General features: G+C 46.5%; 1 protein-coding gene and 1 long non-coding RNA gene across 3 annotated transcripts; one reads left to right on the forward strand and one right to left on the reverse strand.

The window, feature by feature from the left end:
- The first annotated feature begins 36,070 nt into the window (after positions 1-36,070).
- On the forward strand, positions 36,071-36,694 carry LOC123066471 (uncharacterized). The gene is made up of 2 exons (XR_006431348.1): positions 36,071-36,285; positions 36,412-36,694. It is a non-coding gene; the product is annotated as an uncharacterized lncRNA (long non-coding RNA).
- Positions 36,695-39,146: 2,452 nt separating this feature from the next.
- On the reverse strand, positions 39,147-49,740 carry LOC123072319 (E3 ubiquitin-protein ligase BRE1-like 2). 2 transcript variants are annotated; one of them, XM_044495874.1, is made up of 19 exons: positions 49,607-49,740; positions 48,535-48,696; positions 48,372-48,459; positions 48,035-48,265; positions 47,762-47,929; positions 46,045-46,238; positions 45,862-45,945; positions 45,636-45,755; positions 45,370-45,556; positions 45,110-45,270; positions 43,969-44,040; positions 43,060-43,136; positions 42,068-42,262; positions 41,138-41,210; positions 40,960-41,046; positions 40,362-40,499; positions 39,961-40,163; positions 39,703-39,865; positions 39,147-39,497 (listed from the first exon to the last, which is right to left on the reverse strand). In XM_044495874.1, exons 2-19 carry the CDS (start codon positions 48,694-48,696, stop codon positions 39,366-39,368), a joined length of 2,535 nt encoding a protein of 844 aa, XP_044351809.1. In that variant the 5' UTR covers positions 49,607-49,740; the 3' UTR covers positions 39,147-39,365. The 2 variants fall into 2 exon arrangements, with proteins under 2 accessions (XP_044351809.1, XP_044351810.1); XM_044495875.1 differs by lacking the exons at positions 47,762-47,929; positions 48,035-48,265; positions 48,372-48,459; positions 48,535-48,696; positions 49,607-49,740 and adding an exon at positions 46,779-47,009.
- Positions 49,741-72,089: the final 22,349 nt, after the last annotated feature.

The raw sequence follows: 72,089 nt of genomic DNA on the forward strand, positions 1-72,089 counted from the left end.
TATCTCAATCATTTGACTACTTTGGACCCTATTTTTAGTCAAACTAAAATAAGTCCCTTGGATCCAAGAACCCTCTTGGTGTGGCCGGCTCTTCTGTGGCCTCCTCCCGCTCACAATTGACATAAACGAACCATCTATACAATCAAGCATGCAAAACATGATAATTTTTACTTTGTCCATACAAATGAGATATCCCACTTAAACATACAAGTCGTCAATCAAGCTTCACAAAATAAAAAAACACTTCATGAAACAAAGAATGAGCTAACTCATCATGGAAGTTGTTCACGATAGGGAGGGAGCCTGGAGCCCCTCACGCACCGATGGAGGAGCTCGCCATTGTCGCTCTGGAGGAAGGCTCTGTAGAGCCCAAGCCCCGGGAACCCCTCCGACGCCGGCCCTTGCAAGTTGAGGTCACACCGGCATGGGTAGCAGGGCCGCTTGCCGCCGACTGGGAACTTAATCTTTGGGCCTCTATAAATAATGCAAGCCTGTAACTAAAATACCTAGAAAGGTGAACTGAATCTTTGGGCCTCTAGAAATAATGCAAGCCTGAAACTGAAATACCTAGAAAGGTGACCTGAATCTTTGGGCCTCTAGAAATAATGCAAGCCTGAAACTTAAATACCTAGAAAGGTGAACTAAATCTTTGGGCCTCTAGAAATAATGCAAGCCCGAAACTGAAATACCTAGAAAGGTGAACTGAATCTTTGGGCCTCTAGAAATAATGCAAGCCTGAAAATGAAATACCTAGAAGGTGAACTGAATCTTTGGGCCTCTAGAAATAATGCAAGCCTGAAACTCAAATACCTAGAAAGGTGAACTGAATCTTTGGGCCTCTAGAAACAATGCAAGCCTGAAATTGAAATACCAAGAAAGGTGACCTGAATCTTTGGGCCTCTACAAATAATACAAGCCTGAAATTGAAATACCTAGAAAGGTGACCTGAATCTTTGGGCCTCTAGAAAGATTTATTACCTCCTCAAGCAGCATCAAACAATTCCATGCGTGCACCACAAATCTATAGCAAGTTTGATCAGGATCTACTTTTCCAAATCAGAATTAGCGCTAGAGCAAGCAAGATCAATGATATGGCCGTGAGACAGAGAAGGAACGAACAAACTCACCCCTCTCGCGACCTCCCTGGTAGATGCGCCGCCGCCGCACACGACAGAGGGAGAAAAACGACTGGTGAAGGGGGATCGGGGCGACCTTCGAAGGTCGGAGGGAGAGGGCGGCCGGAGTAGGGCGGCGGAGGCCGGAAGGAGAGGGTGGCCGGAGGAGAGAGAGGGCGAGCGGTGCTTGGGCAGGCGGCCCTATGGGGAACAGAGAGGAGTCGTGCGAGAAGGGGGGAGCAATCTGGTGCGGGCAGGAGAGATTTTTTTAGGGGAGCGATCTGGTGCAGGCAGGTGAGATTTTTTAGTTCTCTTTTAGTGGGCCCAGGATAACTAACCCAATTAGAACCTCTCCACCGGGCTAGTTTTTTTAGCTGGGTTAGAGCAAACTAGCTCAAACTAACCCCTCTTGTTTCGATAATTTGAGGCTATTTCAACCCAAACTAGCTCTAACTCAGGGATCCAAACAAAGAGGAGTGTTACTGTACATGCTACAGTGTGCACCGTAGCACATTATTTTTTATGGCCATATCACCACATTATTGTTTTCTACTGCTGGTTCACTGGGTTACCGTGGTTCGCACGGCTGGTTCACTGGGTTGCCGTGGTTCGCACTCCTCCGACCTGAGTAGTACTCCCTCCATTCCTAAATATAAGTCTTCGTAGATATTTCACTGTGGACCACATACGGATGTATTTAGATGCATTTTATGTGTAGATTCACTCATTTTTCTCCGTATGTGGTCCATAGTGAAATCTCTCCAAAGACTTATATTTAGGAACGGAGGGAGTAGTATAGTACTAGTATATAACGCATCATTCTTTGCTCCTTCTTACTACTCCAACATGTGGGAGAGCCAGCATCCGGGTCAGCGTGTCATGCACCAGATTTAGAGTGCGGAACGGCAAGGGGGGCATCACCCCGGTCGGAGCGCCAGTAATTCATGACTATAGTGAGTGGTCATATCACAAGTCTTTCCAGCAGTAACGCGCCCGTCAAATCACATAGCCCCACTCGCTCACCCTCCTCGCCTCTCTGTCAAACCGCCTACCCGAAAACTGCCGTGCGTACTGCCGGAAAAGCCCCGCCCTCAACTTTTAACTATGCGAAAATAGTTCGAGCTTGTTCGTTTTATATAAATACAGTACTTATTGTATGTTTATTCACCCGTGGGGTTGTTCAATGAATGGAGGGCGGGAGCACAAGTGAGCAATACTAGTAGTAAGTAGGAGTCGTAGAGTAGTCACCTTAAATAGAGAGTTTCTTTTCTTTAATGCCACGTACACAAATTGAAACGCTTGTTGTGGAGAGAAAAAGATAATCACTCCACTATATATGGATGCAGGGCCTGAGCGCTTGCTTACTAGGGTTGCTCTCTTCATTCTCTCATCCTCTCCAGATATAAACAAGACAGCGGTAGCAACATTTTCTCTCTGCTCACCGCTGGTCACAGATCCGGCTGGATCCCTTCGGCCAGTGTGTGTAGAGGACTAAAAGGTGCATCGTTCACGCAGTCATCGACGCCGAGGGAGGAAACCCACAGCTGCCGGAGGGGGCCCGATCCTCTGCCCGTCCGTTCTCTCCGACACAGCGCGGCTCGGGAGGTCCTCCGACCCTTCTTCCTCCCTGCCATATTGTCCGCCGATCCGACCTGCCGCCGCCGACATCCCGGCGACCCTCAGGTATAAGTTCTTCGAAAGCGGCCTTGCTCTACTGCCCCAGCTCCCCACGTGTCTGAATGTGCATCTTTTTCTACTCACATCGGCTCTTCCAAAACCACCTAAATAGTTAGTATTATTAGAGGTGAAGCTACTTCATGCATTCGAATCTAGGGCTTTGTTCAAACAACGAAGAAAGGGGGGAAAGTTGTAGCATGAATCTAGGACTTGATTCAAAGAGGAAATAATATGGTAAAAGTAGTAGAGACCGGATACCCAACCGGTCTCTTGGTTGAAAGGGAAATAATGGGAAAACGCAGTACAAACTGGATGAACAGATCTATTATTGGTTGAAAAAAGGATAGAAAGTGGCGGCTGGTGGACAAGTCAACAGAGTATGTCCAGGATTAGATTTGCTGCCATCACATAGTAAAAGGTCTCCAGGATTAGATTTGCTGCCCTCACATAGTAAAAGGTCTCAGGATTAGATTTGCTGCCCTCACATAGTAAAAAGTCTCAGGATTAGATTTGCTGCCCTCACATAGTAAAAGGTATCAGGATTAGATTTGCTGCCCTCACATAGTAAAAGGCCTCCAGGATTAGATTTGCTGCCCTCACATAGTAAAAGGTCTCCAGGATTAGGTTTGCTGCCCTCACATAGCGTGAACAAGCTCGACATCACCACTTTATGCCTCCTTGTAGCTTCATTGTGCTGATGCGTCCACTGTCGCATGTCCTTATACCAACCTTTTGCTGTTTTTTTACGGGTAAACCAACCTTTTATTGTAAGGGCGCATGTAAAATGAAGTGATCACACTGTTACCTTAGGGACATGTCTAACTAGTGTTATTGTTAATCTAATGCCTCCAGTGATAAGATGCAATTAAACTGTGTTACAAATGGCACTCCTGTTGTTTTCCCCAGTATGATAAGTAAGTTGCTCCTTTACGCTGCTGAGTGTCCTGGTGTCCCCACGGTCCCATGCCCTTAAACCAACTCTTTAGCTGATGTTGATTTACTGTGTCTGGTAAACAAGCAATGCCACCATTAAAGTAATCCCATATCTGAGGAATCTCATTGTTGATCGTAATGCTTCTGGTAACATGAAGCATTGCTAACGTTTTAAAATTTCTACTGTCCTTGCATGATTGCCATGAACATAATTAAGATGCTTCTTTTCATTTTGTATATGTTTCGTATATTCTTATTCACCAGCAACTGTTTACTTCCTATCATTTTGTGCAGATAGGGATATCCATTTCACCTTGTTGCTATTGTGACCTTTTGGTGAACTGCACAAAACACTTTTTTTGGAATGAGTGTCTTGTGCAGTTCAACTAAAATGTCACGTGGGCAACATCTCTCAATTTTGGTGGAACTGCACAAAATGGTTAAACTAAAGTGAAACCATGCTCTCCTGTCTCCTTGTTTGTGCTATGCAAACATGTTGTGCAAACAGGAATACTCTACTACAGATGTTGTGACGGTCAAGAGCAACATCTCTCAATTTTGGTGGAACTGCACAAAATGGTTCAACTAAAGCAAAATCATGCTCTCCTGTCTCCTTGTTTGTGCTATGCAAACATGTTGTGCAAACAGGAATACTCTACTACAGATGTTGTGACGGTTAAGAGCATTCGCCAAGTTCTTCGATTGTATGACATGGCTAGCCAAGATGGATTTAATCCCGATATTCACTTTATCAAAAGGCTCTAATGGGTTGGTTCTGAATCTTGCAAGCTGGGAATCAGTGAGATGTGTAAGCATCTTTGTTGTACTTATTATTTGAATCTTATTTGTTGGTTCTGAATCTTGCAAGCTGGGAATCAATGAGACGTCTAGGCATCTTTGTTGTACTTATTATTTGGATCTTATTTGTTGGTTCTGAATCTTGCAAGCAGGGAATCAATGAGATGTGTAGGCATATTTGTTGTACTTATTATTTGGATCTTATTTGTTGGTTCTGAGTCTTGCAAGCTGGGAAACACGGCATGATGATGCAGAGGACAACAACCATAACAAACAGTTCAAACTTGGTAGTATTATCTTTGTGTAAGTGCGACAAATGTGATGATCGTGTGCGTCCTGAGAATAATAATTCTAATTGTTGTGCATGTTGATCCAGTGGCACTGATAGAACGAGCCAATGCATTGCTTGTTTTAAGTATAAATTTCTATTAAAGCTAATTAAATTTAAGTAAAGTGACCACTAACTCTGTTATTACAGTACCAATACAACCCGCTCGTGAACCGACGTGTGGCCGGAGTAGGTTTCTTAATGGAGGCGTTTGAATGCGCCGAGGGTGCATCTTCTGCCGGGCGTGCAGCGGACGAGGGAGGGGTAGTAACTGTTGTCGCCTGTACACACTCAGCTTACTGTTGAATCCAGTTCCCCAAGAGCTGAAAAAACGAACTGCTGCCGCCATCACACACTGTTCACTCGAGAAAGACTCCAATGGCGATCCAAGGGGGTGAGCCTACTGGATATGGACTTCAGCAAGGAGTTCCCCTTGAGTTCGCCGTTCAGTCCTATGGCTGCACCAAGTTGAATGTGATGTACACCAACGATCCGAACTCGGTGAAGCTCTGCCTCGCCTCAGTCCTATGGCTGCACCAGGTTCTGCAGATTCCCCCGTTTCATCGGCAGCGCTGACTGCACCTTCGCTACGGTGGACAGAAGGAAGAACGCGATGATTCGGCCATCTGGTGCAACAAGCTTGTCGACATCCAGAAGCAATACAAGATCATCAGCAACGGGCAGGAGAAGGACTCCGTGGTTGACCTCGCTGAGACCACCATCGACCCCTAATACGCCAACATGAAAGAAGACGACCTGAACACGTGGGAGGTACCTCTGAATCTAGCCTACATAACCTACGCGGCCAAGGACGCATACGCATGCTACAACATGTACAGGCAGATCTTGGACATGAGGGCGTGTCTGCTTCCCGTAACCGACGAGTACACGGATAGTCGCAACATCATGATCAAGCATGCCAGGAAGGTCTAGATGTTGTACTTTATCTGTTTATAAGCACCTTTATCATCTGAGTATTTCATGCATTAGCCTATGTGTCGTAATTATCTGTTTTGTCCGAAATATTTCTTTTAAGAACCCATTAACCTGATTGCTTTTTTTAGTGGCTATTTGCTAATGTATGTAAACTAGTTCACTTGTCCGTAAAAAAAACTAGTTCACTCGGTTGCCGTGCTTTGAATCTCCTTCCTCCCAACATATTCCTCTCCTCAGGTGGACCCAGCAGGTCTCTGAATTTTCTCCCACTTTCTTTTTCGATGTAAACTGAGTTTTCTCCCAGTACTTTCCCCTAGAACCAACTCAACTGTCCCACGTCTAGCCTAAAAAATAATAATACCCCACGTACTATTAACTCATCAAATTAAAATGATATTTTATTTCGTAAGTTGAAAGTTCTTACAAACTGATAATAATAATTGTTTATATATAACTTGCCAAGTTAACTCCTAGTGATTGCGTACATAAGCTTGCAAAGATTTTACTGGCGTGCAATCATGTGTTTATGTTTTTATAACATTTCTCCATCTAGCCCAACATGATATTTTCACCCAGCCCAGCAAGTCCGCAGATTTCGAGAAAAATGCAAATGGGATTTAAACGGGCTGCATAGATGCTACATCATTGTTTCACCCAGCCCACCAAATGGACTGGCTGACATGTGGGCCAGTAGGTCTGTCAGGACCCCGACTCGATGTCACATCGATCTAGCTGGTAACACCTCATATCACTTTGCGGCCTCACGCACGGTATCCCCACGGGTGTCGTCTTACCTTTTCCCGGGACCGTTTGCGCCTTTTGGCTCACGTATATGATAGTGTCGCTAGCATCCATATGATAAAGAGCCCGGGCTGACATGACTAGTCGTAAACCCAAAGTGGCACAGACTTACAGGGACAGGCATCCATGACCCAGCTTCGAACGTGTCGGTCATCAGCAAGTGGGTCCGGGCTGTAGCACTGGGCTAGCAGGACTCCGGTAAACCGGGCTGTAGCGGGCTAACAGGACTCCGGTACTCAAAGCGTGACATTTCCCCGAAGGGACAGACACAGGAACGAAGAAGGACACATGCCGGCCAGCCTAAGTGTTCCAGAGCAGTAGCAAGCTACCATGGCTCAGCGGTAACACTAGGAGACATTTCCCGGTAAGAGAGGCTACTAAAGATAAACAACTAGATAGTCAGATCCCACACATACCAAGCATTTCAATCATACACACAATATGCTCGATATGTGCAAATACAACGAAGCATCACAACATGACTCTATGACACAAGTACTTTATTTAAGGCTCAGGGAGCCATACATAACATACACAAAGGTACGGGTCTCGCGACCCAACATACAAGTCATACAGTCATACAACCAACAGCGGAAGTAACTTGTCTGAGTACAGACAACTAGTAAAATAAAAGAGGCTTGGAAAGCCTAGCTATACTACGTGGTCCTCCACAAGTTCAGGGTCACCACCTGGGTCTTTAGCCTACTCGTTGATGTCAACGTCTACATAGAACCCATCAGAAGGGGTTGCAGCGTCTTCTGTAAAAATGTAGATTATAGCAACATGAGTACAAAGGTACTCAGCAAGACTTACATCAGATCCTACATACATGCATAGTATCAAGAAGGGTTGGTGGAGTTATTGCAGCAAGCCAGCTTTGACTCTTGGCTAGACTATCCTACGATACTCCAACTTGAAATGGTTTTGCGCACACGAGTCCACTACTCACCACTTCAATACACTACCGAGGATCCACCTCCGTCTTCCTACGGAAGAGCCATCCTCGGCACTCACACTTATCTTGAGGCTTTTAGTAGTTTCCATTTACTTGTCTATGAACTGTATAGGCAACCAAGTAGTCCTTTACCGCGGACGCGGCTATTCGAATAGATCATGTTAACCCTGCAGGGGTGTACTTCTTCATACACGCTCTCACCACTTACCGTCGCTTACACGACATGTACTCGGCAACCTTCAAGCGGAAGCCCAACGTGGGTGTCGGCCACGACCTACCTAATCACCTAAGCCTCCAGTCCAGGTTTATCGCCTATTCAGGTTCCATCCGCAGGGAGTCCGGCCGAAGTTTCCCATACGGCCCCGAACGATGTGAACAGGGTTCCCGAGATACCTAACGGGTACTCGGTACACCGTGCCACGTACCTACCGCATCACAGCCCACCCCTACGGTCAGCGCTGTCCACGGCCTCCAGTAGGCTACAAACACCAGAAACTACTTGCAACTCCTGGACGGAGAACTAGGGTGATTAAGAAGCCGAGAGGGTCCATTGGTTTCGGGCCCAATGCATGGTAGTAGCTGTATCTTAAATCACATATACAGATCTCAGTGCTTAAGGTCGGCTTCAATGAAACAACCCACCATGTACTCCTACATGGCCTCTCATCGATACCTTTACCAAATCGTGTTCACCACACCACTCTCATTACCGACATAATCATTTCACTCTAGCCCATCACCCAGATGAACCAGACCTGACACGACTCTAAGCATAGCAGGCATAGCAAGGTAGGAACAACACATACATAGGGCTCAATCAACTCCTACACATGCTAGTGGGTTTCATCTAGTTACTGTGGCAATGACAGGTCATGCAGAGGAAATGGGTTCAACTACCGTAGCACACAGCAGTTTGAATCGCGTTGTCTTAATGCAGTAAAAGAGAGCAGGAGCGAGAACATGGGATTGTATCGATATGATCAAATGGTTGGTTGCTTGCCTGATGGTTCGATGCACGGATACGGTTCTTCGTTAGGGTAATCACGGTACTCCTCGGGGACAGGTCCTGTCGCAAAGGACATCGATACACAAGCATCACCAAACAATGTGCAACAATATGATGCATGCATGAAACATGGCAATATGAGTGTGTTGGGCTAATGCAACTAAAACCAGAGGGGTTTGAACAAATTTGAATCAAAGATTCAAATTCCAAATTCAAATATGGCCTTTTAAAGTGCCTTTTCTTGTTCTGCTTAAAACATCAATTTAACTTGTTTGATCATGCATGAAAATAGTACAGATGGATAGATTGGATTTTTCTGATCATTTTTCATATATAATTTGTCCAATTTGGAGTTACAGAATAAAAGTTATGAATTTTTGAAGTTTAAATAATATTCTGGAATTTCCTGATTTAATTTAAATCCAGAAATTCAATTACTGCGTCAGCATGACGTCAGCATGACGTCAGTGGTCAACTGTGGCTGGCTGAGGTCAAACCTGACGTGTGGGGGCCGCACGTCAGTGACAGGGGGGGTTAAACAGGATTAAATTAATCCTAATTAGGGGTTAGTGGCGCTGGGGCCCACTGTCAGTGTCAGGGGGGTTAACTAACAGTAGTTAGCGCTAACCTAACCACCTGGCCGACAGGGCCCACGCGTCAGTGACCCTGGGGGGTCAAACCCCAGGTCGGGCCAAGTCAAACCCCACCGGCGACATGACGCCGGCGAGGTCCGAGACGGCGGCGAAAGTGCTTTTTGCCATTCCGGCAACCAAATGGACGGCGGAAGGCATCTACGTGTTGCTGAGGTTGAGCCACGTCTATTGGTGGTGGTGGTTGGGCTCGGGGTGGCCGGAGTTGACGGCGGCGAGCTCGGCTGCGGCGGCCGGAGTTCGGGTGCGGTCGGGATCAGCGTTGCAGGGGGTTTGGGGAAGCGTTGGTGCGTGCTGCGTGCTCCTGGTGAGGCGGGGAGCACGATGGTGTGCTCGGTCGGGTGCTACGGCGACCGTGGCCACGACGGCGACATCGCCGGCGGCGTGGAGGTCTCGGCCGAGGTGGGGCTAGGGCCTAGAGGTCGAAAGAGACCAGGGGAGAAGGGGGAAATGATCCGGGGGCTCACCGCGGAGCTGCAGGGATGGATAGCGGGCTCGGGGACGCGCTGGTGACGGTGAATTCGACGGCGACGACGGTTGGAGCCCGAAGAGGGGAACGGCGACGTGGCGGCGATGCAGGGCTTCCGGGGAGCTGTGAAGCGGTGGGGAGGAAGAGGGAGTCGAGGCGGAGCTCCTGAGCTAATCGGGGGAGCGAGGGGTGGCCGGAGATGGTGGCTATGGCGAACGGCGGCGACGGTGGTGTTCGGCCGAGCGAGAGAGAGAGCGAGGGGGAGAGTGAGAGAGAGCAGGGGGGAGGCGTGGCGTCGTCCGGGGACACCGAGCGAGGAGGGGAGGGCAGGCAAGCAGGCGAGCAGGTGGCGTGGCGCGGTGGCCGTGCGCGCGCGCCGGCCACACGCCTGGCCGACTGGCGCCAGGAGGACGACGGCGGTGGTGGGCTGGGCTGGCTAGCTGGGCCGGCCAGCTGGCTGGGCCACACAGGTAAGTTTTCCCCCTTTTTTCTATTTCTGTTTTTTTATTTAATATATCTGCAACTTTGTTGAATTAAATAAAATACCTAGGCAACTCCAAAAATCACCAAACTACTCCTGGTCCATAGTTGGATTATTTCCAACATGAAACATTTCAGTTTGGAGATATTTGAGCATTTAAATATTTTATATTATTTTAAATGCCCAAATTCAAATATTTATGATTTAAATCAAAAACCTTAGGATGGCCTAGGAAAATGTGCACCACTTTTGGCAGAGGTTCTGAACCAAGGCAAAAATGATGGGCATTTTAGAAGGGCATTTCAGGTTCATTGAAAAATTATTTTAGTAACCCTAGTTGGTTTCAGAGGGGACTGGGGGTTCTGTCATCCCCATTTCAAGTTTCTGATGAAAGAGTAAACATGATGCAACACTCTAATGCATGACTAGCTAGGGTGTGACAACTCACCCCCACTCAAAAGAATCTCGTCCCGAGATTTGGGTTCCTCCGCGAAGAAGGCGGGATATTCAAGTCGAAGACGATCCTCCCTTTCCCAAGTTGCTTCATCCTCAGAATGGTGCGACCATTGAACCTTGAGAAACTTGATATTATGACGTCGCGTGGTACGTTCGGCTTGATCGAGGATACGAATGGGGTACTCTCGATATGTAAGATTATCTTGGAGATCAAGCGTTTCGTGGTCCACTTCACGGATAGGATCCGAGAAGCAACGCCTGAGTTGAGAAACGTGGAAGACATCGTGAACTCTGGAGAGGTGCGGAGGTAGTTCCAACTGGTAGGCAACTTCTCCTCGTTTGGCAAGAATGCGAAAAGGTCCAATGTAACGAGGAGCCAATTTGCCTTTGATACCGAAACGATGGGTTCCCTTCAGAGGGGTGACCCGAAGATAAGCCTTCTCGTCAACCTCGAAAGTCATAGCCTTATGTTTTCGGTCATATTGACTCTTTTGACGGGATTGGGCTGTTTTCAACTTTTCACGAACGATACGAACTTGTTCTTCTGCTTCCTGAATCATATCCGGGCCAAAGAATTGTCTTTCCCCGGTCTCTGACCAGTTAAGGGGTGTTCGACATCGTCGTCCATAGAGAACTTCAAAAGGGGCTTTACCCAAGCTAGATTGATAGCTGTTGTTGTAAGCGAATTCGGCAAATGGAAGGCACTTCTCCCAGTCCATTCCGAAAGAGATAACAGAGGCTCGAAGCATGTCTTCTAGAATTTGGTTGACGCGTTCCACTTGACCACTTGACTGAGGGTGGAAAGCGGTGCTAAAGGAGAGACGGGTTCCCATAGCATTTTGGAAACTTTCCCAAAATCGAGAGGTGAAAAGACTTCCTCGATCCGAATTGATTTCCAAAGGAACACCATGGAGGGACACTATTCGGGAGATGTATAAGTCTGCCAGCTGGCTAGCGGTTATACTCTCACGAACAGGTAAGAAATGAGCTACTTTGGAAAGACGATCGACCACGACGAAAATAGCATTATTCCCTCTTTTGGTCCTGGGAAAGCCGGTAATGAAATCCATACCAATTTTATCCCATTTCCATTCAGGAATAGCTAAGGGTTGAAGGGTGCCAGCAGGCCGTTGATGCTCTGCTTTTACACGACGACAGACGTCGCAATTTGCAATATACTGAGCAATTTCTCTTTTCATCCTAGTCCACCAGAACCTCTGGCGTAGGTCCTGATACATTTTAGTGCTACCGGGATGAATGGTGAGAGGAGATTCATGAGCTTCCTTAAGGATCAAACGCCTCAGGTTTCGCACTTTGGGAACCACTAGTCGATTCCCGAAGTATACGACCCCTTGATCATTAATGGAGAAGCAATTCGCAATTCCTTTCTGAATGTTCCTCTTGATGCGGGAGATTCCCGGATCTACCTTCTGTGCTTTGATAATTTGATCCGTAAGGGTAGGTTTTGCCACCAAGGTGGAGAGAAAACCTTGAGGAACAATGTGAAGGTTAAGCTTTCGAAATTCCTCATGGAGAAGCGGTTGACTTTGTTGTAACATCAGGTTGTTACAATAAGATTTACGACTTAGCGCATCAGCCATGACGTTGGCTTTCCCTGGGGTATAGGTTATCCTAAGTCGAAGTCAGTGATCAATTCAACCCAACGTCTCTGCCTGAGATTCAAATCCGGTTGGGTGAAAATATACTTCAGACTTTGGTGATCAGTGAATATTTCGCAACGATTACCGAGGAGGTAATGTCGCCAGGTCTTAAGTGCATAGACTACGGCTGCAAGCTCTAGATCATGAGTAGGATAATTCTCCTCATGTGGGTGCAATTGCCGTGAAGCGTAAGCAATTACGTGTCGATCTTGCATGAGAATGCAACCTAGTCCTTGTCGCGAGGCGTCGCAGTAGATAACAAAGTCCTTGGAGAAGTCTGGCGGTACCAGCACGGGAGCAGAAGTCAGGCGTCTTTTCAGTTCCTGAAAGCTGTGCTCACATTGTGGAGTCCATTCGAACTTCTTATCTTTCTTGAGGAGTTCGGTTAGAGGTTTAGCAACCTTGGAGAAATTCTCGACAAAGCGACGGCAATAGCTCGCTAAGCCTAGAAAACTCCGAACTTGCTTGACCGATTCGGGTGGAGTCCAATCAAGGACGGCTTGAACTCGCTCAGGGTTAACAGCAATACCTTTACCAGATATTACATGACCCAGATAGGTCACTTCTGACAACCAGAATTCACATTTAGAAAATTTGGCATAAAGGCGATGCTCTCGAAGTTTCTTCAACACTAGCCTTAGATGTTCGGCATGTTCTTCCTCGTTCTTGGAGTAGATGAGTATATCATCGAGATAAACTACGACGAATTTATCCAAATACTCCATGAAGATTGAGTTCATTAACTGAGAAAAAGTGGCTGGAGCGTTGGTTAAACCGAAGGACAAGACGGTGTACTCGTATTGGCCATAACGAGTAACAAAGGCCGTTTTAGGAATGTCCCCGTTTCTGATTTTGATTTGATGGTATCCCAACCTCAAATCCATCTTGGAGAAGACTGAGGATCCAGCGAGCTGATCATACAGATCGTTGATCCTGGGAAGTGGATATTTGTTTTTGATTGTGACCAAATTGACAGGTCGGTAATCTACAACCATCCGGTCCGTACCATCTTTCTTCTTGACGAATAGGACGGGGCAAGCCCACGGAGATGAACTAGGGTGGATGAAACCCTTTTTCAAGGATTCATCGAGTTGTTTCTTAAGCTCGGCTAGTTCTAGGGGTGCCATCTTATAAGGTCTTCTAGCAATCGGAACGGTTCCTGGAATGAGGTCTATTACGAACTCAACATCCCTGTCAGGTGGAACACCTGGTAATTCCTCTGGAAAGACATCCGGAAAGTCACGGACTACCGGAACGTCCTCAAGGTCTGGCAAAGGGCTGGCGTTAAGAGAATATGGTTGTCGCTTGGCTATTCGAGTCAAAACATTGACTATCTTCCCCGAAGGATGGGTGAGTTGAACAGTCCTAGAGAAGCAATCAATTTTGGCTTGATGAGCTGACATCCAGTCCATACCCAAAATGATATTAATATCTGAAGATTTAAGGGCTATCAAAGATGCGAGGAAAACAAGTCTGTCGACTTGGATTTCATTTCCATGGCTTACTCTAGAAGTTTGCCATTTGGATCCCGGAGTTTGAATTACCATAGAGGATGGCAAGTCACAGAATGCAACGTTATGCAAACGAGCATAATTTTTAGATATAAAAGAATGAGAGGCTCCTGTATCGAAAAGAACAGATGCCGGGTGGCAATTAACAAGAAGCGTACCGAGAACGACGTTGGGATCTTCTTGAGCTTCTTCGGCAGAGATACAGTTGACATGGCCACGTGAAGCGGTGACCGGTTTAGCATGAAACACTTTTCCTGTCGGCTTGCCACGGCCAACAGCTTTAGCAGATTGATTGGGGTTGGTCTGGGGACACTCACGCATATAATGACCAGATTCCCCACACTTGAAACATGTCATGAACTGGTACGTGGAGGAACATTATTGGTTGGACCCCCATAGGGCTTGGCTGGAGCAGACTGTTGTACAGGGCGAGGCGCCTGAAAAGTTGGCCTCGGTGTGAACCTGGGTGGCAGGGCGGTGTTGGGTACCCACACGCGGCGCTTCTGAGGACCAGCACCGGATGAGGAACCCGTGTCACGTCCATGCTTGCGTGTTGCGTCATAGTCAGTCTGACCAGTTTCAGCACTGATGGCTTTGTTGACAAGTTTCGAAAAGATGTGCACTCATGCAGACGGAGGTCGCGGCGAAGCTCAGGACTAAGGCCCTTACGGAACCTTGCTTGCTTCTTGGCGTCAGTAGACACTTCCTCAGTTGCATATCGGGCGAGCTTACCAAACTCCCTGCTATAGGCATCCACAGAAAGTCGGCCTTGGGTGAAATTGCAAAATTCTTCACGCTTACGGTCCATGAGACCCTCCGGAATGTGATGTTCACGGAAAGCCTCGCTGAATTCAGCCCAAGTTGTGACATGGCCCGCTGGGCGCATAGCTCCATAATTCTCCCACCATAGACTGGCGGGGCCTTCAAGATGATATGCAGCAAAGGTGACCTTGTCAGCCTCCGCTACCAGCGCGGAACGCAGTTTGTGAGAGATACTGCGAAGCCAGTCATCAGCGTCGAGAGGCTCGACGGAGTGGTGGAACGTGGGTGGATGCAATTTGATAAAATCACTGAGTGACACCACGTTAGCCCTCTGATGGTGTGCTGTATTCTGTTCAATACGCTCCAACAAACGGTTTGTCTCCCGCTTGTTTCTCTCAGCTTCCATCATCACCTCGGCTAGTGAAGGAGGATGAGGCAGATGTTCATTTCTGGCTTCACTGCCTTCGGCCTGCTCTTGGGAAGCAGGGTTGGCGCGCGTGTTGACCATCCTAGGTGATCAAGACAATGATTTAGTCAGGATGGTAAAATTCTGTCATGGGATACATAATGTAAGGAATAACTCGGAATGCAAGATGATCATCCGTATGACATGGTAGATACAGAAACTGCTTCTTTTATTCCATCGTCATACACACCATACAGGGTTTAGTACAAGACCAAACAAAGTACTATTACGGTGAAACGAGGATTACATCTCATCGGAGGCATTCCAAGCTCCTATACATTATTTTTCTACATCTCCGGAAGGAGTACAAACTAGGTCATATCCCACGAGTCACGCAGGACGATAGACGACACAGCTAGTGCGAACTAGTGATACTACTACTAGCTCAGACTGATCCGTAGTAGTCCTTGTAGAAGTCACCTCCATAGCCCGGAAGTTCAACATGTTCATCCGGAAATAGACGATCTCGCGGAGCTTGTGGACCATAGGGGCTAGGATGAGGCCTTGGACCAACAAACGGTGGCCTGCGGGGACCGCGAGGTGGGGTGATGCCTCCTACATCACGCCAAACCATCACGTCTGGCAGAGCAGATCTCACAGGATAGAGATCGCGCATATCTGAATATCCAGCTTGCACCGCCGGTGCGAACCGAGTCAAAGTGGCCCAGTGGTCAGCACGGGTATTGAAGAGCTCTAACCTTAAGGCCCGATTTTCACGGTCCTTATCCTCGAGCATCTCAGCAGTGGTGCGAGTCCGTGAATCCTCCTGAGTGGAATCAGCATAGATAGCCTGGAGATACCCTTGTGCTCCCGGAAGTGATCCTGGCATATACCGGAAGTCAGAGTCCCGAAATAAACCAGATCTGACTCGCATAATGGTCATCATAGAGTAGGCGGCATCCTGCACAGCCATCTCGATAGTAACCCCGAGTCCATAGGAACAGTGAAGAGGCTCGGTGGATCCAGGATAAGATGGAAATATCCTGACAGTGCAGAGATACTGGCTTTGATTAAATCTCGGAATTGCTCTTCGACCGTGTACTCAGGATACCAGCGGTATCCAGCCTCAGTCATTACCCTGACCAACTTAGCAGTATGGCCGGGTACATCTAGGCATCGAGTCAGGCGAACCACTTGATTGAGGTCGCGAGTGGCCATCTGAAAGCACAATCATAATGCAAAGGCATTAGAATTTCTAGCAAAATTTCGGCAGCATAACAGCTGTAAATGCTCAAAAAGGATATTGAGACATTTGACAAAGGATTTCGTACACACTCAACATCATCACATCAAAGTTCTGGAACCATTCTAACAACATAATGTGGTAGTAGAACTGAACTAGGCTTGTAACCATCAAACTTATAAGGTACTACTGATTAGTAACTCGTGATCCTGATAGAGAGAACAGATCCTAATTCCTTAACCCCCGGTGGAAGAATGGACTGACTCAGATCAGAAAGTCATAAGGTATAAGGAGTAAAAAGAGCCTTACGTTCCAACCCACAAACAATTCCCCTACATATAACTAAAGAATTTCTAGACTCAACATCGACCAGTTTGGCTTGGAGAACCTACAGGCAGTCCGGCTCTGATGCCAACGCTGTCAGGACCCCGACTCGATGTCACATCGATCTAGCTGGTAACACCTCATATCACTTTGCGGCCTCACGCACGGTATCCCCACGGGTGTCGTCTTACCTTTTCCCGGGACCGTTTGCGCCTTTTGGCTCACGTATATGATAGTGTCGCTAGCATCCATATGATAAAGAGCCCGGGCTGACATGACTAGTCGTAAACCCAAAGTGGCACAGACTTACAGGGACAGGCATCCATGACCCAGCTTCGAACGTGTCGGTCATCAGCAAGTGGGTCCGGGCTGTAGCACTGGGCTAGCAGGACTCCGGTAAACCGGGCTGTAGCGGGCTAACAGGACTCCGGTACTCAAAGCGTGACATTTCCCCGAAGGGACAGACACAGGAACGAAGAAGGACACATGCCGGCCAGCCTAAGTGTTCCAGAGCAGTAGCAAGCTACCATGGCTCAGCGGTAACACTAGGAGACATTTCCCGGTAAGAGAGGCTACTAAAGATAAACAACTAGATAGTCAGATCCCACACATACCAAGCATTTCAATCATACACACAATATGCTCGATATGTGCAAATACAACGAAGCATCACAACATGACTCTATGACACAAGTACTTTATTTAAGGCTCAGGGAGCCATACATATCATACACAAAGGTACGGGTCTCGCGACCCAACATACAAGTCATACAGTCATACAACCCAACAGCGGAAGTAACTTGTCTGAGTACAGACAACTAGTAAAATAAAAGAGGCTTGGAAAGCCTAGCTATACTACGTGGTCCTCCACAAGTTCAGGGTCACCACCTGGGTCTTTAGCCTACTCGTTGATGTCAACGTCTACATAGAACCCATCAGAAGGGGTTGCAGCGTCTTCTGTAAAAATGTAGATTATAGCAACATGAGTACAAAGGTACTCAGCAAGACTTACATCAGATCCTACATACATGCATAGTATCAAGAAGGGTTGGTGGAGTTATTGCAGCAAGCCAGCTTTGACTCTTGGCTAGACTATCCTACGATACTCCAACTTGAAATGGTTTTGCGCACACGAGTCCACTACTCACCACTTCAATACACTACCGAGGATCCACCTCCGTCTTCCTACGGAAGAGCCATCCTCGGCACTCACACTTATCTTGAGGCTTTTAGTAGTTTCCATTTACTTGTCTATGAACTGTATAGGCAACCAAGTAGTCCTTTACCGCGGACGCGGCTATTCGAATAGATCATGTTAACCCTGCAGGGGTGTACTTCTTCATACACGCTCTCACCACTTACCGTCGCTTACACGACATGTACTCGGCAACCTTCAAGCGGAAGCCCAACGTGGGTGTCGGCCACGACCTACCTAATCACCTAAGCCTCCAGTCCAGGTTTATCGCCTATTCAGGTTCCATCCGCAGGGAGTCCGGCCGAAGGTTTCCCATACGGCCCCGAACGATGTGAACAGGGTTCCCGAGATACCTAACGGGTACTCGGTACACCGTGCCACGTACCTACCGCATCACAGCCCACCCCTACGGTCAGCGCTGTCCACGGCCTCCAGTAGGCTACAAACACCAGAAACTACTTGCAACTCCTGGACGGAGAACTAGGGTGATTAAGAAGCCGAGAGGGTCCATTGGTTTCGGGCCCAATGCATGGTAGTAGCTGTATCTTAAATCACATATACAGATCTCAGTGCTTAAGGTCGGCTTCAATGAAACAACCCACCATGTACTCCTACATGGCCTCTCATCGATACCTTTACCAAATCGTGTTCACCACACCACTCTCATTTCCGACATAATCATTTCACTCTAGCCCATCACCCAGATGAACCAGACCTGACACGACTCTAAGCATAGCAGGCATAGCAAGGTAGGAACAACACATACATAGGGCTCAATCAACTCCTACACATGCTAGTGGGTTTCATCTAGTTACTGTGGCAATGACAGGTCATGCAGAGGAAATGGGTTCAACTACCGTAGCACACAGCAGTTTGAATCGCGTTGTCTTAATGCAGTAAAAGAGAGCAGGAGCGAGAACATGGGATTGTATCGATATGATCAAATGGTTGGTTGCTTGCCTGATGGTTCGATGCACGGATACGGTTCTTCGTTAGGGTAATCACGGTACTCCTCGGGGACAGGTCCTGTCGCAAAGGACATCGATACACAAGCATCACCAAACAATGTGCAACAATATGATGCATGCATGAAACATGGCAATATGAGTGTGTTGGGCTAATGCAACTAAAACCAGAGGGGTTTGAACAAATTTGAATCAAAGATTCAAATTCCAAATTCAAATATGGCCTTTTAAAGTGCCTTTTCTTGTTCTGCTTAAAACATCAATTTAACTTGTTTGATCATGCATGAAAATAGTACAGATGGATAGATTGGATTTTTCTGATCATTTTTCATATATAATTTGTCCAATTTGGAGTTACAGAATAAAAGTTATGAATTTTTGAAGTTTAAATAATATTCTGGAATTTCCTGATTTAATTTAAATCCAGAAATTCAATTACTGCGTCAGCATGACGTCAGCATGACGTCAGTGGTCAACTGTGGCTGGCTGAGGTCAAACCTGACGTGTGGGGGCCACACGTCAGTGACAGGGGGCGTTAAACAGGATTAAATTAATCCTAATTAGGGGTTAGTGGCGCTGGGGCCCACTGTCAGTGTCAGGGGGGTTAACTAACAGTAGTTAGCGCTAACCTAACCACCTGGCCGACAGGGCCCACGCGTCAGTGACCCTGGGGGGTCAAACCCCAGGTCGGCCAAGTCAAACCCCACCGGCGACATGATGCCGGCGAGGTCCGAGACGGCGGCGAAAGTGCTTTTTGCCATTCCGGCAACCAAATGGACGGCGGAAGGCATCTACGTGTTGCTGAGGTTGAGCCGCGTCTATTGGTGGTGGTGGTTGGGCTCGGGGTGGCCGGAGTTGACGGCGGCGAGCTCGGCTGCGGCGGCCGGAGTTCGGGTGCGGTCGGGATCAGCGTTGCAGGGGGTTTGGGGAAGCGTTGGTGCGTGCTGCGTGCTCCTGGTGAGGCGGGGAGCACGATGTGCTCGGTCGGGTGCTACGGCGACCGTGGCCACGACGGCGACATCGCCGGCGGCGTGGAGGTCTCGGCCGAGGTGGGGCTAGGGCCTAGAGGTCGAAAGAGACCAGGGGAGAAGGGGGAAATGATCCGGGGGCTCACCGCGGAGCTGCAGGGATGGATAGCGGGCTCGGGGACGCGCTGGTGACGGTGAATTCGACGGCGACGACGGTCGGAGCCCGAAGAGGGGAACGGCGACGTGGCGGCGATGCAGGGCTTCCGGGGAGCTGTGAAGCGGTGGGGAGGAAGAGGGAGTCGAGGCGGAGCTCCTGAGCTAATCGGGGGAGCGAGGGGTGGCCGGAGATGGTGGCTATGGCGAACGGCGGCGACGGTGGTGTTCGGCCGAGCGAGAGAGAGAGCGAGGGGAGAGTGAGAGAGAGCAGGGGGGAGGCGTGGCGTCGTCCGGGGACACCGAGCGAGGAGGGGAGGGCAGGCAAGCAGGCGAGAAGGTGGCGTGGCGCGGTGGCCGTGCGCGCGCGCCGGCCACACGCCTGGCCGACTGGCGCCAGGAGGACGACGGCGGTGGTGGGCTGGGCTGGCTAGCTGGGCCGGCCAGCTGGCTGGGCCACACAGGTAAGTTTTCCCCCTTTTTTTCTATTTCTGTTTTTTTATTTAATATATCTGCAACTTTGTTGAATTAAATAAAATACCTAGGCAACTCCAAAAATCACCAAACTACTCCTGGTCCATAGTTGGATTATTTCCAACATGAAACATTTCAGTTTGGAGATATTTGAGAATTTAAATATTTTATATTATTTTAAATGCCCAAATTCAAATATTTATGATTTAAATCAAAAACCTTAGGATGGCCTAGGAAAATGTGCACCACTTTTGGCAGAGGTTCTGAACCAAGGCAAAAATGATGGGCATTTTAGAAGGGCATTTCAGGTTCATTGAAAAATTATTTTAGTAACCCTAGTTGGTTTCAGAGGGGACTGGGGGTTCTGTCATCCCCATTTCAAGTTTCTGATGAAAGAGTAAACATGATGCAACACTCTAATGCATGACTAGCTAGGGTGTGACAAGGTCGAAGCATAAGAAGGCGTTGCATTTACATCCAACGGCCAGCATTCTTCTCCAATCTCTCATCTTCTTCCCCCAGCGCTGCCGGAACCGCCTGCTCCAGCCTTCGGCGTCCAGCGGCGGTGTTTTGCGCTCCTCAGCGAAACGCTACCCCGCCGACAGCTAGGCCATCCCTCCACTCCGCACCTTCTGTTATTCTCTGCCGAGTGTAGGCCCACCCCACACCCGAACCAGTCAAGTTTCCCACTCCTCTCCGTCTGCGACTCCACTGCCGCGTCTTCCCCATCTCCAGGTCATTCCAGTCTGGGGCCTTGCCGTCATCCACCGCCTCGGTGCGCTCGGCGCGGCATGGTCAACATACGAGAGTCATCGAAAGAGGACTGTACGTGGAGAGCCTGACAGCTGGGACCCATGAGGTCCATGGTCGCACGCAAGGAAAGTTCCTCCTTATTACGCACTGTACGTGCACTGTACGTGGGAAGGGCTTCTGTATTTCGCGAAAAAACGTCCCCCCACTGACAGGTCGGTCCCACCAGCTATATCTTCACACGCAAGGAAGTGCCTCCTTATTACGCACCAAAAAATGAATACCCCCTGCTAGCTGGGACCCACCGTAGTGGGTGGCTGACTTGTGGGCCTACTAAGTTGACGAGGACGGAGGGCTTTGTCAACTTAGTCAATATGAATGATTCTAGCTCCAGTGACCGTACGATGTCCATCCAACGGCCATAGTGCTTCTTCAACCTCTGGTCTTCTTGCTCCAGCCGCCCAAAGCAGCGCCGGTCGTGCCACGTGCTCCTACCTCTCGTGGCCGGCTGTGATGCCGCGGAGGCCTCACCGCCCCCTACTACTCCCACCGCTGGCTCAGGGTATCCCTCTACTCACCCACACCCCCTGTTATTCTGCGGCGACATCAGCCTCACGCTGCAGCCGAACCAGTGAACCCTCGTACTCCTCTCCGTGTGGGCATCCACTACCGCGTCTTCCGCGGCTCCTCGTCGTCCCCTTCCTAGGCGTCGCCTCGTCCACCGCCTTGGTGCTCTCGGCGCGGCATGGTCAAGGTGGTCAACGACCGACTTCCATCGGAAGAGTACTGTACGTGGAGAGGCTAACGGCTGGGTCCAAGGCCACAGCCCAGTATTTTTGTGAATTGCCAAGTAAGTCGCTTTGTCAGGCCTGTTGGGCTGCAAATATTTCAAGACAAGGAGAGCTTCATTCGGCTGGCCGAGAAAATGGCCTATCAGTAATGAGAAATGGGCTGTACATTTTTAAAACACATCAAACCGGCAATTAGTTTCAAATATCTTTTTTCATTTCGAGATTTTAAATTAGATTAATTTTTATGCGTGGAGAATTTGTTGGATTTTATATTGATATACATTTATTTTTAAAATCAGTTTGAATGTGAGTCGAAATTTCGGGATTAAAAACAGTTCGGACCGCACCGAAATATAGAAAATTTCGTATAATTTTTTAACCGTGGCCACAATATGGTTTGTAATGCTAACAAAAAGAATATGGGCTGCAAACAAAACCTTAAGAATTAGCAAATGGGCTGTAAATTATTAGAAATAATGGCAGATGGGTTGTATGTTGTTTTCCACAGATTTGAGGCTTTCCTAAAAAAAGGTTGACGCACAAGCAGTGACTGTTGGATGGCCATCCAACGGCCGTCGTGCTTCTTCAATCTCTGCTCTTCCTGCTCCAGCTGCTCAAACAAGCGCCGGCAGGACTGCCTGCTCCCTCCTCCCCGCGGCCGACTGTGCTGCCGCACAGGCCTCACTGCCCCACCGTACTCCCATCGCTGGCCTAGCCATCCCTCTACTCACCCACACCTGCTGTTATTCTCCGGCGCCGGCAGACGAACCAGTAAACCCTCGTTCAGTCATACTCCCCTCCGCGTGGGAAACAACTGCGGAGTCTTCCCTGCCTCCATGTCGTTCGCTTCCTAGGCCTCGCCGTCGTCCACCGCCCTGGTGCTCTCGGAGCGGGCTGTTCAACATGGTCAACGACCGACATGCATCTGAAGTGGACTGTACGTGGAGAGGCCGACAACTGGGTCCACGGCCGCACGCAAGGAAATGCCTCCTTATTATGCGCAAAATAATGATTCCTCCACCTGACATCGGGGACCCACCGAAAGGGCCTCAGTATTTCGCGAAAAAAACGTTACCTCCGCTGACAGCTTGGACCCACCAGCTATATCTTCGCACGCAAGGAAGTGCCTCCTTATTACGCACAAAAAAAATGAATACTCCCCCTGTTAGCTGGGACCCAGTATAGTGGTAGGCTGACTTGTGGGCCTACTAAGTTGACGGGGACGGAGGGCTTTGTCAACTTAGTCAATATGCACGATTCTAGCTCCAGTGACCATATGATGTCCATCCAACGGCCGTAGTGCTTCTTCAACCTCTGGTCTTCTTGCTCCAGCTGCCCAAACGAGCGCCGGTCGTGCCTTGTGCTCCTGCCTCCCGTGGCCGGCTGCGATGCGGTGGAGGCCTCACCGCCCCCTACTACTCCCACTGCTGGCCAGGCCATCCCTCTACTCACCCACACCCCCTATTATTCTGCGGCGACGGCAACCTCACACCGCAGCGAACCAGTGAACCCTCGTACTCCTCTACGCGTGGGCATCCACTGTCGCGTCTTCCCTGGCTACGCATCGTCCCCTTCCTAGACCTCGTCGTCATCCACCACCCTGGTGCTCTCGGCGCGGCGTGGTCAACGTGGTCAAGGAACAGCTTCCATCGGACGTGGACTGTACGTGGAGAGGCTGATAGCTGGGTCCACGGCCGCAGCAAGGAAGTGACTCCTTATTACGCGCAAAATAATTATTCCTCCACCTGACAGCGGGGACCCACCGAACGGGCCACCATATTTCGCGAAAAAAATGTTTCCCCCCTGACTGCTGGGACCCACCAGCTACACCTTCGCACGCAAGGAAGTGCGTCCGGGCAAAAAAAACGATTCGCCCCCCTGACTGCTGGGACCCACCAGCTACATCTTCGCATGCAAGGAAGTGCCTGATAGTCGAGACCCACCTAGTCGAAGAGTACGTAGCGTTGTCATTCTGGTCGCGAACGTGTATGTACATACTGGTCGATGTAGAGGCGTGCACGTGTCGTAGATGTAGAGGCGCGCACGTGTCGTAGTAGAGGCGCGCACGTAGCATGTACACGTATGTACAGCGGCGAGGGTGCAAGAAAGAAAATACGGCCACGTACGTACATATGGGCAGGGTCTCGAACGCCTACTCACGCATACGTACATGGCTGGGTCGGAACGGAGAAATAGCGTCGTCGTCGTGTTCATGGGGAGCCAACCGGCTGGGTCGGAATGGAATGCGTGGTCGTGTTCATCGGGAGGGCTTGGACGGAATAGGCGATGGAAACGAGGCCTGGCATACCGCACAACGGAGGATACGGCCTTGTGTTCGACCGGCCACATTCAAAACGGGGTCCTGTTGATTGGGAGGGGCCTGGCGTACCGCAAAACGGAGGAAACGGACCTCCTACGGTCGAAACGGCGATCCTGTTGATCGGGAGGGGTGTGGCGTACCGCAAAACGGAGGAAACGGACCTCCTACGGTCGAAACGGGGGTCCTGTTTATCGGGAGGGGTGTGGCGTACCGCAAAACGGACGAAACGGGCCTCCTACGGTCGAAACGGTGGTCCTGTTCATCGGGAGGGGTGTGGAATACCGCAAAACGGGACTCCACAGGATACTGTTCATCTCCACTGTCGACCTCCTCCAGCCTCCACGGGCTACCGTCGACCTCCTCCAGCCTCCACGGGCTCCTGTTCATCCAGCCTCCACCGCGCGCTACTCCACCGGCTACTGTTCAACCACCCCTCCATGAGCACCCCTCCACCATCTACTGTTCATCCAGCCCTCCACACCACGGGGTCCTGTTCAACCACCCCTCCACGGCCACCCCTCCACCGTCTACTGTTCATCCAGCCCTCCACACCACGAGTTCCTGTTCATCCAGAGGCAACGCCACCGCTCACTGTTCATCCAACCCCCCCCCCCCCCCGCAACGCTCACTGTTCATCCCAGAGGCAGCATCGATCGGCTTCAGTTAGCAGCAGCAGCGAAGGAATCGCTCCATCGGGTTTAGTTAACAGCCATCGATCGATCGCTCGGGTTCAGTTAGAGCCCAACGCCTCGCGCACACGCGCGTACATACGAGAGAAACGCGCATCGCTCTCCCACCGTAACCAGCAACTCCCCGAAATTTTTCTCCCCCTCGCTTCTACCACGGTTTTTTCCGTCATGGACGGCCCAAAGAATGTCATGCAGTTGCGTCTCCGGCCCGCCCAGGACGAAAAGCCCATTTTCTGTCATGATTTTTTGTCATAGAAGTAGGAGCCCATCACATCTATGATGATACCGGGTTTTGTCACAATTATCGTCATAGAAGTGTCATATGTATGACAGAATTTTTTTTTGTTCGGCCCAAAATGTCACGGATGTGTCTTTTTTTTGTAGTGTGCTCATGCTTTGTTCCGGTTCTCTATTAAAAGAAGGCCTTAATATCCCTTAGTTTTCATAAGGACCCCGCTTCAACGGGAGGGTAGGACAAAAGATGTCATGCAAGTTCTTTTCCATAAGCACGTATGACTATTTACGGAATACATGCCTACATTACATTGATGAATTGGAGCTAGTTCTATATCACCCTATGTTATAACTATTGCGTGAGGAATCGCATCCGGCATAATTATCCATCACTGATCCATTGCCTACGAGCTTTTCACATATTGTTCTTCGCTTATTTACTTTTCCGTTGCTACTGTTACAACTACTACAAAAACATTTATCTTTACTTTTGCTACCGTTACCTTATTATCATACCACTTTTGCTACTAAACACTTTGCTACAAATACTAAGTTATCCAGGTGTGGTTGAATTGACAACTCAACTGCTAATACTCAAGAATATTCTTTGGCTCCCCTTGTGTCGAATCAATAAATTTGGGTTGAATACTCTACCCTCGAAAGCTGTTGCGATCCCCTATACTTGTGGGTTATCACACGTTAGCACTGAAGACCAGCTGGCCGATATCTTCACTAAGCCCTTGGATGAGAAGAGATTTAGCAAGTTGCGGTGTGAGCTAAATATCCTAGAATCTTCGAATGTTCTCTGAAATGGACACACATCCTAACACTTATGCTGACTTGATGACTTACATGCGCAACACACAAAGTAACGTTTTTCTTCAATCAATGAAGACTACCCCTCTAAGTGTGAAAAATTAATGAAGAAATTGATTCTCAGAGACCTACGACAATTGTTCATGGTGTATGAAATCAGCTTTCTTATATGGTGGGTTACGCCACCAACCAAAGTTGAAAATCTTCAATTTGAGTGTTTTCCTCGTTTTTGAAATTCCTCAATTTTTCAAATTCTTCATCTTTGCATTGTCTTCACTCTTTTCGATGTTGTTCTTCATTTGAATATATATATATATGAGTTTATGTCCTCTATGATACGTCTCCAACGTATCTATAATTTATGAAGTATTCATGCTATTATATTATCCATCTATGATGTTTTATATGCATTTATATGCCATTTTATATGATTTTTGGGACTAACCTATTAACCTAGAGCCCCGTGCCAGTTTCTGTTTTCTCCTTGTTTTTGAGTTTTACAGAAAAGGAATACCAAACGAAGTCCAATTGACGTGCCAATTTTTGATGATTTTTTATGGACCAAAAGAAGACCACGGAGCATCGGAGTTGGGCCAAAAGATTCTCGGGCTGCCCACGAGAGTGGGGGCGCGCCCACCCCCCTAGGGCGCGCCCCCCTATCTCGTGGACAGCCCGGAGACCCCCCAGACGTGAAACCTACGCCAAAAATTCCTATAAATACAGAAACCTTCGGGAAATAACCTAGATCGAAAGTTCAGCCACGAGAAATCAATCTAGGCCCTCTCTGGCACCCTGCCGGAGGGGACCATCATCACCGGAGGCCATGGAGGAGGATCTCGGAGGGGCCATCATCGCCATGAAGGCCAAGGACCAGAGGGGGAAAGCCATGGAGGAGGAAGCACAAGGGGGAGAACCTCTCCTCCTCTCTCTTGGTGGCACCGGAGTGCCATCAGGAGGGGAATCATCGCCCCGGTGATCATCTTCATCATCACCATCATCATCACCATCCTCATCTCTTTTACGCGGTCCACTCTCCCGCACCCCGCTGTAATCCCTACTTGAACATGGTGCTTTATGCCGCATATTATGATTCAATGATGTGTTGCCATCCTATGATGTTTTGAGTAGATATCTTTTGTCCTTGGGTTGATTGATGGTCTAGATTGGTACGAGTTGTATGTTTTATTCTGGTGCTGTCCTATGGTACCCTCCGTGTCGCGCAAGCGTGAGGGGTTCCCGCTGTAAGGTGTTGCAATACGTTCATGATTCGCTTATAGTGGGTTGGTAAGTGACTGAAACACAAACCCGAGTAAGGGGATTGTTGCGTATGGGAATAAAGAGGACTTGATGCTTTAATGCTATGGTTGGGTTTTACCTTAATGATCTTTAGTAGTTGCGGATGCTTGCTAGAGTTCCAATCATAAGTGCATATGATCCAAGTAGAGAAAGTATGTTAGCTTATGTCTCTCCCTCATATGAAATTGCAATGACGACTATCGGTCTTGTTAACAATTGCCTAGGACAATTTCGCACACCGATCCATCATTATTCCACACTCGCTATTTATATTATTTATTAATATATTCTAACTTTATGATAACAGCACCTACTTTCATATTTTAGCTCTCCGATATCATGCAAAGTTATCCTCTTTATACCCACAACACAGTTTTATTTCTTGTTTCTAGTTGGAAGCAAACGTTCGGTGCACGTAGAGTCGTATCAGTGGCAGATAGGGCTTGAGAGAATATTGATCTTACCTTTAGCTCCTTGTGGGTTCGACACTTCATACTTATCACTTCCACCTTTGGGAATTGCTACGATGATTCCCTGCACTTGGGGATTATCACTCTACATCATTCACTTATTGCTAATTCTTCAAGTTGATTTCTTCTGCTAAGTGAATGTGATCGGACCCTTCCCCCTCTATGCTAAACTCAACCAAGTCGATTCACAAATTCTTCATGTGCGTTCTATTTGAAAATCGTTCAAAATCTTCACTGTGTCCTTGACAGCTGAAGAAATTGCGAACGGAACTTTTAACTTATCTTATCTGAATTTTCGGTTTTGTCGCCCAAACCGTTCCGCATCCCCAAGACAATACTTATATATTCACCCACAATCCTACACGATCGCCACCTCTCAGTACGTGGGTGAGACATGTCAAGCGAATGAGAAGGGCCAGGGGCACGTTCGTCCGATTTTCTCGGGCGTACAGTTTTTCACTCCCACTATAAATACCCCTGCCTCTTCCTCACTTCGTTTTACTCCGCTCGCTCTCACTCCCGCTCGAGCTCCCTAAACCCTAGCGCTGCCGCTACTTCATCGTCGCCAATGAGGAAGAGCTTCACTGCCTCGACCTCGTCGCTGTCGTACTCGCGCCGGTTGCGGATTTCTTCACTCCGCCGCCGCCGTAGCCGTCTTCCTCTGCCGAGTTAGGGCGTGGAAGATCTGAACTGACGTAGTTCACATCTACACTTCCCAGTTCGTCGTGTTCTTCAACTCGGGTAATTAAAAGTTACTTTTCCTACCCTCATTGATTCTTATGTTTTCTTGAAAATCTTCAAAGGTGTTTATTTTTCAAATCTTCACACACATGAACACCTCACATGCCATCTGCTCTTGATTCGTTTCTCTAAGCAATGATTTTCTTCAATATTCCTCAATTGTGTGGATTTTCAATCTATACAACTCTAGAACCTAAGACAAAGAACGCTTAGTGAAATTCCTCAAGACTCATCTGGTCAAATTCATCAAACCTATTCGTTTTTGAAAAACCTTCTGAGAACGCATATCACCTCTCCAAATTCCTCACAACTATACTCTGTTCACAGGTATAAATGTCCGCTGCTAAATCACTATGTTCTCATCAACTTAACTTATTTGCAGTGTTCCTTGAAGAAAGGTTGCACACCTCTTTAGAAACTTCAGTTGTTCATATTCCTCAGCTGAAGAAAATGACTGAAGGTAAGAAGCCACAAAAGGGTGGAAAGAGACCTGAGGTCAATACTGCTTTCGAAATCCCTGAGGACACTTATGCTGGATACTGCACTCCTGATGAGGCCAAATTTGGCAAGGAGGACAAAAATCAGCGCAAGGTGCGCATTCAAAAGATAGAGAGGAGATGGGCACAGGAATGGCGGGAGCACAGGTATGTTACTCCCAAGTATATGAAGAAATTTGCACTCAACCCTCCGTGCTCAAGACCTCCATTGGCACCAGGCCAACTGGCAGATCCCACCAGTCTCAAGCGCGGTGAGGACTATGCTGATGAATGGGCAAAGCGCCAGGCCAAGCTGACCAAGCAAGCAAATTAAGCAATGAGGAAATTCAATGAAGACTTTGTTGCTGCTGTTGCTGCCTCTGCTGAGGCCTCTTCTAGTAAGGCGAAGAAGGCGATGCCTAAGAAGCCTGCTCATAAGTCAAGCGCTTCTCCCTCAATGCCCTCACGGCCAAGCTCGTCAGCAATGCTCTCAAGGCCAGATTCTTCAAAGCCCTCACGGCCAACTCCTCAGTCTGCTCCTCCTCCTCCAAAGTCCTCAGCTCCTCCGACAAAGTCTTCAGTTGCTCCGACCAAATTCTCTGCACCTGTGCATCTCGCCACGTGCCAAAGGACAACTGGCATCTCAATTGCCTCAGGAGCATCTGCAAGTTCCTCTGCTGCACCAAATTCCTCAGTTGGCCCCTCTTTGCTGAAGAAAAAGGCCACTGTTGGACGAGGCCTTCGACCAAGTCCTCACAAGAAGCAGGTGGCCTTCCAAGTTCCCTCTGATGATGATGAGGCTGATGATGAAGAACTTGCCAAAATCATCAGAAACAGGCAAGCCAGGGCAGCAAGAGCCAAAGGCAGCAATGTGCCACTGCTATTGGATCCAAAGTTGATCCTCGATTTCATAGACCTATGGCACAAAGACCCTAACACGCCTTTGCTGGAGATGAACCTCACTCCTGGCCAAAGTCATGTTCTGACTGCCTTCATTGAGGAAGAAAAGTGGAAATTTGAAGAAGGCAGAAGACTGAAGAAAGCGCAGTACAAGAAGCAGCGCTACCTCAAGGACAATGTCCTCACTCTTACCCCTGATCAACTCATTGCCTTGCAAGCTGAAATCAAGCAACTGAGTGATGAATTCAATCGCTACTATGCTGATGGGAAGGGCGCCAACATTCGCTTCGTCAATCTGACGAAGAAATTCATCTCAAGTGTTGTTGCTCCTGTGCACATTGAAGTTACACCGGGTGAAGCATCTGCTCAACCTTGAAGAACATGCCAGCACCGCTGATGACAATCAGGCTGCTGAAGAAAATGAGAGTACCAGGACTGATGACTCCATTCCGGCTGCTAAAGATATTGCCAGGGCATCACCTAGTGGTGCGCCTTAAGAAAGTGAAGAAGTCAGGGCAACTGCATCAGTTGCACCTGAAGAAAATGATCCAAAGTCCTCGGCACCTCCTGCGCCTACACCAACTCCGATCCTTCCATCTGCATCAGATGCGAAGAAGACCAAGGCTGCAGAGCGTGCAGCTATGAAGAAAAAGAAGACATCAACTTCATCAAATTCTTCAGCTCCGAAGAAGATGAAGCCTCTGACTAGTTCAATTGACAACCCAATTGATGTCGTTCCTGTCTCTTTCATCCCATCAAAGGACCTTGTTCCTTTTGGTGAAGATTATGTGATTCCCAATGAATCCGATGAAGACAATCCTTCGGCTGCTTCGTCAGAGCAGTTGGACGAAGAAATTGAAGTGGACGAAATCCCTCCAACCCCAGTTGTTTCCTCACCTATGCCTCAGTTCACTGCTGAAGAGGCAGGTGTTGAAGAAATGGAAGATGAGGATGTGGACATTGGTTGTACCACACCTATGCTAAATGATGACTTTTGGGAAATTCAGCACCCCAACTCTCCAATGTTCACTCCACTCCAAGCAATTCCTCAGTCCCCTGCTGCCACTGAAGTACTAATGGGATCTGAAGAACCTCATGCAACCCCGTCTGTCCATGAAGAAATTCCAGCCACTAGTGCTGAAGAAATTATAAATGAAGAATTGAAGACCCAGGCTGCAGTTGAAGAACCTGAAATTCCTCAGTTGTGGATCCTGATATTGTGATTCCTGAGGTGGTGATGCAATTGACTGACACTCCTCAGCCCAAGCCAAAGGATCCCTTCTCAAAGAAGCAAAAATTCAAGGTTGATGATTTCTTCGGCGAGCGTGTGTTCTTCACTGATTTCAACCCGTATGACAATGCTCGTCTTAGAAGGAAGCATTTCTGGACTGCCAGCCAGGCCAACTTCTATTCTTCACTGCTTTTCAACAAGGACAAAGTCTTCGACCATGAGCATATTCCTCACATGGACATGAAATCAATGCCTTGCTTCTCTCAAGTCCTTAGTATGCTTCATGATGCAGGCTTGCTCAACTTTTGCTCTCACATAGTTGATTGGAATGAAGAGCTTATTCTTCAGTTCTACGCAACGCTGCATATCACAGGTGATGCTGCTGACGTCAAATCTTGGGTGTTGGACTGGATGACTGAAAACACTCACTACAAGGCACCAGCCTCTGAATTTCTTCGTGCCCTGCCAATCAGTCCTCCACCTAAAGGTGCTGGTTGTCTGTATGATGAGCCTGAACTCACTACTCACTATATGCAAGTACTCATGAAGCCTCTGAAGCCTGGTCAAGCCCCAAGGACCAAATTCCTCGTGAAGGAATTGCTCTATGTGCCAAGAACCATCTATCGCATTCTGACGAAGACCATGAGTCCTATCAAAGGCCATGACTCATCCGATGAGAAAATTATTGGGATGATGAAGAATATGCTATTCAACATAATGCATGGCATCCCCATAAATTATCATGATTTCTTCATGAGGACTCTGGCGAATGTTGCACTTTCACCATTTGAGCTGAAGCCTTACGCACCGTGGATCATGAGATTCCTCAGAACAAGGTCTTCACTCAACTACAAGGCTGACTTTCAGAATCATCTCAGCTACTTGCCCCCGATTGAAGTCCTCAAGCGGACATATTCCTCAGTTGATGAGAAGGGCAAGTCACTAGCCGTTATCGATGAAGGCATTCGTCCATCGGATGGTCAGTTCCGCAAAGCTGCATCTTGTTCCACCAATGATGACTCTGCCACTCATGATTTTGCTGTCAATGCTCCCAAGTCAAGTCCTCAAGCTACTGCTCCTCGTGTGATAACTGACCGTGAGCTGCTTCTAAGTCTTCACCAGAAGGTGGAAACCACAAATGGGTTAAGCGTCAGTTTGGCTCTATTCTTCACAACATGACTTCTACACATAATGCAGTGAAGAAAAACCATTACTACCTCCATGAAGTTTTTGATCGCACCTGGGCTATTCTGTCACATCTATATGGCGAAGAAGATCTGAAGCAAATGGGCTTCAAGGAAGATTTTGACTGGTCTGCTCCTCCACCGAAGAAATTCAAGAAGTTCAAGGTTCCTTCCTTGGTGGCCAGTTCATATTCTTCATCGCGCGACACGGACGAGTATGAAGACTTGGACGACACTGCAGCAAGCCCTACATCGACTCAAGACCCCAACAACGCTGGCGCTCCTCCATCATCATGATATTCTTCAGGGGCGTTAGTCCTCATTTTCAACCCTTTTGGTCATTTGATGACAAAGGGGGAGAAATTTGAGTTAGTCTTCAAGCGGGTCTATCTTATATGGGCAATTTTTTTCTCTAAGTTACAACTCTCATTCTTTTGTTGACTTTTCTGGATCGAGTTGTAATCTTAAACTCTATGGTGGCCTGATACTTTTGTTGTGTTCTTCTGCATGCTTATTCCTCATTAATGTCAATGCACGCATGCTGAATTACATCAGTCATCATATTTCATCATGCATTTCAAATTCTTCATATTATATGTCAAATGCGTGTATGAATTACAAGATATATGGGGAGATCTCCATGATTATACTCTTCAAGTGTGCATTGCTTCAAAAGCAAACTCCTCACTACGCACATCTTCAGGGGGAGTTCTTCTATATCTTGCAATCAAATTCCTCAACATCAGTATTTACACTTCATTTATTTATCCCTGTTGAAAACTTGACATATATTGTTATCAATCACCAAAAAGGGGGAGATTGTAAGTGCATCTAGTGCCCCTTAGTGATTTTGGTGTATTGAAGACTTATAGGTTAAGGGACTGATGTGTTTGTGAGTGTACACAGGTCCATAAGTCTATGAGGAGTTTGATATTTACAGAGAAAGTCGACCCCTAAAAATGAAGTTCTTCAACTGAAGACTTTGAATTTCTGAAGACTTTGAAAGTGAAGAAATTGGTGTGACCTTGAAGACTTGGTAATCATTCGAGGAACATGAAGCGTGAAGACTTTTGTTTTTATAGTTTCATTTTCTCTTTCTTGAGTCATAGGAAACACCGTACTGTTAAAGGGGGTCGAGGAAATACTAAGGAAAAATTTCCATGTGATGCTCAACTCAAAATCCTACACCTACCAATCCCTTCGAGTGAAGCCATTGGAAATCTCATACAGTTCAGTCAAATTCTTCAGTAACAGAGACGAAGTTCTTCTGGTCTCTGAGGAATTTGTTCTGACTGAGGAGTTAGGAATTCGCCAGTGCGGATTGCCTACACAGTGAGGAACATGATAGCCCTGAGGAATTTGAGATTCAAATATTCTGACCATTATTGTGCCATGCGCCAGCTGTCCCAAAATATCTACCACCTAAAGGTCATATCAGACAAGGGCATTTATGTCTTATCATGTCGGGCTGCTCCCTAGGCTATAAATAGCCGCCCCCTACAACCACTAGCTGGTTGGCTGCTCCGAGAGAAACTGACACTTGTCATTTGAGAGCAACCCATCCTTCGAGGACTTTGAGTGAAAATCATCAGGTGAGGAAAACCCAAACCCAACACCTACAAACCCAAAGTGATTGAGCATCACTGAAGAGATTGATCCTGCGTGGATCAGACGCTTGTTACCTTTAAAGACTGTGCTTCTTCCAGACGGTTAGGCGTCATGGTTTAGAGCATCCAAGAGGAATTGCGGATCACCGAGTGACCAAGTTTGTGAAGGTCCGGAAGTCACCTGAAGACTTACCACGAGTGATTGGGCGAGGTCTGTGTGACCTTAGCTCAAGAAGAATACGGTGAGGACTGTTTGTCCGGGACTGGATTTCCTCGAGTTTAAATACTCAGCCGCTCCAACCAGACGTACAACTGAGACAGCAGTTGGAACTGGTCTACCAAATCATTGTCTTCACCAAGTTTACTGGTTCTATTTCCTCAACTCTTTTATTTCCTCATTTCTGTTGTTGTGTGCCTGTTCATATCTGTTTGAAGACTTTCTCAATTTCCTCAGTTCAATTTCTTCAGTCTGTCCGTCTTCTTTCTGAGTTATCCTGTATTTACGCTTTCTGTACTCTGTGCTTGTCTTCATTCCATTATGATGACTATGCTTGTGTTCTATTATGTTTACATTTGAGTACTTATTCCGCTGCTAGTAGTTCTTCATTTAGGAATTTCCTCACCAACAAATTCCTCAGTGAAGAATTCATAAAAATCGCCTATTCACCCCCCTCTAGTCGATATAACGCACTTTCAACAGGATAGCAGCCGCTGCGACGCAACCTAACATTGTAGAAGGGGTCAAAGGGGAGCTGCACACGGAGCAGGCCGGCTGGATGGGCACGACGGCGGGCTACGGAGGCGAGCAGCCACCTAGGCTTCATCCAACTCGGGGGAAAGTGGAGGCCGGTTCGTCCGTGCTTGTTGGGGCGTGTTCGCTGGCTTTGTTCACGTCGTGCGGGTAGCAAAGCGGCAGGCCTGGGTTGGCTGCGCTTAGAAGTGGGCTGCTCCCCAGGCCAAATCTATTGTTTTTAATATGGGTTGAGAAAAATTCCCACGCCCCACGCAATGGCCTGGGCCGCTTGGGGCCAAGATCCACCCACGAGGCAGAGGAATTGTAGGCTTTTCTTAGGGAAGGAGGCGGCTGCGTGAGAAAAAACATTATTCATGACGAGCAATCTTCACAGTAGTGCTGCTAGATTATTGTAATCTCGTTTGCTGGCCTGTTTCTTTTTGGTTCTGCCTTTTGTGTTTGTTTGACTCCTTTTCTGTCACTTTTGTTTCTAATTTTGCATGCAAATAATCTTCTGTGGTAGTTGGTAGTGAATGGTTGTAGGGGAGTGAGCATTTTAAATAAACTTCATGTGATGTTAAGTAAAACTCATCTTCATAAAAGGCATTCAGTTCTGAATCTATCACACCAACTGGCTTATTGTTTACCTTTTTTATATAGGAAGAGGCACGGCTCTTTCACTCGCTATATATACATCCAAGAGATAGTTAAATCTGAACACGAAAAATGCCCGGTTTTGTTTTACACCGGACAGAATCAGCAGCACACAACGCAAGCATATTACTCCTTCCGTTCCTAAATACTCCCTCCGTCCCTAAATACTTCATCCGTCCCTAATACAAACTACGTACGAAACATAGATGAATGAATCTACACTCTAAAATATGTCTATTTATATCCATATATATTTCATATAGAAATCTCCAAAATGACTTATATTTAGGAACGGAGGGAGTACAATGCATTATCAAACATTAGTACCGAACCGAAGACACGGTCTGCATTATAATGAAGTTACTATTCACACTTTTTGTCCCTGATTTTTTCCCCTAAAGTCGATAGGGGTTTTATTTGGCAGAAAACCTTATACGAGTTACAATAGAAGATCGAGTTTGTTGTAAGAAAAAATAGTTTTTTTTAAAAAAAATTCCAGCAAATTCAATTTATTTGGGCATATCGGGTGCATATGCGCCAGAGAGCCAACGGGTACGTACTTTCCGGAAGACACATCCATACAGTGCAAATCGAGATGGTAATCAATCAATTCCTAATATAGCGTCTAAAAATGCATTCTCAAATACACATCATACAGAAAGTCTAATCCGGCCAGTTCGATCGTATGGGCGAGAAAACCATTTTTTCACTAAAGAAAAACATGTAGAAAATGTAGATGTTTCAGTTCAGAGAGTTCCAGGCTGGAACAGAGTACTTCCCCCTCAAGTATTTTTTTAGGTTTTTTTAGATAGTGTTTCTTTTAATAAAGGATAGATATTTTTTTTTCTTTGAGAATTGGTAAAAGATAGTTAATTTGTACCTCTACAATCAAGCGTGGGCTTCACACGGCCCAGAAGCCAGAAGAAAGAGGGAACGGTCCAGTCCTCAACAAGATCGGCGGAGAGAGAGAGAGAGAGAGAGAGCAAAGATGAAGGGCGGCGGCAAGAAGTTCGGCGGCGGGCGGCTGCCGACGGGGACCCCGTCGCTGGCCTGGTCATCGGTGGTCGTGGTGGCCTCCCTCCTCGCAGGGGCCTCCGTCGTCCACAACGTCTACAAGCCCGACATGGTATGGTACACTAGTCTCGTCTCTGCCACTGCCACCCACCCATCCGTTGCCCCATGCGCGCAACCTGTTCGACGCAATGCACGCTCACGGCTCACCGCACTTTCTTTTCTTCTGACCCACCCGCAGACCATTCCGCCGGTAGAGAGTGCTGACGGCGGACGCGGCGGCAATGACGGCAAGCAGAACTGAGCTGGTTTCACGGAGAGCGCCGGTGGAGACGGATTCTGTTCCTTTGCAAGAACCATGTTCTGCATTGCACTGCCATCTGCGTGCCTCCAACCGTTTCTGGCAGCGCATCTTGTTGTGCTTACCAGAGGAGCACAGCATTCTGCTGCTCGTTACCCATTGGAATCAAACTAACATTGTATGATTTACGTATCTTATTCAAAGGGATTTAGTGTTTGCAGGACACACTATGTTCTTGTTTACTTTTTGCAGGAGATATTATGTTCCTGTTTACTTTTTGCAGGAGATATTATGTGCTTATTTAACACGAAATTCGATCCCAAACCTCCGGGGCTCTTTCACACCTGACACTCTCATCGATGTCATATGCTGGAATTTGGTTTATCCTTCAAATTCCAGGAGCCTGTACCTCTAAACGGTCGGATAGTGAAGGGACCAAGGCTACTGGAGTGGTGTCAGATTCATACCTTTGAGAGCCAATGGAGGCTGTTGGATGAACAGAAAAAATAAATGTGCGGAGCAACTAGGGAAGAGCCTCTCGTAGAATGATCCTGGCACAAGACCAGTTACAACAACAGGCTCAGCGATTTGCCGGAGTGCAACCAACAACAGGCTCGTCGATTTGCCGGAGTGCAACCAGGCTCTCCAGCACCGCGTTGAAGTCATTGTATGGGAGATCATTAAGGAGTAGACTGACTTCCAGAGGTGGCTGTTGCAACTGAAGAAAGTGACTGCAGGTGGCCCAGAGCACGACGAACACGGTGATACTGTGTTTGGGCCCAGCAGAGCAGCCCAAGTCCGCGATCGCCATCTTTCCACGCGACAAGGTGCTTCTGTTTCTGCATACTCCCTCCGTTCCATAATTCTTGCCAAGGTGCTTGTCTTGGAATTCAGAGACCTTGAACCCGAGAGAGCAAGATGTTAATTTTTATAGACCATAAAAAAAATACTATTTGGCATGGTTAAATTTTGTTGGCTCTTCCGACCGAGCATATATAGAAACAGAATGATAACTGAACTTCGAGTACATCTCCGATTTACTGGAATTTCCAGTGCATTGTTAGCATTAACACAAACACCAGGAGTATTGCACTGAATAAGAACAGTAAATTGGAATGTCCACACATTGTTATGGATCAGACAGTGAGTATTACAATAGTCTCAACTGTCACCATGACCATCAATGTAATCAAACTGAGTTTGCACGAAAAAAAACAAAACATCCGGCAGCTTTCTGCAAGAGAAGAGAGGTATAAAGAATATTCAGAATCAGTGTTACAGTCTTGGGCAGGCTAGGCACTTAGTTTTAGTCTTGTTTCTGCTCTTATATTGTACCTGCAGTCTCTTGTAAAATGAAAATCCGTGCCTCGTTCATAATCTCCTGAGCGAATATAATCTTGAGAAACAAATGACACATTGCGAATGTTTTATCAAAAAGAGAGAGAGAGAGAGAGAGAGGAAAATGCAAGTGTACAATCTCGAACAGTCAACTAGCAAACATAACTCAAACTTTGCAAACGTACAACACAAATGTCTTGTGCACATACTTAGGCGGCCTTTGTTTGGGGCTTTGGGCTATAGCTGCCTATTTCAGATTCTAGGCCTTCTAAAATCAGAATCTAAAACAAACACATGAGATTTCTATCCAGCTTCGCGGAACCTGATTCTGTAAATTGAACATGGGAATCCGGGACATCAGCGATTTTGGTGATGAGAAAACGGCTCGTTTTAATCCCTTGCCCCTATTTCCTGCTAGAATTACAACAAAACTGCCACCATGACGTTTTGGTCGATGTTTCCAGTTACTTGTTGTTGGGGAGAGTTGATGCTGGTTTACAGTTAGTTCAGACTGGACTGTACTTTGGATGAGCCTAACTCTGCCCTCTGGACACATGCATCACCATGATGATCTAGCTGGTTGGTTCATCACAGTTCTCTTTTTGGAATATAGCTGAAGCAACAATCATGACTCAGGGACATTATTGATATTTCACAATTCCTACAGTTTCTACGGCTATCCGACAGCAGGGTGAACAAACAACCAGCTTCTGATTCTCAGGAATCCACGGCCATGGTGATTCTCAGGAATCTGTGGCCCAAACAATAAATAAGGAGAAGGCTACTAGTTTGATTATGCTTGATTTGACTGCCAAATAATCCCTCCGTCCCATAATGTAAGACGGTTTTTGACAGTACACTAGTGTCAAAATGCGTCTTACATTATCAGCAGTTGGGCGAGATTGTAAGACCGAACTTTGAGTAATACGAGAATATTTTCGCAAAAAAAAAAAACTGGCCAAATAATTATGAAGGAATTGCCTGTCAAGCTTGCTCATCTTCATGTACATTTGTTCTACAGCAGGGCAGGAGCTTCTCAACTCCAGCCAGAGCAGCTCTGCAGACACACCTGATCCATGCAATGATCAAGGCGTTTTAGTCTGCTTCCTTGGGTCTATGCATTAGGGTGATCAACCGTCACCTCCATTGACGAGTAGTTGTTAATCGGAGGTGACGAGTAGTTGTTAATCATATATCCTGGCTGACGAACCTTTTTGAAGGCAGAAACAAACTTCACCTTCTATTCATTTCTTATTTATTACTCCTAACTCGCTTGAAACCATCATTGCAATGGCCTTGAGTAGAGGCAAGAGATCACCCAGCAATCAAACATCACAGGCGGTAAAGTTACAACAAACTTCATTTTCACTTCTTTGTTACTTGTCCATTTATCTTATTTAGGTCTTATTACTTCTTTGCTGGATCTACGCCGCCCCTACGGGACAACGAAACCATTACATATCTACAAGAGACAGGCACGGAGAGCAGCTTGATGACGGTGTCCAGGGATACCAACTACCTACTACCAGGTCATCCAAGGCAGCATCGCTGAGACTTCAGATTTTCACCTCTCGCACGTCATTTTGCCCGAAAGGGGTGCCGCAGCCCGGGCACTTCCGGTGGCGTAGCTCGAGGTTCCTCTGGATACATGTTGAGCAGAACAGGTGGAAGCATTTGGTGATCACAACCTGCCAACAATCAAACAAGGAACACAAGGCTAATCAGCATTCAGCAGTAGGCGGTCTTCAGGTTTAAGTGCATAACAGAGAAACTGGAACTTCGGTCACATGGAAATAAAAATACATGTATAACTCAGCTTCTACCATCTCGAGTCACACACAAATCTGCATCATCCAAAAATAAGGTTATGCAATTCAATGAACAGCAAGTTACCTCTTTGGGTCGGTCAAAGCACACGCCACACTTGAGAATAGCCTTGGAGTCTTTTATCTCGTCCTGGAGCTTCTGGATAGTAGCCTCTTCGTTCTCAGACGTCAGCTCCATGACTTCATTCTTCACCTCCTCGTATGCTTCCTCAAGCTTTCTCTTCTCGCTTCTATAAAATAGCAAAAGAATGTGTAACAAGCCCTGGTGGCAGAACAGCAAGACAAATTTGGAACCAAAAATTAACACCACACCAGCAAGCCTAACCTCTCACGCTCCAGCTCCGTTCTCAGCTCAGCTATTTTTTTCTGGTTTTGCTCATATTCTTTCTCAGAGGATCCAACGGCGGACCGAAGCCACTTGAGCTCCTTTTCTGCGTCAGATACCTCCAGCAGAGTCTTTTCAATGGTAATTGCATGATGCCTGTTCTCTGAAGAAGTTTTTATAGCTTGTGCGACATAGGCTTTCATCTGTAAGGTTTATTCAAATAAAGACACTTCAAAACCAGCTCAGTGGTAAACACACACACACACACACACACACACACACACACACACAGAATATATTTTTTAATACAATAAATATTTGCTTTGACGTGATTTTCAATTACTGTTGGCGGACACTAAATTAAACCATAAATAACACATAGGGCATGAGTCAGAGATTACCTGCTCTTCACCACGGGAGAGTTTTTGTTTAGATGACTCCAGTGAACTGTTAACCTGATGGAGTTGCTTCTGTAACAAATGCTTTTCAGAGAGAAGGGAAGCAGAGGCTTGCTTTGTCTTCACACTATCTGATACTAGCTGTTAGATGAGAAACAAGTTACTGATGGGAACCAATAAGAAAAGCAAACAGTGTTTCTTCTGGCAATTCAACAGAGTATAAATGATGTGGGGTTAAAGTGCCTGGTTAATAAGGCGATAAGGCAAGGTGATGCACTGGACTACTGCCCCAGCATCTGAAGTGCTAGAGACGTGCTGCAAGGACACACTATATGAATCAACAAGTAGCAGCAACTGGAGTAACTTCTAATAGATAGAGATGGAAAAGGAAAAGGAGAAATACACCAGGCCACCTAGCTCAACAGCCCCAGCTGTCTTTGCACATGGAGCATGTAACAGGATCCTAGTGGTGTGTTGCTATATTGAGGGGGGTGCCATGCCGCCAGCAAAGGGGAAACGCCGGTGAGATAGAAGCACGGATTCCACCACATAAATCCCAGCAAGCTGGCAGCGAAGAGCTGCCCTAGTATCAGATACGCACCTTTATGTTAAAATCATCTCTGTCGGCAACCTGTTGAAGAAGATGCTGGTTTTGTGTCTGCATGTCTTCATATGCTTGGCCAATTGTCTGCAGTGACAGCATCATTTGCTTTCAAACACACTCGCACGCACACACAAAAAAAAAACACTGCTGATAAGAAAACTAAAAATGAGCTAACCTCAATTTCAGAGATATAAGCATCTCCTTCTGCTTCTTTAATTCTTATTGCCTCCTTGAGTTCCAGAACATCTCTGCAAAACAGATCATACAAGGGATGGAAGCTGCGGAGATGATACAGAATACCAAGTCCTCATTGAACAATAAAATATCTACTGGTTCACAAACATAACATATACTGCCAGCTGTAAGAAAATATAAAAGCTCGTTTAAACTGCTGATCACTAGAATTAGTTGGATAATACTCCCTCTGTTCCTAAATATAAGTCTTTTTAGGATTATTGAGTTCGAATTAGGTTTTAACCTAGTTGGCCAAACAGGACAGTAAGGCACAAAATATATGTATTACTAGCTGGTGCAGGAACCAGTTGCAGGAGTTAAACTGGAACCTAGCCAGTTCTGATTTCACCTGGGCTGGTTAACGGCTGCAAAAAAAAAGTCCAGTTTGTTTGTGCATTTTGAGCCTATGAGTTTATTAAGAATTTAGTAAATGGAATTTAGGAACAAGGTGTATATGCTCGGATTTCCTATGGAAATTGTGAGCAAGTATGGGTTGTATTAGCCATTGAGCGGCAAAATGGGTGGTTTCGAAACCTATAAAGGACTATGTTAACAGTTATTAAACAGTACTCCCTCCGTCCAGAATTAATTAATGTTCAAACAGATGTATCTAGACGTATTTCGATGCTAGATACATCTGTTTGAACAACATCAACTAATTCCGGTCGGACAAAGTATGTATTTAACACACTCAACATCTTTCACGTCATTAATAGCAGCAACCAGGGTGAAATAACTGCAATAATTAACATCCTGATCCCCTCAACGGAAAACTCGTTTGAAATAGCAATCCAAGTAGACTGGAGAACTATTTCAGTGCCAGTAAACTGGAGAACACATATCGAATTGACACTAGGAGAAGATAACTGACCTTTCAGATGCATCTACATCGGTCCTTAACTCTTCCAGTTCTGCTTCAGCAATGCAAAGCCTTCGCTGGCATGCAGTTTCGGCTTCATTTGCTGCTTTTACACGAAGCTCAAGACTATGCTCCTCTAGACTAGTTCTCAAATATTCAGCCTGCTTGCGAGCTCGATTTTCTGATTCCTTGATCTCTGTAATTGTCCTAGATTCACAGAGTAAAATAAGAATCTAACAAATGAAGCAAAAATATATTAGTATGCAAAATTGATGAAAGCTGTGAATTGACAATCATTCTATGGATCGTTTTTAAAGGGGAAATCAATGGGCATTCGGTAATGGAGGAAAGCGTAGAGGTAACCAACTTATGTTTTTTTTTTCATTTTTTGAGTTCTCAGCCTATATGAACTATGATTTTATTCCTTGCCGTTTTGAACATTTTATTTTCAGCGATCTAAACTAGTATATTTTTCTTTCGGCATTTACAAATGTCACATAGCACCTATGTCAGCTAGTGTTAGCAGATTGCATCCAAATTAACACTCTCATCACTGTTGAAGTGTATATGTGGATTGCTTAGCCATTTCCATCAGTTTGGACTTCTGGTTGCGTTGGCTAGTGCATGAAGCTTAACAATCACATGTTTTAACAACCTGATAGATTTAACCTGACCGCAAATTTTCATATGTAAAGTATATAGCTGAAATTGAGGATTAAAGTAAAGATGGACTTCTTTTAGGCATACAGTAGAACATGTTTATTCAGAAGAAAAAAATGCATTGAATGATAGTAGAACTTTAAGAATCATAAAGGGATGTGTCAACTTTATCTCTTGTTCCCAAGGTGTGGTAAACTGTAAATCCCAAGTAAGTAGAAAACATTTTCTAACAGAGACTTTCAAGAATCTGGTGGACTACGTGATCATCTAAGAGAACAGCATAAGTCACAGTCATAAAAAATCAACACAACTGATAAGTGATAACGATAACAATCAAGTCATACCTCGACTCAGAACATTCTTTCCCATACATATCCACAATAAATTCCAACTCCTGATTTTCCTTTTCCAACGTCTCAATCTGTTGAAATTTCATTCAGAAAACATGAATGGCAATCCAGACACAGTGCAAAATTGCAAGAGCTTGGCTTCGGACCATTGAAGGGCAATACTTCCTTGTTTTTCTTAAGAAAATGGAAGATTTTTATATTTATGCTCATATATATAACCTCTCTTAGTTGCATATTCACTACCAGATGTTTGTTTGCCCACAAATGTTTAAAATTTAAGGGCACATACTGTTAGTTGCATATTCACTACCAGATGTTTGTTTGCCCACAGTTAGAAAATAACAACAATTTCAGGTAGCTAGTTGCAAAAGCTGAATATACACCAATGCTTGAAAGACTAAGAACTAACTGTTAATCCATAATATATTTTCAGAAACCAGGTATCAAGCAAGGTCTAATCTTGACAGATCTGACCTTATTTAATGACAAGTAGAGATAACCTAATGGTGCATGCTGTCTCTTTTTAAAGAATGGCTTTGTTATAGAGCAAGGACTAAATCTTCACAGGTAGCATGTAGCCTAATGGACATGTAGACTAATCTTGACAGATCTAACCTTATTTGATCATATCTCACCCTAACGTAACTAATTTTATATTTCCTTATATATATAACTGGCTTAGGGCACAAGCTACTTGATCTCCAAGTTGCTCCTTTGGCCATCTATGGGGTGAGTCTACGCTAATAAGTAATGACAAATCAGATATAATTGCTTGTGTAATAACTCGAAAATTTCTCCGAGCTGAGAGAACCATGGAGGGAAAATCAAACATTTTCAGATAACGCAAATATATCTCAAGCTGTCAGCACAATTAGAAGACGAGAGATTTTCATGATACCATACCAATTCTTTGAGGGACTTGATCTCAGAGACTTGTGCGTTGTATCTATCAGATATTTCCTTCTGCTCACTGATCTGAAAATTGGAGATACTTCCGTCAGATGTTTCGATTATGCTAGAGGTCTATTCACAATTTCTCAGGTATAGTTCAGAAGATAAAACTCTACGGAAATAGTTTGTGAATAATATTGTTTGAAGATCTAACAATGATCCTAAAAACATGTAACAATGCAAGCATATAACAGCATCAAAGTACACATGAGTATACCCTAGAGTATTGAGTTAATCCTATTTTTTGTAAATAATCACCCAGCTTTAATAAAGCAGAGATAGCCTGAAGATAATATAACCTTTCTCTTCACTTCTCATTTTGGAGATCAGACAGTGTCTCTGATACACCTAATTAACTATTACTTTTCGTATACTTTAGAGATAAACTATTCAGAAAAACGACATAGAATAAATTTTATGACAAAATATTTTGAATGACAAACATAAACACTTCTGCATACTATATTAGGAAAAGTAAACGTACATACAGAGGTGGTTGCTTGAGGTAGGTTTTAGATACTTGTGCATCTGGAAAACTTCTCAAAAAAGTCACATATGTGCATCTGTTAGAACATGCTATATTTTAGATTTGGTTGGTTTAAATTGAGTTGGTTATGTGCTAGCAGTCGACTATTTAAGTGATGACTTCGCTTCTTTGTAGAAGGCGATCAGTAAACAAACTTCACTTGACCAGCTATTCTAGTGTTACTACCCCAACTGGTAACCCCTTCAATCTAATGTCATTCTACCTTAATCCATCTTATTCCATTTCCAACCCCTTGTTCAACTCACTTCATGACACGGTAAGAATGGACTAGTTCAGGTATGTGGTGCTTGCTCTTTGTACTTAGTCTATATGTCAGATATATGAATGCAGAAAATATCCTATCAGATAAAATCAATGCAAAGTGAGTAAATGTGTACAGGAATCACGATGAAGAAACATAAATGATTTATTTTTCATTACACACTGTGTGGCAATCTCACTACCAAGTACAAACATGTTAAGTTTCAGTGACATTCACAGACATGGCAACAGATGTAGACTGAGATCCAGTTTGGAAACATCAATAGATCCAGATCAATGACATACCTTCTTAGCTAACAAGGTTCTCAACGATTCAGCTTCTTCACGTAATGCAAGTGCTTCAGAAGCCGCATCCTTTGATCTATTCAATTGATTCTCCATCATTTCCATCTCTTTAGAGAGTGCTGCAGCCATGACATGAATCTCATCCTTGAAGTCTTTTTTACCTAGACAGTGGTGGAATTGAGAACAAAGTATATATTACACTGCAGAAGGAGGTAAACCCAGATCTCGATTTAGCAAGCCACTAAGTCAGGCCTCAATACCTGAATCTTGCAATGATTCCTCAACTTTGATCTCAAGATCATTCTTCTCAGCCATGGATTTCAGAATCTGATGTTCCAGTTCTTCAATTTTGGCCTCATAAGCGGTAATGGATTGTTTAATATTGTTGACGGATTCTCCTTTTGCGCACATTTCTTTCTCCCTTTGCAAGAACTGGTTCTTATCATTCTAAAGTCAAATAAAGGAAAAGCTGGTCAAGAGAAAATACCTTGCAAAACAACAGCACAACAGAGGAAAAGCATATTACCTGTAATACTTCAACCAAACCCTTGTATCGTTCTATCTCAGCATTCAGATGATGTAACTGATCGCTAAGAATTGCATATGGCTTTGATGTGAAAATATAGTTGTCGTCTTTTAATTGACCCTGCACACATAACACCAGAATGCAGATTATAGGAATAAGAAGACCCAGGATACAACTTGAAAGTACAACAAATATGTTAGCCATCCATTTCAAAGAAGGTGACAACCTGCAGATCTTCTAACTGCTTAGACAGTATGAAATTGTCCTCTTGAGTCTCATGGAGTTCAAACAGGCGGTCTCCTGCAAGGGTCTGCCCTCCATTGGACAAATTATAATATAAGATGAATGCTGAGCAGATAAGGCATATAAAATGCATATATGCAATGTTATTCGGTCTGGTTAAAAGTACCTTAGCTTCCTCAACAGCATCTTTGAGATCTCCCCAGCCCATGTTTTTGTCTGAAGATTTATCAGCCGAAACAGCACCATTCACATCGTTTGGACCAGACATGTTCATTAGCGAACCTCCATGCCTCTGCAACTGGAGAATAACCAACTTCCGTCGACTTTCCTCAAGCTCCGCCATGGTTTCCTCTAGCTCTCCTGCATAAGCACATGAATATGGATTGCTTTGCTTTAGAATCAAAGCTTGACCAGTTTTATAGCTCAAAATCTGGAAGCACTGAACAAGATAAGTTTTTTTTTTATTTGGTAAGGGTCTGTTAACATATCTTAGTACATTTCTTTCAGTTGTATTGGCAGCAAGTTTTAGCACAATTAATGCCACAAATTATTTCCGTATGAAATATGCAAACTGTGATGCAAGGTCAATCTTGTCAAGAATGCAAAGCCGAGCTTGTTGTGAAAAGGGGCAGCTTTAAAAAAAGGGGCCAGCTTTAAAAAAAGGGACCAGCCAGGACTAGTCCTTGGTGGCATATGTTAATAGAAGAGGCAACCTTGAGCATCACGCATGCGAGCCAAGACTCGAACGCGGGTGGGCTGGCTGTGCATTCGCGCGCCTTGCCAACAGAACAGTACTTTAGTCTAAAAAAAAGGGGGGCAGGGGCCAAGTTTTAATCATCCAGATGACAGAAGAAAATGGTATGTTTTAAAATTAAGCCAAATGCATTCGTATATTGTTACCTGATTTGCGATTTGCTATTCGGCTTCACGATTATCTACCTCAGCCTGTATTGGGTTCACTAGGCGTTGTACATCTCTGATTCGCGAATCGGAGATCAGGTTCGGCAAGCCAGAAATTGGGGTTCGGCGAATCGAAGGTCGGATTCGGCAAATCAGAGATCGGGGTTTGGCGAATCGAAGGTCGGGTTCGGAAAATCAGAGATTAGGGTTCGGCGAATCGAAGGTCGGGTTCGGCAAATCAGAGATCGGGGTTTGGCAAATCGAAGGTCGGGTTCGTCAAATCAGAGATCAGGGTTCGGCGAATCAAAGGTCAGGTTCAGCAAATCAGAGATCAGGGTTCGGCAAATAGGAGGTTAGGGTTTGTGAACACTAGATCTTTAGGCACAAACACTAAAGTAGCACATGGTTCTGCACACAGAAGCATTGGAAAATAGGCAAAGCAAGAAACGGGCCTAGTCAGCCCACACAGCCCATAAACGATCCTGGGTCCCAACTACCAAATCCCATCCCTAATAAGCATCGTGACTGCCTACCCTGCCGAGCATGGAGCGCCACCCCTCCAGTTTCTTTGATCTGCTTGCAAAAAGCTTTCCTTAGGGATTCTATCGACTCCATCTTCCTCACCTCATCCACACATGGTTCATGGCTATGGCTGCAGCCGCAGCCCATACCATGCCAACCTACTCGAGAGCACCCAATGGTGACGTTCAACTCGATCTACTCGACATGAGATATGACCCCTTCCGTTTTTCTCTCAATCTCCTTGGTTGGAATCTAATGGTCCACCTGAACGTTCGGTCAGCGCATCCTTACCGATTGGCAACAAACTCGAATCCCAATCGGGATTGGGGTTTGGGGTTCAGAGGGTGGTTTAGTGAATCTGGTAATTACAGAGAAGATAATAACTGTGAATGCGCAGATATGCACACGAGACAAAATTTAACAAATATATCAAATGAGGAAAGGAATGACATTTTTAACACCTGAAAGATGCTTGATTTCCTGCAATTCTTTTGAGTAGCCGCTTTTGGAAGCCTCAATCTCATCCAGATACCTTTTATGCTTCTCATTGACAATAGAAATAGCTTCACGGACATTGCCAACCACCTCTTTCAAGTGATCATTATGGTTTTGAAGGGCAACAACAACATCTAAATTAAATAAAGAAAGTTCAAGCAGATGTGTAGTTAGCAAATAATAAAGGTGCACTGGAAAAAAATGGAGGGGAAAAGCCAGATATTACTTTTTGTCTTTACCTTCATTTGACTTCTCTCCATTTAAAGCTAATGACAAATATTCACTTCTAGCCTGTTGTGCAGCAATAGCCTCTTGAAGGGACCTCATGAGAGCAAGAGTGGCCGAATGGCGCAAAGCAAGAGCTTCTTCAGCAAATTCCAACATGCTATTGTCGTCCTTTTTTCCATAATTGTTGGACTTCAAGAGCATGAAGAGAAAATTTTCCTCAGGAGGACACGACTGGATGGATTCTGAGCAACAAAAAAAGAACACACAATCAGCTAAGGCAACATCGCTACTGAAACAAAAAAGAACATCTCAGAAAGCAACATTTAACAGTTAAACAAATAGAGCAACCTTCTGACAACTCTTCATGGTCAAGTGCAGGTAAATTGTTCAAACCACCACCAAATCGAACTCCAAGCAGGATTAAATCATCAACAAGCTATAATTAGCATATATTAGTTAGAAGCATTACGAACCAGAAAAGAACCATAAAATGAGACTCAGAGGAAAGAACCTGATTCCACATCTTATCCAGAGAAATCAGAGTATTGTCGTAAGAAGATTGTTCATTCCTCAACTCCTTGAACTTAGCTTCCAACACATGCATTTCAGACTTCTGTGCTTCCAATTGCTGCACCAACTTCTGGTTTTCATAATGAAGGGCTGTGGCATCCATCTTTAAAAGAAAAACAGAAAAGTTTAAGTTCTACAACAGGGCAGAGAAATGGAACGGGTATACACATAGATTAACGTCCACTAACCAAACTTCCAAAATTAATTGTCAATCTTATAGAGGCAAAGTATCCAGTCAGTCTTGTCGGTTTGCTAAATTTTCTAACCAGATTGTAACACAAGTCACCATTTTTAGACTGGGAACAGTTGGCAAGCCCCCTACAAGTCAAAAATAATCGTGCACAGGCAAACAGAGGTACTACGCCTGATCACAGTTTGATTTGAACTTTTGGTATCATACTAGTACTATGTTATTATCTTGACCAGCGTTTTGCTCCATTGCAGTTTCAGGAACTGTGGATAGTATCATTGGTACGAGGCTCAGCAATTGGAGACAAGAAATCGAGCAGCCATTTAATAGCATAATACTGGAGTAATGGACAAAACTTTGAATTTAAGTGTTCCCTAAAATTGGGACAAAAACTATGGTGAATGGCACTATCGAACAAGTAGATTAGAACATGCCACATATATTTTCATGAATTGGAGCAAAAGCGAGCAGACACAGAAATAGCTGGCCGTGGGGGAGGGGGGTCCGGGAGCAGAAGCGGCTGCCGTCAGACGCGGGGAGCAGCAGCGAGATGGGGGCCGCCCGCGCGGGGGGGGGGGGGGGGGGGGGCAGCAGGGCGAGGGGTGGCGCGGCTGGTCGGAGAAGAGCTCAGGTCTTCGCCGCCGTTAAGGGGGAGGTCGCCGCCGCGGTTAAGCCGGAGGGAGGGGAGAGGCCGGGGGGGGGGGGGGGGGGGGGGGGGGGGGGGGTCGGGGGGTCCGTGCGGCGGGGTTGAATCGAACTTGGAGGAGGACGACGGAGACCGGAGTCAAGGAGAGAGAGAGAGGGAAGTAGTTGCAGGAGTCACCTTGTTTGGAGCGCCGCCGGCCGCCGGGACGCCGCCTCTGTCCGCCGCTGCCGCACGCGAGAGAGAGCCGTTTTTTTTTTTGAGAACTGAGAGCAGCTACTTTCTGTGTAGGCGGTCCGATCCGGGTCGAATGACCAGACACGGTGCTGGGCCTTTTTCTATCTCCAAATGGACCTCCATCGAGTGGGCCCGGGCCAGGACCCAAAAACGCCCAGAAAAAGATGAAAAGGGCCTACATCCAGAGCACCCACTTCCATAATGTGCCACCCTGGGGATAGCGGCGAGTCGGGAACATCAAGCTTCAGATAGCAGTGGCCAATCTGGTGATTCTCAGGTTCGATTGTGCCCAAGAATCTCGTATGTTGTCTAATGAGGAGAGAAGGCTTAGGAACATGCTCAAACGACTGGTGCTTGGCCTTGCTTCATTGGAGAGGACGATTGCGAGACAGAGATCGACGATGAACTGGTTGCAAGACGGAGACGCTAATACCAAGCTTTTTCAGTTAGTGGCCAATGGCAGGAAATCCAAAAATTTCATCCCTGCTATCAACTCGGAGGGGCAGGTCATTGCTGATCAGGCAGGGAAGGAGCGTGCCTTCTTTGAGGCATACAGAGATCTGCTTGGCCGTTCTACGGCCCGCGAGCATACTATTGATCTAGACTTTGTGGGCATCTCTCCTATTGATCTGTCGGATCAAGATCTTAATTTTCATGAGAAAGAAATTTGGAAGGTGATCAAAGACATGCCTGCGGACAAGGCACCTGGGCCGGATGGATTCATTGGAATTTTCTTCCAAAAAGCGTGGGCTATTATTAAAGGAGATGTTATTGCCGCGATCCACAAGTTATTCCTCAATAATGGCAGGGGATTTGGCAGACTTAATCAGGCCCTGATTACTCTATTGCCAAAGAAGCCGGATGCCTGCCAGATCAAGGATTTCCGGCCGATTAGCCTTGTTCACAGTGCGCCCAAGCTTGCTTCAAAGCTGCTTGCATCCAGGTTGAGCAGGCGGATGGGAGAATTAGTGAGCGTCAATCAGTCTGCGTTTATCAAGGGTAGAAGCATCCACGACAATTTCTTGCTCGTTAGACAAATGGCCCGCAAGCTTCATCAGAGGAAAGCCAAAGGTGTGCTGCTGAAACTTGACATATCGAGAGCTTTTGATACCCTATCTTGGCCTTTTCTTTCCGAGGTGCTTCGAGCCAAGGGGTTCTTTGCCCGCTGGATCTCTTGGATTGCAACCTTGCTCACCTCGGCCAGTTCCAGAATCGTGGTCAATGGATGTGAGGGAGAGAAGTTTATGCATGCGCAAGGGCTGCGCCAAGGAGAGTCCCTCTCCCCTCTCCTCTTTGTCATTGCCATGGATGTACTTACTGCGATGATGATCAAGGCCCAAGAATTGCAGGTGCTTAGCAAGATTATGTTGGAAATATGCCCTAGAGGCAATGATAAATTGGTTATTATTATTATATTTCCTTGTTCATGATAATCGTTTATTATCCATGTTATAATTGTATTGATAGGAAACTCAGATACATGTGTGGGTACATAGACAACACCATGTCCCTAGTAAGCCTCTAATTGACTAGCTCGTTGATCAACAGATGGTCACGGTTTCCTGACCATGGACATTGGATGTCGTTGATAACGGGATCACATCATTAGGAGAATGATGTGATGGACAAGACCCAATCCTAAGCCTAGCACAAAGATCGTAGTTCGTATGCTAAAGCTTTTCTAATGTCAAGTATCATTTCCTTAGACCATGAGATTGTGCAAACTCCCGGATACCGTAAGAATGCTTTGGGTGTACCAAACGTCACAACGTAACTGGGTGGCTATAAAGGTGCACTATAGGTATCTCCGAAAGTGTCTGTTGGGTTGGCATGAATCGAGACTGGGATTTGTCACTCCAGTTAACGGAGAGGTATCTCTGGGCCCACTCGGTAGGACATCATCATAATGTGCACAATGTGACCAAGGAGTTGATCACGGGGTGATGTGTTACAGGAACGAGTAAAGAGACTTGCCGGTAACGAGATTGAATAAGGTATCGGCATACCGACGATCGAATCTCGGGCAAGTACAATACCGCTAGACAAAGGGAATTGTATACAGGATCGATTAAGTCCTTGACATCGTGGTTCATCCGATGAGATCATCGTGGAACATGTGGGAGACAACATGGGTATCCAGATCCCGCTGTTGGTTATTGACCGGAGAACGTCTCGGTCATGTCTGCATGGTTCTCGAACCCGTAGGGTCTACACACTTAAGGTTCGATGATGCTAGGGTTATAAAGGAAGTTTGTATGTGGTTACTGAATGTTGTTCGGAGTCCCGGATAAGATCCCGGACGTCACGAGGAGTTCCGGAATGGTCCGGAGGTAAAGATTTATATATGGGAAGTCTTGTTTTGGTCACCGGAAAAGTTTCGGGTTTTATCGGTAACGTACCGGGACCACCGGGAGGGTCCCGGGGGTCCACCAAGTGGGGCCACCGGCCCCGGAGGGCTGTATGGGCCAAGTGTGGGAGGGGACCAGCCCCAGGTGGGCTGGTGCGCCCCCCCCCCCAACAAGGGCCCAAGGCGCCTAGGGTTTGGGGAGGGGGCGCCCCACCTTGCTTGGGGGCAAGTTTTCCACTCTCCACCCCTTGGCCGCTTCCCTAGATGGGATCTAGGGCTGGCCGCCGCCCCTTAGGGGTGGAAACCTAGGTGGGGGCGCAGCCCCCTCTCCCCCTATATATAGTGGAGGCATAGGAGCAGCCCAACACATGAGTTTCTTCTCCTGTTGGCGCAGCCCTACCTCTCTTTCTCCTCATATCTCGCGGTGCTTGGCGAAGCCCTGCTGGACTACCACGCTCCTCCATCACCACCACGCCGTTGTGCTGCTGCTGGATGGAATCTTCCTCAACCTCTCCCTCTCACCTTGCTGGATCAAGGCATGGGAGACGTCACCGGGCTGTACGTGTGTTGAACGCGGAGGTGCCGTCCGTTCGGCACTAAGATCTCTGGTGATTTGGATCACGACGAGTACGACTCCTTCAACCCCGTTCTCTTGAACGCTTCCGCTTAGTGATCTACAAGGGTATATAGATGCACTCTCCTTCCCCTCGTTGCTGGTTTCTCCATAGATAGATCTTGGTGATTCGTAGGAAAATTTTGAATTTATGCTACGTTCCCCAACAGTGGCATCATGAGCTAGGTCTATTGCGTAGATTCTATGCACGAGTAGAACACAAAGTAGTTGTGGGCGTTGATTTTGTTCAATATGCTTACCGTTACTAGTCCAATCTTGTTTCGACGGTATTGTGGGATGAAGCGGCCCGGACCGACCTTACACGTACTCTTACGTGAGACAGGTTCCACCGACTGACATGCACTTGGTGCATAAGGTGGCTAGCGGGTGCCAGTCTCTCCCACTTTAGTCGGAACGGATTCGATGAAAAGGGTCCTTATGAAGGGTAAATAGCAATTGGCATATCACGTTGTGGTTTTGCGTAGGTAAGAAACGTTCTTGCTAGAAACCCATAGCAGCCACGTAAAACATGCAAACAACAATTAGAGGACGTCTAACTTGTTTTTGCAGGGTATGCTATGTGATGTGATATGGCCAAGAAGAATGTGATGAATGATATGTGATGTATGAGATTGATCATGTTCTTGTAATAGGAATCACGACTTGCATGTCGATGAGTATGACAACCGGCAGGAGCCATAGGAGTTGTCTTAATTTATTGTATGACCTGCGTGTCATTGAACAACGCCATGTAATTACTTTACTTTATTGCTAACCGGTAGCCATAGTAGTAGAAGTAATAGTTGGCGAGACAACTTCATGAAGACACGATGATGGAGATCATGATGATGGAGATCATGGTGTCATGCCGGTGACGATGATGATCATGGAGCCCCGAAGATGGAGATCAAAAGGAGCAAAATGATATTGGCCATATCATGTCACTATTTGATTGCATGTGATGTTTATCATGTTTATGCATCTTGTTTGCTTAGAACGACGGTAGTAAATAAGATGATCCCTTATTAAAATTTCAAGAAAGTGTTCCCCCTAACTGTGCACCGTTGCGAAAGTTCGTCGTTTCGAAGCACCACGTGATGATCGGGTGTGATAGATTCTTACGTTCACATACAACGGGTGTAAGCCAGATTTACACACGCGAAACACTTAGGTTAACTTGACAAGCCTAGCATGTACAGACATGGCCTCGGAACACAAGAGACCGAAAGGTCGAGCATGAGTCGTATAGTAGATACGATCAACATGAAGATGTTCACCGATGATGACTAGTCAGTCTCACATGATGATCGGACACGACCTAGTTGACTCGGATCATGTAATCACTTAGATGACTAGAGGGATGTCTATCTGAGTGGGAGTTCATGAGATGAACTTAATTATCCTGAACATAGTCAAAAGATCTTTGCAAATTATGTCGTAAGCTCGCGCTTTAGTTCCACTGTTTAGATATGTTCCTAGAGAAAATATAATTGAAAGTTGACAGTAGCGATTATGCGGACAGTAGAAAGCTTATGTCCTTAATGCACCGCTCAGTGTGCTGAACCCCAAACGTCGTCTGTGGATGTTGCGAACATCGGACATACATGTTTTGATAACTACGTGATAGTTCAGTTAAACGATTTAGAGTTGAGGCACCAAAGACGTTTTCGAAACATCATGGAACATATGAGATGTTTCGAGGGATGAAATTGGGATTTCAGGCTCGTGCCCACGTCAAGAGGTATAAGACCTCCGACGATTTTCTTATCCTGCAAATTAAGGGAGAAAAGCTCAATCGTTGAGCTTGTGCTCAGATTGTCTGAGTGCAACAATCACTTGAATCGAGTGGGAGTTGATCTTCCAGATGAGATAGTGATGTTTCTCCAAAGTCATTGCCACCAAGCTGCTAGAGATTCGTGATGAACTATAACATATCAGGGATAGACATGATGATCCTTGAGGTATTCACGATGTTTGACACCGCGAAAGTAGAAATCAAGAAGGAGCATCAATTATTGATGGTTGGTGAAACCACTAGTTTCAAGAAGGGCAAGGGCAAGAAGGGACACTTCATGAAACGGCAAATCAGTTGCTGCTCTAGTGAAGAGATCCAAGGTTGAACCCAAACCCGAGACTAAGTGCTTCTGTAATAAGGGGAACAGCCACTGGAGCAGAATTACCCTAGATACTTGGTAGATAAGAAGGCTGGCAAGGTCGATAGAAGTATATTGGATATACATTATGTTAATGTGTACTTTACTAGTACTCCTAGTAGCACCAGGGTATTAGATACCGGTTCGGTTGCTAAGTGTTAGTAACTCGAAATAAAAGCTACGGAATAAACGGAGACTAGCTAAAGGTGAGCTGACGATACATGTTGGAAGTGTTTCCAAGGTTGATGTGATCAAGCATCGCACGCTCCCTCTACCATCGAGATTGGTGTTAAACCTAAATAATTGTTATTTGGTGTTTGTGTTGAGCATAGACATGATTGGATTATGTCTGTCGCAATACGGTTATTCATTTAAGGAGAATAATGGTTACTCTGTTTATTTGAATAATACCTTCAATGGTCTAGCACCTAAAAGGAATGGTTTATTGAATCTCGATCGTAGTGATACACATTTTCATGCCAAAAGGATATAAGATAGTAATGATAGTACCACTTACTTGTGGCACTGTCATGTAAGTCATATTGGTGTAAAACGCATGATGAAGCTCCATGTTGATGGATCTTTGGACTCACTCGTTTTTGAAAAGTTTGAGACATGCAAACCATGTCTATTGGTGTATACGCATGAAGAAACTCCATGCAGATGGATCGTTTGGACTCACTTGATTTTGAATCACTCGAGATATGCAAATCATACCACATAGGCAAGATGACTGAAAAGCCTCGTTTTTCAGTAAGATGGAACAAGATAGGAACTTGTTGGAAGTAACACACTTTGATGTGTGCAGTCCAATGAGTGCTGAGGCATGCAGTGAATATCGTTATGTTTTACTTCACAGATGATTTAAGTAGATACTGTATATTTACTTGATGAAACACAAGTCTGAATTATTGAGTGGTTCAAGTAATTTCAGAGTGAAGTTGAAGGTCATTGTGACAACAGGATAAAATGTCTATGATATGATCATAGAGATGAGTATCTAAGTTACGAGCTTTGGCACACAATTAAGACATTGTGAAAATTGTTTCACAATTAATACCGCCTGGAACACCATAGTGTGATGGTGTGTCCGAACATCATAGTTGCACCCTATTGGATATGGTGCATACCATGATGTCTCTTATCGAATTACCACTGTCGTTCATGGGTTAGGCATTAGAGACAACCACACTCACTTTAATAGGGCACCACATAATTCCGTTGAGACGACACCGTTTGAACTGTGGTTTGGAGAAACCTAAGTTGTCGTTTCTTAAAAGTTTGGGGCTGCGACGCTTATGTGAAAAAGTTTCATCGTGATAAGCTCGAACCCAAAACGAATAAATACATCTTCATAGGATACCCAAAATGGTTGGGTATACCTCCTATCTCAGATCCGGAAGCAAAAGTAATTGTTTCTAGAAACGGGTCCTTTCTCGAGGAAAAGTTTCTCTCGAAAGAATTGAGTGGGAGGATGGTGGAGACTTGATGAGGTTATTGAACCGTCACTTCAACTAGTGTGTAGCAGGGCACAGGAAGTTGTTCCCGTGGCGCCTACACCAATTGAAGTAGAAGCTTATGATAGTGATCATGAAGTTTCGGATCAAGTCACTACCGTACCTCGTAGGGTGACAAAGGATGCGTACTACTTCAGAGTGGTACGCAATCCTGTCTTAGAGGTCATGTTGCTAGACAACAATGAACCTACGAGCTATGGAGAAGCGATGGTGGGCCCGGATTCCGACGAATGGCTCGAGGCCATAAAATCCGAGAAAGGATCCATGACTTTGGAAGAACTACTTGATGGTCGTAAGGCTATTGGGTACAGATGGATTTTAGAAGAAGACAGACAATGATGGTAAGTATCACCACTAAGAAAGCTCGACTTGTCGTTAAGATGTTTTCCGACAAGTTCAAGGAGTTGACTACGTGAGACTTTCTCACTCATAGCGATGCTGAGAATCTGTTGGGATTATATTAGCAATTACTGCATGATTTATGAAATCTTGCAGATAGGATGTCAAAACATTGTTTCCTCGACGTTATACTTGAGGAAATGTTGTATGTGATACAACCAGAAGGTTTTGTCAATCCTGAAAGACGCTAATAAGTATGCAAAGCTCCAGCAATCCTTCTTAGGACTGGAGTAAGCATCTCGGAGTTAAAATGTACGCTTTGATGAGATGATCAAAGATTTTGGGTTTATACAAAGTTTGTGAGAAACTTGTATTTCCAAAGAAGTGAGTGGGAGCACTATAGAATTTCTGATGAGTATATGTTGTTGACATATTTATGATCAGAAATGATGTAGAATTTTCTGTAAAGCATATAGGGTTATTTGAAAAGTGTTTTTCAATGGAAAACCTGGATTAGGCTACTTGAACAATAAGCATCAAGATCTATAAGATAGATCAAAATGCTTAATAGTACTTTCAAATGAGCACATACCTTGACATGATCTTGAAGGTGTTCAAGATGGATCAGTCAAAGAAGGAGTTCTTGCCTGAGTTGTAAGGTATGAAGTTAAGAGTTAAAGCTCGACCACGGCAGAAGAGAGACAAAGGACGAAGGCCGTCCCCTACGCTTCAGACGTAGGCTCTATAGTATGCTATGCTGTGTACCACACCGGAAGTGTACCTTGACATGAGTCAGTCAAGGGGTGCAAGAATGATCCAGGAACGGATCATTGGACAGTGGTCAAAATTATCCTTAGAGGAATAAGGAAATGTTTCTTGATTATGGAGGTGATAAAGAGTTCGGCGTAAAGGGTTACATCGATGCAAGCTTTAACACCTATCCGAATGACTCTGAGTAGCAAACCGGATACGTATAGTGAAGTAACCATTTGGAATAGCTTCAAGTGGAGCGTGGAAGCAGCATTTACAATATGACATAGAGAATTGCAAAGTACATACGAATCTGAATGTTGTAGAATCGTTGACTAAAACCTCTCTCACAAGCAAAACATGCTCAAACCCCAGAACACATTGAGACTTAATGACATGGTGATGTGAACTAGTTTAGACACTAGTAAACTCTTTGGATGTTGGTCACATGGCGATGTGACCTGTCAGTGTTAATCACATGGCGATGTGAACTAGATTATTGACTCTAGTGCAAGTGGGAGACTGTTGGAAATATGCCCTAGAGGCAATGATAAATTGGTTATTATTATTATATTTCCTTGTTCATGATAATCGTTTATTATCCATGCTATAATTGTATTGATAGGAAACTCAGATACATGTGTGGGTACATAGACAACACCATGTCCCTAGTAAGCCTCTAATTGACTAGCTCATTGATCAACAGATGGTCACGGTTTCCTGACCATGGACATTGGATGTCGTTGATAACGAGATCACATCATTAGGAGAATGATGTGATGGACAAGACCCAATCCTAAGCCTAGCACAAAGATCGTAGTTCGTATGCTAAAGCTTTTCTAATGTCAAGTATCATTTTCTTAGGCCATGAGATTGTGCAAACTCCCAGATACCGTAAGAATGCTTTGGGTGTACCAAACGTCACAACGTAATTGGGTGGCTATAAAGGTGCACTACAGGTATCTCCGAAAGTGTCTGTTGGGTTGGCACGAATCGAGACTGGGATTTGTCACTCCGGTTAACGGAGAGGTATCTCTGGGCCCACTCGGTAGGACATCATCATAATGTGCACAATGTGACCAAGGAGTTGATCACGGGGTGATGTGTTACGGGAACGAGTAAAGAGACTTGCCGGTAACGAGATTGAACAAGGTATCGGCATACCGATGATCGAATCTCGGGCAAGTACAATACCGCTAGACAAAGGGAATTGTATACAGGATCGATTGAGTCCTTGACATCGTGGTTCATCCGATGAGATCATCGTGGAACATGTGGGAGCCAACATGGTTATCCAGATCCCGCTGTTGGTTATTGACCGGAGAATGTCTCGGTCATGTCTGCATGGTTCCCGAACCCGTAGGGTCTACACACTTAAGGTTCGATGACGCTAGGGTTATAAAGGAAGTTTTTATGTGGTTACCGAATGTTGTTCGGAGTCCCGGATGAGATCTCGGACGTCACGAGGAGTTCCAGAATGGTCCGGAGGTAAAGATTTATATATGGGAAGTCTTGTTTTGGTCACCGGAAAAGTTTCGGGTTTTATCGGTAACGTACCGGGACCACCGGGAGGGTCCCGGGGGTCCACCAAGTGGGGCCACCGGCCCCGGAGGACTGCATGGGCCAAGTGTGGTAGGGGACCAGCCCCAGGTGGGCTGGTGCGCCCCCCCACAAGGGCCCAAGGCGCCTAGGGTTTGGGGAGGGGGCGCCCCACCTTGCTTGGGGGCAAGTTTCCCCCTCTCCACCCCTTGGCCGCCCCCCTAGATGGGATCTAGGACTGGCCGCCACCCCCTAGGGGTGGAAACCTAGGTGGGGGCGCAACCCCCTCTTCCCCTATATATAGTGGAGGCATAGGAGCAGCCCAACACATGAGTTTCTTCTCCTGTTGGCGCAGCCCTACCTCTCTTTCTCCTCATATCTTGCGGTGCTTGGCGAAGCCCTGCTAGACTACCACGCTCCTCCATCACCACCACGCCGTTGTGCTGCTGCTGGATGGAGTCTTCCTCAACCTCTCCCTCTCACCTTGCTGGATCAAGGCATGGGAGACGTCACCGGGCTATACATGTGTTGAACGCGGAGGTGCCGTCCGTTCGGCACTAGGATCTCCGGTGATTTGGATCACGACAAGTACGACTCCTTCAACCCCATTCTCTTGAACACTTCCTCTTAGCGATCTACAAGGGTATGTAGATGCACTCTCCTTCCCCTCGTGGCTGGTTTCTCCATAGATAGATCTTGGTGATTCGTAGGAAAATTTTGAATTTATGCTACGTTCCCCAACAGATTACTGGTTGCACGCCTCTACAGTGGCTGTCTCTCTACGCGGACGAGGTTGTCCTCTTCATTAGGCCGATAAGGTCGGATCTGGTTTTTGTGAAGGAAGCTCTTGAAATCTTCGGAGAGGCATCAGGGTTGGTCGTCAATTTTGCCAAGTCCTCGGCTGTCATGATCAGAGCCTCTGAGGAAGAGGGGGAACTGGTGAAGGAGGCGCTTCCATGGACCATGGAGAAATTTCCGATCAAGTACCTAGGGTTACAGCTGAGTATCAAGCATCTCAAGAGATCTGATTGGCAGCCGATCATTGATGCAGTGCTTAAACTGATGCCGGGATGGCAAAGAGGACTTATCGCCAGGCCGGGAAGACTTGCTCTGGTAAATCACGTGGTCCAAGCGCGGCCTACACACCACCTGATTATAGCGGAGGCTCCCAAGTGGGCGTTGGAAAAAATTGACAAAGGATGCAGAAAGTTCTTCTGGGCTGGGACGGAGGAGGTCCATGGAGGCAAGTGTCTGGTCGCATGGGAGCGTGTGTGCAGGCCGAAGTACCTAGGAGGACTCGGCGTGCTGAATCTCTTCAAGCAAGGGATCGCGCTCCGTTTGCGTTGGGAGTGGCTCAAGTGCACTGACGATCTCCGACCATGGCAAGGGGTGAACCTAATGGCCGACAAACATGTGACCATGGCGTTTAACAGCTTGGTCAAATGGGAGGTTGGCAATGGGAGACGAGTGCTGTTTTGGAAGGACAGATGGATCAATGGATACTACATCGCTGAGGTGGCTCCAATGATCAGAGCCATGATCAAGACACAAGTCGCCAATAAGAGATCGGTTAAGGATGCTCTACATCTTCATTCCTGGACTTCCGACATTGTTGGGGATATGAGCACGGATGCCCTGGTGCAATTCATCCGGCTCCAGGATCTGGTCATTGGTATGAGCCTGGTTCCTGACTCTGAAGACAAACCTCTTTGGCAATGGAGCGCTAATGGTATCTACTCAGCCCGCACCGCCTACAGGATGCTATGCGAGGGAGGCAGCAGATTTCAATGCTCATCAGCTATATGGAAATGTTGGGCGCCGCTGACATGCAAGATATTCATTTGGCTGGCGCTGCAATACCGCATCTGGACATCTGATAGGAGGTAGCGGCATGGACTTCAAGAACATAGCTCGCCATGTTTTCTCTCTAAGCAGGAATAGGACACGGTGGATCACATCTTGCTGCAATGCGTCTATGCTCGCCAAGTTTGGTTCATTTGCCTCAGGCGACTAGGCATTGAGCTTTCTATACTCCCAACACAGCAGGATCGCTTGGAGGCATGGTGGTCAATCTCCAGGAAACGCATCATCAAACCGCACCGTAAGGGATTTGACGCACTCGTCATCTTGATATGATGGAATCTCTGGAAGCAAAGAAACGGCAGAGTGTTCTCGCACTCCAACAATGCCAACGAGTGGGGAGCCGCGGACATTATTGCTCGAGAGCTAAGGCTGTGGATAGCGGCTAGAAGGAGAGGAGTCCAACAGCTTGCCAAGTAGTTGCTTAGTGTGTGGAGTGGAGTGGAGTTGGGTTGGCTCCTGACGTGGGATTAGCCACCCGTTGTATTTCTTGTAATTAACCCTCTGCCTTCTATAAAGCTAAGGTACGCAATTTGCGTACTCTCGAAAAAAAAATGTGCCACCCCCAGTTTCAAGGTTACCTATTTCTCCCTTTTTGTTTTACCAAGATTCATTTTTCAAGGTTAAAAAGATTCCGAAGGTAGGGCGAACAAGAAGACCAAGACGGAGACAGCGGCCAAGACCCGAATAAATTGACAAACACTAAATGGAATTAGGGACATCTTCAACCATAGCCACATGTGTTCGAAGCCTCAAAATCTGCGGAGTAAATTGCAAAAAACCACCATAATTAAGGACCCTAATTCAGAAAACCGCCAACATTCGATCTTTTTTCAAAAAACCACCAACATTGTGGTAACAGTTTTCAAAAACGCTAATTGGCCGATTATAGCAGTTTGACGCAAAATCTGACAGATGGGTCCCAATATAAGGTGCCACGTGGCGAGGGTGAAGATGCCGTCCGTCACACATGTACTCACGGCGCTAACTTTGTTAGGTTTGACCAGTCTGCATCCATCGTTCCCAAAAAACGAATCCATCGCCGCGCCCAGCGTGCCTGCTCCCGGCGACCCCCCGTGCCAAGCATGCCTGCCCCCTAGTCGGCCGCCGGCAGGCCTGCCTCGCCGCGCCGCCACCCGTCGCCCCGCACCAAGCATGTCCGCGCATGCACGCTAGTCGGCCGCCGGCAGGCCTACCTCGCAGCGCCGCGTCCCGGCGAGCTCCGCCTCCTCCGTGGCCTCACTTCGCCGTGTCCGGCTCGCCTCCCGCGGGCAGCCACCGACCAGCTTCAGATGCACACCGACCTCGTGGCCTCCACAGAGCGAAGGAAGCAGGAGTGGGCCCAGGGCTAGACCAGAGGGGGATGCGTGCCTGGCGTGGATGGGAGCATCTGCTGCCGCAGCTTGCCGGTCCGCGGCGGTCGGCGAGCATGGCATGGGGCAGGAGACGGGAGGAGGAAGGCAAGCATGCGGGGGGAGCTGGAGGTGGTGGTGCACGGCTCGATCCGCAACCGGCTGGCTGGCGTGCGCGGCTTGTTCCCTTGCCGACGATGAGCGTGGCTGGAGAGGATGTTGTCGGGCACGCGGCTTGGTCAGCAGCCGGTTGTCCGGTGCGCGCGGCTCGCTCCGTTGCAGGCGGCGAGCGTGGCGTGGAGCAGGTAACGGGAGGAGGAGGAGGGGGAAGCGCGCAGGGGGAGCTGCAGGTGGCGACGCTGAAGGAGTCGCGTCGGTGACGAGGTGGTTTGATGGTGGTGATGGCCATGGCGTGGGCGTGGCTGTGCGCATAGGGTGTTTGATAAAATGCAGTAGAGAGAGTAAGGAGTGGAGATACTGACTGGTGGGCCCTATCTCTACTACTATTAAACAATCCAACAAGAATTTTCTTAAGTGCACCCCACAATTACCTCTAGCACACCGGAGGACCCATTCACCACCGTACGATTAGTCCCATGAATCTTAATCTAACAGCCATCATGGATTTAATACCTTCATGGTGTGAACGTAACAATTTCTATTGACTGACCGTGCTTCACCACCAGACGAATATTCCAAATACCAGTCCCGCACCCCCTAATCCCGTACCTTCCCGTGATCACCATAACTACTCCCCGAGCGGCCCACACATGTCGCATCTTCCCCTCCGCCCCGCTTCTTCCATCGGACGAGGATCCTCTGCCGTTCGGCATCTAGCCGCCGCCAGACGGCCATCCCATGTCGCTGCTCCGCTCGCTACCTCTCCCATCTAGCATCTCCCTCTCCTACGAGCGGGTCGCCGCCCTCCGGTCCACCACTGCTTCCTCTGTTGTGCCATCGCCTCGCCGCCCCGCGCTGCTGCCTGCGCAACGCCGTCCGCTGCACCACCTTGCCACGCCCTCCCGACCGCAACTCCTCGCCTTGCGGCGGCGCCCGACATGCACGCCCCCGCACCGGCGCCTCTTCATCTTTTGGCCCCGCTGTCTAGCCGTCTCGCCGCCGGCGAGGCTGCCAAGAAGATCTCGAGCAGCGCATCCTTTGCCGACTGCGGTGCCCCTCCATATGTCGTCCTGCATCCCCGCTCTGTCCCGCGGGTGGCCTCCAAGGAGCCGGTGTATTTGTTGTAGGGCGATGGTGGCTTCTCTTCTGTAAAAAAAAGCTGAGGCAAGAGCATGATTCAGTTGTGAGGGACAAAGGCAATTCGAAGAGGACAGTAGAATTTGACGATGGAGGATGAGCTCAACAGCTCTCCGAACTCCGATCCGGGTAAGAACTTGTGTGCCAAATTAAATATACTTCATTGGTAGTAGAAAGCACAAACCAACAAACTAATTTTGTCAATTCTATCTTTCGTGATAAAAATAATGGTCCAAATGCTGCTGACTGCTACCAATAGAGTTGCATGTTTATAGTTCCCCGTCCTGTTAGGAGCATTTTTGATACTTTTTCTGCATATGCATGCATGCAGCACAGTAAGTGGATGGGAAACTGAAATATAAGAGTCATTGGTGCCATCCATGGAAAGACTTGAGTGAGGTAATTAAGATACTTGGCCTGAATTCTTAGTTTTTTTTCACAGTACATTCTTAGACTTGAGTTTGACAAAGTGAATGGGCTACACTTTCTGGTGATGATATGCATGCAAATGAATACAAAAAGAGTTTGCCAGATGCTACAAAGATGGCTACATTAGTCATGGATGTAAAAAAATGCTCATTTCAGACATGGAGCCATGGATTATATGAAGGAACATCCTAAATTGTTCAAAGTATGTGGGATTGCCTGTTTTAAGCGGGCCAATAGCTCCTGTGCGACATGTTTGATGTGAATTTGCTTGAGTGCGACGTTGTTCGAGCGAATGGCTGTGGTGCGACACATTTAAGCAGGTAAATAGCCCAGGGCCACATGGGGTGTTAAATGTGGTTAAATTGGTCGTCAACCAAGCCCGTTTATGTTAGGACATGTGGGTCCAACTTAATTGCTCCTCAAAACAGCTGACCGTGCCCTGCCGCCCGACCGTGCCAGACCCGCCACTCTGCCCCCTCCCCCCTTCTTCTCCGGTGGCGGCGGATCTTGCGTTCTCAACGGCGGCGGCGGAGCCCTCGTTCTCAACGGCGACGGAGCCTTCGTCCTCAAAAAATGGTGAGTGAAAACCCTAGTCCCCCTCCCGTTCCTCTCTCGGCCCCGTAGATCTCAGCTCGTTTCCTCTGTTTTCGCTTGTTGAATCGATAGGTTGTGAGGGGAGCCCGTGGGCATACTGAGATGGAGCCCCCAGATTCAACTTCGAATAGGTAATGCTCCTCTCTCTGATCCAATTTTGCATGCAATTAGGGCCTAGTCTGCTCTTTCTCACGGGCTCACACTGTCCGCCACTGACAGAGGGGATGCTGCCGCTCGGACCTTCGAATTGACGGTCAATTTCTTTCCATCAAAGGCAAAATTAGTTGATGGTAGCATTCAGAACATTGAGAGAGACACAATTGTTAAATGGGAGGTTGAGTTTACAGAGATTGATCCACAAGTTCTACAGAACATGGGAGAGAAGGCAGTGAAGAAATGGGTGGAAAAAATTGGGGAGAATGTTGTTTGGGGTCCAGAGCAAGAAGTATCACTGTTGCGGTTTGATGATTGGAAAGGAGAGTATGTGAGAATGGAAGATGGTGAACAGATTGTTGATGAAATCGATCGGCAAAACGGCTGGACAAGCAAACGAGCTAATTTTTTTGCTGAGCTGGTTGATCTGAATATTTTTTCGAAGGTTGGATATGTGCCATCACAATTGGCTGCGCAGATGGTAGATGATGATTGGGCTACACAGAGGCCATTGATTCCCATGTGTACTGAACTTACAGTAATAGCCGAAGAGGGACAGGTGACTGGAATTGAAACTGAAACTGCAGCAACTGTTGATTGGAATGTAGTTGAATTAGATGAGCCTACTGATTTGGTCATTGCACCAATGCCTGACATTGAGATGGCCAAACTTTTTGGCATTCCAGTCGATGACAGAGATAAGCAGGAGAGGGGAGAATCTAGTTTGCCTGCTAATGTTGATGAAGATGTAGATGGACAATTGATGGAACAAGCTGCAGATGAAGTAGATGATGCACATGATGATGAGCTGGTGCATGTGTATGACAAAGAAAACCCTGTCATTGAAGTAGGCAAGTTCTTCCCAAGCATGAAGGAGTTTAGGATGTGTTTCAAGACTTATGCAGTGAAACATGAGTTTGATGCCAAGACTGTTTGGACTGATAGAAAGAAGTTTTATGCGAGGTGCAGAGGATTTGATGGTAGTGTCAAGCCTTGCAAGTGGTACATATCTGCTAGACTGCAACCTGATGGAAGTACTGTCAGGGTTAACCAAATCCCCAATCAACATACTTGTATTACAAGTTCACAGAGAGTATCAACCATGACATCACAACTTTGGGTTGCAGAAAAGATCACCCCAATTTTAGCCAAAACACCAAACACTACTGCCAAGAAACTCAAAGTAGACTTGGAAAAGATGTACCCCATTAAACTGAAATATACCACAGTGTGGAAGGCAAAACAAAGGACAATGAAAAACTTATATGGTGATTGGGCAAATACATTTAGGATGCTTTACAACTTCAAAGCAGAGGTGGAAAAGAGGTCACCTGGTAGTGTTGTGGAGATAGATACAGAGGTATCAGCCAAAGGTGAAGTCAAGTTCTCCAAGTTTTTTATGGCTTTGAAGCCTTGCATAGATGGCTTCAAAGCAGGGTGCCATCCATATTTGAGCATAGACTCATCATTTTTAACAGGCAAGTGGAATGGTCAGTTAGAAGCATGCAATGCTCTAGATGGACACAACTGGATGTTTCCTATTGCTGTTGGCTTGTTTCAGTCAGAAACAGAGGCTTCATGGACATGGTTCATGATCCAGTTGAAAAGATGCCTAGGGCCAGTGTCACCTTTGGCTATACACACAGATGCATGTAAGGGGCTTGAAAATTCAGTGAAAATGTTTTACCACATGCTGAGCAGAGGGAGTGCTGGTCATTTGTGGATGAATTTGATCAAAAAATTTAGAGGAGAAGAATTTGGGCGCATGTGGCCAGCAGCAAGATCTTACACTAGACAGACACACAAATATCATCTTGATAAGATAATGGCAGCATGTGATGAGTTTGGTCCATGGCTGAACACCTACCATTCTTTGTTATGGTACAGGTCAGCATTCAACACTGCCATCAAGTGTGACCACATCAACAACAATTTGGCAGAGAGTTTCAACAATAAGGTGAAGGAGTTAAAAGATTTGCCTGTGCATGACATGGTTGACCAAATTAGGATCATGCTCATGCGGTTGTGGGAATTGAGAAGAAGGATAGGTGATTGTCTGCAAGGTGATAAGCTTCCAGCAGTGGTACAACAGGTGGTCAATAGGAGCAGAAGTCTTTCACATTTGTTTGTTGAAAAATCTTCACCTTGGGGTGCTGAAGTTAGAGATAACAAAACTGGAAGGAGACATGTTGTTAACACTGAATTGCATGATTGCACTTGCCTCGAGTGGCAACACACTGGTAAACCATGTGAGCATGCCATTCTTTTCTTAGCATCCCAACCGAAGATAAACATGCACCCATATCTGCATGAATATTATTCGGTAGCAAGATTCAAAGCTGCATATGCTACTCCAATTCCAGCACTTACAGATCAGTCTCAGTGGCCTGAAGTGGACATTGAATTTTCCATGTGTCCTCCCTTGATGAAAAGAAAGGCTGGCAGGCCTAAACAGAGTAGATTCAAGGCATGGTTTGAGAAAGGTGGGAGTAGTAAGAAGGGAAAGAAAGATGAAAAGCCAAAAAGGGCCCAAAAAGGTAACAAAAATAGATGCAAGTTGTGCCAGGAACTTGGGCACAGAGTGGGATCTATCAAATGCCGTTACACTCCTGATAAGCCAAAGTATGTTCTTGTTTATTTGTCTGTGTTTTGATTTGGTGCTTTTTCCCAATTAGTATATCTATAACATTTTCTGCACAGGAGGAAGCGAGCAAGTCAGCCCCTTGTTGTTGAACAGTGTTGGCCAACCAAAAAAGCAAGAGTCAATGGCGGTAGAAAGAAGAGAAGTGTGCCTGAGCCTGAGCAGACTGAAGAAAATCCTGCTGCAGTCAACATTCAGACTGAAGAAACTGATGTGGAGGTGCACACCGAAGAAACTGAATTTGAGCGTGTCGAGGTTCAGACTGAAGAAACTGAACCTGAGCGTGTCGAGGTTCAGACTGAAGAAACCCATGTTGAGGTACACACCAAAGAAACTGAAACTGTTGTCAACATTGAGACTGAAGACACTGATCACGAGGGTATTGGCGAGGTGTTGAAAAGACCAGTGAAGAAAACCAAGATGATCAGTGAACTTGTGTGTGTAGTAGAACCAAAAATAAGAAGGGCTAAGGCGAAGAAGGGCACACAACGTGGTAGGAAGAAGTAGAACAGAGAATAGTTTGAAAATTTGGGACATGTAATAATATTTGTAACTTGGTGCGTACTGGTAGTCACTATGTATCCCCATATTTCTATTCGAACTTGTTTGTCTAAACCGCCCGTCTAAACCAGCCAAATAAAATTCAAATTTAAATTTAAATTTGGGCTATTGATGTTTTAGTGCTATCTAAAGTACCTCAACTGAAATATGTTTGCTTGCTGATCATTCCGAGCCCTTTTGGTAAGTTGAACTCATAGTCATGAAAAGTGTGTTTCAAATGACCTCCAAAGGTAGGGTAAACGGCCTCATATTTAAGCAAGTTTTTTTGGCACCTTGTCTAAACCAGCCAAATAATTTTTCTACACATCTATTCTACCTATATAGTGTAAATCTAAAGTCTCACTATTTATTGAATTAATTTTCTATTTTTTCTTTTCTTTTTGAAAAAACAAGGTTTAATAGAAAATTATATATAAAACAAGTTTAAAACATGAAAATGAGAAAAGTAAGTTCAGATCTTTCTTAGTCAATCCAAAATGAAGTTTTGGTGAGGTTTTCACACTTTTCATTTTCAAAACTCCACCTACTCTCGGGTGCCCACTACTCTCTCCCTTCAACTCCATACTACATTGTTTGAGGAATAACAATTTTGTGAAGGATTTTTCGTAAAAATGTATGTAAACCATATTTATATTTTTTTCTCGTTACTATACGACATAATAAGACTATGTGCGCAAGTTTTATATTTTTTTGATTTTTTTGAATTAGTTATGCTCAACCCTAATCAGTCAAAACCTCTCAAAACCCCTCAAAACCCCTCTCAAAACCCCTCAAAACCCCGCACACTACCTGGTCGTCGATCGTTGTGCGTGGACGGTTGAGATCAGGCGCTAGGGTTAGCTACAGTGTGCAGCGATCCGCATGAGACGCGCTGATTGGTTGACGCGGTGGGGTTTGGATCAGCCTCTCTCGTTGGAGCATCAGGACCGTTCATTTGAATCCAACGGCAAGAGTTGACGCGGTGCATGGACCAAGCCTACGGAGTGCCCTTTCCATCGTTGCATGCGTGCCCGTGCCTACCCGCAGCATGCATGCCCACCCGCAGGACTGCGCCCGTGCGTTGCATGCATGCCTCGACGTAGCCCTGCTCCGCCACCCCTATCAACGCAGTAACCTGTCGCATGCCTACCATTAGAACCGATGCAGCGTCGCATCAAAGCATGCACCCGGCCACAATGCAGCAGCCCGATGAAGACAACCAAAAAGCCAACGCTGCATGGCGTGGTGTGCACGCTGTGCATGGCGTGCTCCTCTTTGACGACGCAATACTGGCATGGTATCGATGGGGCCCGTATCGATGTGGGTATCGATGCAGTTCAAATGGCGTGCTGCCCGTTACAAGATGGGCAAAAGAAGGCGTACATTATTGTCACGTCTCCCATCGACCGAACCTTGCCCTCTAGCCAGGCCCTAGCAAGATGAGCAAATTAATGGGCAACGGCATGCATGCACGGGCGGCACACGCAGAGAACCCGGGGAAGGCGTGTCCCCTTGACCCACGACGGCACAGACGCGTGCGTGAGCCCGTCCCCCTTGACCCACGACCGGTGGCACAGAAGCGTAGCAGTCCGTTTCCCACGGCCACGCTCGTGTACATGCTTTCATGGGGCGCCACCAAACGCCGCCCGCCCATTAATTCTAGGGTTTCGACGGGGTGAAACGACGTCGCACTTGGGCTATTTAAGCCGGGCACTATCGTCCTCTCCCTCCTCATCCATCATACCCCATCCTCTGCCTCCTCTGCCCTTCTTCTTCATTCTTCTCCATCAAACCCGACCGAGCACTCGAGCCACCCCGCCACCATGCAGTACACCGCCCCCACCTACCGCTTCCCCCCAACCGTGCCGGAAAGGCTCTACCCGGCCGGAGTGTATGTAGAGAGAACCCTTAGGGTTTGGGCGATCTCGAGATGGAGGGGCGCAAGGGAGTTAACGGAGTTCTTCCTTGCGTCCGGCTTCCGCCACCTCCCCCGCGGCTCTCCTCGGATGTACCATGTTGAGGAGGTCAACCACAACGGCGTTGTGGTTGGGCTCCTCGCCACGTTCACTAACCCTTTCGATGCTTTCCATCTCCTCGGGCGAGCGTATTGGGTTGGTTGTGAGTTCATAGCTTTCACCACCTACAATATCTTCACCGACTTCCAGAGCATCTTCCCCAACAACGGCGTTATGCACACGCTCCCGTACCCCATCAACAACGGGGAGGAGTGAAGGACGGCGCCCGGAGGAGCGAGGTGGCGTTGTTCCCCGGGAGAAGGAGAAGAAGAGCCCGAAGAAGAACCCGCGTTTGGTGCCCCCCGATCTATCTAGCTTATCGTATTAGTTTTTTTAAGTTGTATTAGTATTTTAAGTTGTAAGGCTATCATGGAGTTGTAAGGTTATCGTGGAACTATGGGTTGCAATAGTTGTGCTACTATATATATTGTGTGTTTCGTGCTATTATTTGAAGATTGCTATGGGTTGTTCTTGCTTATTATTTGTGTATTGCTATGGGTTGCTACGAGCCCGGGTTGCTACACCTCAATCTCACCACACACACACCATCTTCAAAATATTGGCCAAACCATGGACATGCAACTAGGAGCCCCATGCAAACCCACTATGGACATGCCACTAGGAAATGCAAACTAATTTACTTCATGCAACTCATTTAGTTCATGGAACCGTAGACATGCATACAAACAATTAACATTTGGTTCTATTGCATCAAAAAATGATCCATCACAAAATTTAGTGCAAGAAAAAGGCCAAAGTAAAAATAAGTAACATTTTATTTGCCGAAGTTAGAGGTGGGCTGGTGCCTCTACGCGGGTGGGCTGGTGCCCCTACGCGGGCGGGCTGGTCTCTATTTTGGGCATGGTTATTTTCTCAGGGTCCATTTTCTCACGGCCCAACATCTATTCGGCAGCCCAGTTTTGTTTTTTTACTAGAAACTGAATTTGGGTGTGTACTCTGTTAACTGAAGAACAAAAACAGAGGAAACAGAGCATCAACACTGAATATGGCCCCTGAGAATATCATTACAATAATTCAAGCAAGTTTTGCTTCACACGAATTCAAGTTCATCTAACAAATGATCCCTGGCTAACTCAAACTACTGGGCACCCCTGAAACTAGCTGACTAACTAACTGAAACTATAACAAATTCTAGCGATTGATGAACATCAAGTAAAATAAACCCATAGCAATGACACAACCATAAAATGCTCCCGCCATCATATTTGCTTGTTGCTTCAAATCGATCAGATGCTTTAGTTGCTTGCCGATTTTCTTCAATTCACACTTCAGTTCTGCACTGTGCATCATCGGATCGGCTCTGTCCGCCAAATTGGGGGCTTGTTCCACGGCAAGCCGCCCCCCAAAATTGAGCTCTTGGGTTGGGGTTGATCCCTCCAATTTCAACCTTTCAACATATTCATCGAGCCACTCAAAATGCCCACATTTCTTCAGAACCTGAAAACAGGGGGCCGGCGGCGCATGAATCCTAGATCCACCACCCAGATCCACCGCCCTAATTCGAGGGAAAAAGAAAGAAATCGGGAGAAATTAGACCATAGAATTGGTCAAGAACACAGATCTAACCTGCCCCGGCTGTGGCTTGCTCAAACATTTCACAAACTCGCGCCCACGGTTGCCATTTTCTTCCCTCACACAAGTCAAACGCTTGAGAGGCTCCATGCGTGGGCAATCGGGGCATCTTGTCAACGGCAGTGGACCATACTGCGTCCATGGTTGGCAGGTGGCTGAAGTCGAGCTAGACATCACTCGCCGGCGGCGCGCTTCGTTGCCGGAGTAGAGGAAGAAGAAGGTGGGAAAGGAAAGGGGCAGGGTAAGCAATGGAGGGGGGCGGGCTGGCTCGGGTCGGGCCACGCTGATGAGCACGGGCATGCTTGTGTGGATAAGTTGTGGGTCCCACCCGCATGCGAGTAACTGGTGGGTCCCGCATGTCATAACTCAAATCGCTAACCCTCGTGTTTTTCATTTCACGGTTAAACAGAGCCATGTCGCATTGGAGCTATTTACACGCTCAAGTGTGTCGCATCACAGCCATTCACTCGAACAACGTCGCACTCAAGCAAATTCACATCAAAAACGTCGCACAGGAGCTATTGGCCCTAAGCGTTTTAAGCTAGGAGAATTTTGATGTACATAACTCATTTTTTGGAATTATGAACTGAAGTTTGCCACGCCTTGAATCTTTTACAAAGAAAGGAAGATAGATGTATCTGGCACTGTCTTTCTTTATTTAATTTTTTCTCTTTGCAGCAACAGGCGCATCAGGAGAAGGTATGATGCATCCTTGTGAACTATAATGATGAGGA

This window comes from Triticum aestivum, chromosome 3B, assembly GCF_018294505.1.
Source record: "Triticum aestivum cultivar Chinese Spring chromosome 3B, IWGSC CS RefSeq v2.1, whole genome shotgun sequence".
In the NCBI taxonomy this organism is placed as follows: domain Eukaryota; kingdom Viridiplantae; phylum Streptophyta; class Magnoliopsida; order Poales; family Poaceae; genus Triticum; species Triticum aestivum.

Coding starts and splice junctions, on each gene's coding strand:
- LOC123072319 (XM_044495874.1), bottom strand. CDS start 48,696: ATGGATGCCACAGCCCTTCATTATGAAAACCAGAAGTTGGTGCAGCAA. Junction 45,557..45,635: donor GTTTGGTTGAAGTATTACAG/GTAATATGCTTT, acceptor ATTTGACTTTAG/AATGATAAGAACCAGTTCTT. Junction 40,500..40,959: donor GAGATGATTTTAACATAAAG/GTGCGTATCTGA, acceptor CTCATCTAACAG/CTAGTATCAGATAGTGTGAA.